Genomic DNA, 72,089 nt, shown 5'->3' on the forward strand with positions numbered 1-72,089 from the left:
CCTTCGGTCACTAAAATACCATAGGTCAACCTTTTTAATAATAAAGTGACTATATAAGTTATATTTTTAATTAAATCAAAAGTCACTTCTAATCCCCCTTTTAAATTTAATTACTCACTATCATTTTTAAGATGACATTAAATAATTACATTAATTCACTCCTTTCTTCTGATCTCAAAAAGGGACATTACAGTCCTCCCTTCCTGAGATTGTTTGTCCCAAGCAATCCAAACCTGTATTCCCAAATCTCAAATAAGCCTAGAGAATCCCTGCTACAAATGATCTAAAATCTACATATCAATACTAGGATTCCAAGTACCCATGTAGAATGCTTTAATGTATATATATTGTACCACCCTAGCATAATTGAACCTAGCATTACCATCACACTCTGCCATCCTATTAAATAACCCACTCTACATCCCAAAATAATCCAGGCTATCATCCCAAAACACCTTCAGGAATTCCATGACTACATTATCCAAGATACCAAATCCAAGTTGTTGAATGGAGGACGATTTCCAATCTAGAAGAGATGGTGCGAAATTAATTGCATTTTCTTTCAAGCAGCCAAGGGTCAGTTATTAGGACTGTATCACCAACAAAATCCTAGTTATTCTCAACCTGGTCTTTGACCTCTCCCACCTTTTGATTTTGGGTCCTCCATACTCTGCTACCACATGTCCCAGCCGAACATTAAGACCTTTAACCATACAATAGGCTCCTTCAAATTCTCTCCCCCGACATTACATTGTGTATGAAACATTTTAAACACTTTATATGGTGATTTATTTATGCATGAAAGATCAATAAAGTTCAAACAATCTTGTCCATTTGATTGCCTTCAATGTGATGAGGAAATATCACAAAAGATACAAATCCCGCATTAGCACCCAATGTATGGAATGGTGCTTCATTCATCTCAGGTGGTGTTGCAGACCAAACACAAGGGGGTGCTTTATTCAATCTTGAACTACGCCTTCCCTCTATGAATTGATTTAAAAAGGAACTCGCAATTACTGCATCAGTGTTATCCTTAAAGTGCATTGGAACCACGATGATCACCTTGTCTAACTGGGCAGTGAGAAATTCATGAAGAAAAAAGAGTTTTTTTGCCATCATGAATATTTCACATTGATATACGCATAGAAATGCATCTAAACAGAATACATGAAATCAGGGTCCACACTAAAAGTCCAGGAAATGTTGAAATTTGGGATTATTGTACAGGATGCACCCATTTCCTGTGTTGTTGCATAGATGATGTTAAGGTAAATCACGTCACTAACAGGAGCGTTGTATTTGATAAAGCTGGGATTAGTAGAAACATTCTCAACAGTGGTTTTAATCTCCAAATACTTCTTATCAGTTTCCCAAACTCTTGACAAAATATCATTTCCAGAATTGATCTTAGGACCTCCCATATTAATCCTAAAATCTGTCTGCAGAGCTACGCCATAAAGTAGATAGCCATCCACAAGATGTTGAATATTTGAAGCCCTCACTGGTATCAACCCATCAGGGGATGAAATAACCTCAATGGCATTGACAAATGCTAGAGACCTATTTGTTGGAGAAAAGGTAAGGGGCATCACAATATTGATGGTTTTTTGCTTCTTGATTTGAAACTCAACATTCCAAAACTGATGTTGATCCATTTTAATGTCATACATGACTCTGGATTGTTCTAGAAAACCTTTGGCTCAACTCCAACATGCAACACACATATTGCATGGTTTTTGGAGATATTGTCACTAGGCATAAATTCTATTATGATGCACAAAATTAGTGGCCTTGTGCAAGTTTCAATAAGTTGGACCTCATTCTTACACCAAACCCTCCTCAAATTGAACACTTATTAGACAACATCTTGACCCCAATAAAAATAAGAATTAGGTGCCATTTTATAATCAAACTTTCCCTCAATTTCTTCTGAAATTATTATCTAGGGGCACAGACACTCTATATGCATTTTGTTTATTTTCCATGAGTACAACTTCCACATCGTCTTTGTAATGACCCATCTTAGATTATGGATAGAATATGATTATTAACATGCATATGATAGCTACATATGCATGCATCACATGCACTGCGCTAGTATACATACTAACTTATTATGAAAATTTCCATGTAAAGGATAAACGAAATAATTATTGAAAGTTCTAACTGGATACCTAACTCTCAAAAAAAAAAAAAAAAAAAATATATATATATATATTTATTTATTTATTTATTTATTTTGAAATACTTAAAGTATGTACCACCATCGTAATATATATAACTATACAAAATAAAAGGGTAAAGACAATGTATCATACAAAATAGCAAGGGAAGTACAATATATAATATACAAAAGAATTATAATATATTAATTATTATACAAACTAAAAGTAAGAATATATATATATATATATATATATATATATATATATATATATATATAAACTAAAGATAGGACATTATAATGTATACATGTTTTGCAAACTAAAAGAACACACACATATATAAGGCAATTAAAAGTGAGCATGATGTAAAATCTCAAAGAACTTTAACGAAGGGTGAATACTCTATTACAAATTATAATGAGGGCGGTGACTGCTTGAAAAAAATTGATAATATTATATGGAAGGGCGGTGAATTTTGGGAATATAAGGAGGGAGTCTAGGCATTCTAAAGGGAGAAATTTTTTGGAGTCTTACCAAGGAAGCAAAGACAAAGGTGGTTACAGAGTTGAGCAATAGACAGGGGGACAGAGTGAATCTATGCAGATAAATTTGATATTTGAGTAATTGTTCTTGGGGTTTTGGGCACAGGGACCAAAAAAATTCAAATACAAAATCTTATGGATCTGGAAACTGAATAGGTTGATCCCAAATAGGCTGGGAGAAAACGGTCAATTCCGTAGCAGGAACAAGAGCAACAGTAGTCAAGAAACGTCTCCAAATTTATTTCTAGGTATTCTTCTGCATTTAAATTTTTAAATTCCAGTTCCAATTTTTCTGTCTGGTTAATTGTCAAAATTATACTCATTAAACTCTGCCATCTAATCAATTGATAAATTTAGGGCTTTGGACTCAATCTGGCATTAAATGGTAAACAAAATGAGTTCTCAGGTTAAAATGCTCAATTAGGGTTCTACACTATGGTATCAGAGCTCTAACATTGGGACCTTACCTACCTGAGCAAAGAGTTGGTTAATAGAAGAAATTTCAGCTAAAAAGGACAATTGCAATATCACAGGAAGAATGCCTAATAAATGTTCTTAATAGTAACATCCTTGGGCTTGTTATGTTAATTTCTACAGATGCCTATATCCTTTGCAAACGAAAACATGAAACATGTCGTTTAAAATAACTATATCCAACCTTAAGAGAGCAAGGAGTGCAAGCATATTTGGCTAACAAAGTATATGTATTGAATACTCTTAATTTACTTGGGCTTAATGTCATTCATGGGAACATTCACTTTTAAACTTTCATACAAAATGTAGCAAGTAAAAAGTGGCTTTGGAAGACCACTGAAATTTGAAGACACTCTATTGGTTTAAGCTTGACTTTAATGGGTGTTGGGGTTTTGTTCAACAATGGTGCAGGTGACGCTGATCTTCTTGTCTCTTATTGTTGCTTTTTCATTTGCTAATCTGCAACTTCTTGTTTTGTTCCACCAATGAGTATGCCCATGCTTTGGTGCAATCTGCTATTCTTGCGATATTTCAATTAGATTTTTCAATTTCTCTATTAAAAGATTCAAAAAAAATTTGTTATATTCTTCAAAAAATTTCGATGCAATCTTCATTTTCTTTTTAATTGCTTGTGCAAGTAATTCCTCCCGCTAGTTCGCAAACATTTTCTCATAAACCCTTCAGGTTGGCGGGAAAACCAACTTTGTTTAATATTTTCGTTAAAATATTAGGAAATTTACTTTAGAAAAATTATACCATGAATTTCATCTAAAAGCACCATAAAAATTTCACCTATTTACACAACAGAAAATGCGAGCAAATTAAAATAATGTAAAACCAAAAAACTAAATGAAGTATTGTTGCTCCAACAATTTTTATTAATGGATTCTCTGTAGAAAATTACATACAATTATGGAGATGAAACCTGGTAAATGAACCCTGAAAATGTTGGTCCTCAGACTTTTGGTAATTCGGCACTTTTTCTACAAGGAAACTTGGCCCGCCAAAATAAATCAATTCAACCCTCCTTAAGCACAACAACTCAGTCCTTTCATTGGATAAATGAAGTGACTCCTTGCTAGATCAATTCAACTCCTTGTGAGACCAACGATTAACTAGGGTGTATTTACAACCATCAAAACTAACTACCACTAGCTAAGGTGTGTATTTCAACACCGAAACCAAGAGCACCTAGGGTTTCTCCCTTGCACCTTAAGCTACAAGAGCTTTTGGAATAGTTATCAAAAATATCAATATTGATTCATATCTCCAACCAAACTCTCATCCTCATTTTTATAGTTTTTTTCTCCTCCAAATACCATGAGTCATTGAAATACCATAAGTTACCCTTTTTAATAACAAAATGACTTAAAATTATATTTTTTAATTAAATCAATTGTCCCTTATAATCCTTTTTTAATTTAATTATTCACTATTATCTTTAAGATGACATTAAATAATTAAATTCACTTTTTTCCCTGAAAAAGAAATTATACACTACGTGGTTAGGATTTTGGTTCATTAAAAACTATATAGTTTTTAAATATTAATAAAGGCTAACTATATATAGTAGTAAAGGCTATGTAATTGGTTGTCATGTAATATTATTGTATTTTGAACTTTCTTCAACTAGAAATTGCCCCCCTCGAAAAAAGTATATGAACATTACTATTAGTGTTGAATATCAATAGTGCTAGATATCAGCGCAGGTTTGCTTTCTGTTATTTCCTAATTTTTATTTTTGTATTTGCTTTCACGATGACGTTTTTATATATTTGCTCAAAATATTCTGTTCCAACTAACAAGGAACAACACACATAACAATCACTGATAAAGGCTAATCAGGAACTTTGGATCCGTATGCAACATTCAAAAGAGCCAACGGATAAGGTGTTTAAACATCCAACATCCATGACGCTTGGAATCCATTCAATAACAGAATTCTTGTTTATGTGAATTGTAAAAAGGGATAATCATGAATCCATTATTTTTGTTTGTTTCAAGGAATATATATATATATATATATATATTTTTGTTAAAAAGATTGCACTAGACTTAAAGTTGTACCAAATAATTTAATTATGATGATAGGTAAGACAATCATAAGAACAATACACAATACACATTTGATCAAGTAATTCTTGCTTATGTGACTCGGTAAAAAAAGGGATAGTTACGAATCTATATTTTTTGTTTGTTTCAAATGTGTGTATTGTTGAAAAGTGTAATTAGATTAGGTCTTCATAATGACATGTAACTGTGATTTTGTAAATGATGAAAGAAGAAAAAATTAAAATTGTTATTGTAATGCTTGCTCCATGGGTTTCATGAGCAAGAGATTTTATTTTTAAATGGCTCTCATTAAAAGCCTTTAGGAATTGTCAAAAGAGTCAATGTCATGTATGAAGAACCTTTCTTGTGCATGTTATAAATATAAATGAGTCAATAGGATTGTCTAGAAGCCCTCCAAAGACAAGCACAAGTTCTCCTCTTCAAGTCGGCCTCAAGAAATCATGTCGGCTCACCTAATTCGGAGACACAACCCTTCACAAGATCATGTCGGCTAATATACATGGGTTGACTACTATATATAGGGACCTCGGCCTATTCCACGGAGACAAAAAACTCGGATATATCTTTGAGATTTCGAGTGAACAGTGGCAGCGAAGAAGTCCGGATCACCTTTGAGATTCAGATGATTGTTTCAGAGAGGAAGTTTTGATACCCTAACAAGGAAACACAGTTCGGTGAGGATACTACAATTTGGTGGAGTCAAGGAACTTGGATTTGGATCACAAGTGCAGTAACAAGTTCGATATCGATTCAGCAAAGAAGCTCAAATAGGGGTACCCATAATCTCAGTGTAATTGCAGAGATTACAATGTGGATTGGAGCAAAGAAGGTATACAAAATTTGGGTGATACCAGAGTGACATCCCCTCACTATCTTGGTGCTATATCAAAGTAATATCTTAGTAATATGACAATGAGGAAGCTTCACTATAAAGGAGATCTCAGTGTCAAAACATTGATAAGATCTCAATGGTGACAAGAGCTCGATGCTAAGAAGGTCGAAGTGAAGGATGCTAAATTTTGGTATGTTCTATGCTTAGAGAAAATTTACTTCAATTTTCCATATTAGCTCAATATCAATTCCAGATTAGCAATCACATTTAGCATAATAGTAAAATGCAGATAGAACATAAACATAAATTGCAGAAGACAAGCCCAAACAAGAGGACACAAGATGTGGCACTAGCCAGGGACAAACCCCAATGTGGGGAAACCCTTGATCAATTTTTCTTTCTTCAATAGTTCAGCAGAGAGAAAGATAGTACATATACATCAGAAGTCAACACTTTTGACTTATCAAAATAAGAGTAGAGATCTTCACCATGAAGATAGCATAATGAGGTTGCAGATATGATGACATGGACTGCAATTCTGAACTCAGGTGAAGGAAAACATTCTTCCATTGATTCTCCAAGGTGATTCCATCACCATGCTGCACCCAACACCATTCTCAATCAACCATGATGCATCCATCATGCTACATCAACCATGTTGCATCCATCCTACTCCATCCATCATCATGTTGCATCTTTGCTAGTTGATTAATCCTAACTCATGACAATAGCTTTGTTCATCTCATATTACAGCAACATCATATAGTCATCAAAATTAGCCTTAGATCTCGGCAGAATTATACATGAAAACTCCTTAGATTATGCTAATGATCTGAGCCCTCAAATACCCATAAGAAATACTTGACTGTGGTGTTATGGCCTACGGCCTAACACACAGTTTTCCTGTAGCAGCATAAACACTATTCTTGATCTTCCAACGATATCCCAACAGGTTTGATCCACTGCTTCTTTTAACTCGTCCTCACAAGAAGAAACCATCCTCATACAATTGCAAGAGGGATGCTCAAACAGTCCCTTAACTTATTCCAGTTTTATGTTGTATGATGGCTACTTTGCTACGGTTAGGTGACAGCAAATAGAAACCCTTCTAAACTGCATATTTAGGGTCCTTATTACAGTGTATAGGTTCACTGTTGATCAACTCTCCTTTGCTGCAAATAGGGCTTCATCATAAATGCATATCAGGGCATCATCAAACATCAGATTAGTAGGATGCGTTAGGGCTCCTTTGATAGCGTGTAAGTGTCACCCTTAATTGCGAATTAGATTACCCTTGAGGATTGCGGCTAGGGCAGCTTATATAGACTTCTCTTTGACTGAGTCTAGGGCGGGTTAAGGCCTCCTCTTCTCAGCATATAAGGATCCTCTTATTGCTACATATAACCCTCATTTGAGTGCGTATTATATCACCTTTGAGGACTGCGGTTAGGACTAGTTAAGGCCTCCTCTTCCCAACCTATAAGAGCCTTCTTCAATTGCGGATGTAGGGCAGCATCTAGTCCTTCTTTTGCTTCGGAGTAAGGCCAACAATTAGGACGCATCTGGACAATGACTAGGGCGCGCTAGGGCTCTTTTGAACAGCGTGTAGGTCTCTCCTTAGGACGGCGAATAGGTGCCCTTTAGGACAGTGGATAGGGTCTCTTCTAGACTAGCTATTAGATCTCTAATTGTTGTGTTATGGAGGCCTCCTTCACTATGTTAAAGCCTCCTCCATGACAGCGTTAAGGTCTAGGGCATCCATTAGGGAAGTGTATCCTCTTTGGATCTCTCCTCCCAGCAAAACCCAAAGACAAGTGGAGAGGAAGAGATCACAAGAGGTGTATCTAAAATGACTTGCAAGCCACCTCTACTAATAGTGCAATGTTGAGGATAGATGGGGGTAATTTGGTTACTGGTCGACCTTGACGAATTATCATATAACACAAATAAATTCATATCTCCATGAATACATATCATAATCGGATGATCTTTAGATCAATCCTACACCTCTCAACGAGAGGAATCTAAAAAAAATATCAACTGCCATGAATAAGATGACACACATGGAGTTTGCCCCTAGTTGCCAATTTTAACACTCCCTCTCAACTAGGGAGAACTCCATCTGCCAATCTGTACTATCTCTGCCATTAATGCCCTGCACTGCTCTACTCTATTGAACTATGAAGAAGAAGTGATCGAGAATATATCATACCATCCTCTACTGACCCGAAGTCAGTCCCATATAAAGAGAGTGTCTCATACCACTCTTACTAATCTGAAATTAGTTCCAATAAGAGTGTGTCAAAACACTCTTACTGACCCGAAGTCAGTTCCAATAAAGAGAGTGTGTCAAAACACTCTTACTGACCCGAAGTCAATTCCAATTGATCCCAGATCAATATCACCCTAGCATAGGGAGTATGGTAGTTATACAATGCGTCCATCGATACTACTATGGTCCCTATCCTCATTTCCCTACTCATTGGCCAAATGAGAGGTACTTCCCATGAGTCCCAGACTACATGGGTAGGATGTCTCAGCAGGAGAAGGATGAACCACTCATCCTGTCTACATGTTGCCAGGGGTATCCTAGGGGAAGGTTGAACCACTCACCCTGTACACAACAAATCACTAGGGGAAGGCTAAACCACTCACCCAATGATTGTATATCGGTAGGAGAAGCATGAACCACTCATCATGCCTACATAGCAGACCACTAAGTGAAGGTTGAACCACTCACCCTATGGTTGCTCATCGCTCCAAGAAGTACCCCCAAGCCCCTCGGAGCTCCCAGAGCTCAATGTCCATATTATACTGGACCTTCAGGAGAGAGTCTCTCCACGACTATTACGACTCCTAGGGGCTTCATCTGAATATAGGTGACCTGCATATTAGTCCCATAGTGATGGAGCCTTATTGCTCCTCGTTGTACCATATCCCATATAAAATGGTACCTGATGTCTGAATGCTTGGAGTGATCATAGAACATGGAATTCCACAACAATCGGATCCCCCTCTGGTTGTCACAGAAGATCACGATGGTATCCAGCATGTGTCCAAACAGCTCACAAAAGAGCTTCCACAACCAGACAGCTTCACAGGAGGCCATACTCATAGCTATGTATCCAACCTCATCGGTGCTCAAAACAACGGACTTCTGCTTTCTGCTCATCCATGACATCGAAGCAGAACCAACACCCATAAGTGCTCTTGCAATCCTCCAATTGCCTTCCTAATCGACATTAGAATGATCATGCAGCTTCAAATTTCCGACAATGTATCTCAATCCATGGGAGATTGTGCCCTGAAGATATCTCAAATGATTCTTGACACCAATCTAGTGAGGCTCAACCATATATGAGCTCAACATGCTAACTGCAAAACATCTATCTGGATAGGAGTTCACCAAGAACATTAATGCTATTATGAGTTGATGAAACTCGAAGGCATTTCCCAAATCAGGTCCGGAAGCACTACCGCATAACTTCTTAAAGTTAAGCTCCGTCGAGGTAGTCACGGGTTTGCAGTCCACCATTTTAAATTTGGAATTCAACTCCCTCTTACTTTTGCAAATGAGAGGGTTTGTACCTGTTAGAAAGAGGTCGTCCTCATAAGGTACCAATACGAGAGGTATATCATCCACAACCTTAAAGCAATGGTTTGGATCGGAATCACTCCTAGCGAATCTCAGTTTCATCAGATAGCTAGCAATCCTCTCATACCAAGCTCGGGGTTCTTGCTTTAAATCATAGAGATCTTTCTTCCACCTGCATACATGAGATTCCCAATCATAAATCTCAAACCCCTCGGGTTGTTCCACATATGAGGTCTTTCCATTACATGAGGGTAATAGTCCTCTTGTAAGATTTCCTTCGGTACATCTCGGATATGTACCTTCATGCTCTTCCTTGAATTCAGGCATCCCTGTCACCATCCGACTCACATCGAGTAGGGCCTTACAATGAAGATGGGCAGACCTCTGATGGCATTGAAGAGACGTGTCACACGACATGGTCCCTAATGGACTTCCTGCAACTTGATACAAAGTTCCAACCCTGAACCCAAGAGTAAAAGCAACTTTAAAATTATTTTTTCAAGCATGTACCTTTCCATCGACGAATGCCACCTTGAAACCTTTGACTTCCATTGGCGAAATGGACACCAGGTTCTTCTTGAGATCAAGTACATAAATAACTTGTTGTAAATGAATTGTGCTACCCTCATTCAATTGAAGGGTAGCATTCCTTCCACCCTTTCCGGGATAGGTGGCATCGTCTCCAAGAATAATCTCCATGATTATTTCCTTCTCTATCAAATTAGACAGCGCTTCCTTGAATCCAGTGAAGTGCCTTGAGGCACCACTATCAATTTTCCCAACGAGTACAGTGGAGAGGGCCGACATAAGATAATACTCAGAAACAACATTTGATTCTTCATACCTAGAGTTCCTTGCTTTCCTTGAAGAGTCAGCCATTTCCTTGATAACCTGCATTCCCTTTTCCTTTTCCATTGTACATGTCATTCCTCCGATCATTGAAGATGCCCATGGAATGATTGTTATCATCATCAAGTGACGTGTTCTATCTATTCGAACACTCCTTCGCATAATGGCCAAACTCATTGCAAGCAAGGCATATGCCTTTCCTTCCACCCTTAGATCTAGACTTCCCATTGAAGTGACCTTTAGGTAGGCCACCAAACACTTCCATTGCGCCATTCTGATAGTCTTCTTTGCTTCGACTTCACCCTTGGTGAATTTGAAGAGGGATGAGAAACCCATTGAGCCTTTTGTCCTTTCCAACTGTCTTCGGTGATTGCTCTTTCACTCTTGCTTGGGCTTTGTTTTCATCTCACCTCTGATACCATGTTAAATTTCGGTATGTTCTATGCTTCGAGCAAATTTACTTCAATTTTCCATATTAGCTCAATATCAATTCCAGATTAGCAATCACATTTAGCATGATAGTAAAATGCAGATAGAACATAAACATAAATCACAGAAGACAAGCCAAGACAAGAGGGCACAAGATGTGGCACCAGCCAGGGACAAACCCCAATGCGGGGAAACCCTTGATCAATTCTTTTTTCTTCAATAATTCAGCAAAGAGAGAGATAGTACATATACATCAGAAGTCAACACTTTGACTTGTCAAAATAAGAGCAGAGATCTTCACCATGAAGATAACATAATGAGGTTGCAGATCTGATGACATGGACTGCAGTTCTGAACTCGGGTGAAGGTAAACATTCTTCAACTGATTCTCCAAGGTGATTCCATCACCATGCTACACCCAACACCATGTTGCATCCATCATTCTACATCCATCATGCTCCATGCATCATGTTGTGATTAGGTGCTCAGTATTTAGCTCAAAAATAAAAGTTCTCAAATTGGTTCAAAACATGTACGATTGCGTCCATCTCGTCAAGACGATCACAATGCAATTCATTTCACTGAAAACCGAGTCTGGATGAAGGAAAAAAGGCCTGTTGTTCGTTTTCCTAAACAGCTAAAAAAAATGTAGAATAGGCAGAATGATGACATGGCAGTACAATGAGCATGATGGGAATATTCTTCAGTTTTTGCCTAATGAGGTTGTGACAAGTGTCATTTCAGGATTTGTCAGTTTGGTTGTGTGAAGGTGAAATTGTCCAATGTCCTCCAAGGTGGAATTATTGGTTCATGGTGAATATTATGTAGAAATTGTTATATATATATATATATATATATATATATATATATATAGTTATTATATTTTATATCATTTAATGTCATATATATATAAACCTTATAAATATCAAATCTGCATATATATATATAGCATTTTAAATGTTTTATGGTATGGAAAGTCCAAAGGCATCGTATATGTCTATGGTGGCGAAATATATTTGTATGGCAAAATGTATGAGGGACGGGGGGAGGATGGGTCGAACCCGTGACCTCCCCCTCCCAACTCCGTTACATAACCATGGAGCCAGTGGCAGGTTTGTTAAACCGTAGCCTCCACACTTTATTTATGCTGATAGCGGAGCCGACAGCAGGAGTGGAGGGAGCCTGCCCTGCGGGCCAACCCCCTCTCCATACGACCGCATTATAAAAACATGGGCTAAGGTTAACCGCGCTTAAGGTGCCACTAATCATGTTTAACTTAATTAATTTGAATATTAAGATGGTGGCAATTTTGGAGGCGCACCAATTTCGGCGAAATTGCCAAATTGGCAGTGCTAACTGGAGTCTTCTCCAGTTTTAGTGGAGTTTCCTAGGGAAACATTGAATGAAGCATATCTTGAGCAAGTTTCGACCAAATTAAGCTTAAAAATAAGTGTTTTTGGCTAATTTGGACCTTCTGAAAACATTCATGCGAGTATCAAGAGCCATAGAGCTTTGTAAACAACATTTTTTCCACATTGAGCTAATACAGAGGCCCAAGCCATGGAAGTTAGACCAAAGAGATGTAGCCCAGGAGGGGTGAACTCTTTCATCAAAACATTGTGTTAATGTGTCTCTTTGATGGTTCGCTGCACTATACATGTTTGATGTTCAGTATTTGTTTTTAAAGCTATTTTTCTCATGAATGTCTTTTAAAACTTAAGGAAATTTCTCTGATTGTATGCACAAACAGCTAATGAAACCTCAGCACAAGAAGCAATAAGCATGCACAGATTTATAAATATGTAATTGTTATTAGCACAACAAAACTAATCATACAAAAATAGATCAAGTTGGTATCAGAGAAAATGTTGAAATTGCTTGATTGCTTGAGTTTGTGCAATTAGGTTTTTAATGGTTGCAAAATTGTGATGCTTACAAGGTTAAAGTTGCAGAAAGGAGAAGGGAAGCTATTGGTTGCAACTCCTGAGGTGATGCCCAGAAGAAGAAGAGCCACAAGGCCACAATCTCCACCACCCAAAGTTCCAATTCTAGCTGCACTTGAAACTCCTCAAGTTTTGTCTTCAACTGAGATTCAAAAGGTACAAGCAGTACAAATTTTTTAGCCTGAATCCATAGCCATTATGTCTAGAGAAAGAGAGCCTGAAGGTCCCTCTTCAGAATAGGAAGAATTCAAGAAAGCTTTCTATACTTTGACTGATATTGTTAAAGTCCTCTATAAAGAGAGGAACACTAAAATGGTTGGAGAGAGTTCTAAACCTCCACATGGAAAAGGAAGCTCAGAGGACAAAAAATATGAGAAGAAGGATCCCAAAGGGAATGGTGGAAAGCCACCTCCATCTCCACCATCCTCATCATCTTCCTCATCATCTCCATCATTTCACACAAAGTCATCTTCCACTACCACCACTGAAACTGCCCATACTCATTCCAAAACCCCAATAGGAAAGACTCCATTACTAAAATTGGACATAAAATTTGAATTTCCCATGTACAATGGAGAGGTGAATGCAGAAAAGTTGGACAATTGGATTCGACAGTGGGAGATATACTACAGAATTCAGAACCTTCAAGAAGATGACATAAAGATCTAGTTGGTTTCATTGAGACTAGAAGGAGCTCCACTAGTTTGGTGGGAAGCAAAGACTCAAGAAGAAATGAAAATCCATGGTAATATATCCATCACTTGGGTTGAATTTGTTTCTGCAATTAAAATACAGTTTTACCATTTAGCCTATGTGCAAAAAGTCATTATGAGTTGACAGAATTTTAGGCAGCTTAAAGGCCAAACAGTCCAACATTATACATAGGAGTTTAGGAAAAGGGCTTTGTTATTAGGAGTGAATTTGAATTCCCAAGACACACTGTTGAAATATATTGGGGGTTTACATTCCTATCTTAAACACACTATTCTTATGTTCAATCCAACTAATTTGGATGAAGTATGTGTGCAAGCCACGCATCTTGAATCTAGAGGAAATAATACTTATGAAGAGAGTAGTAATAAAAATCCACCTAAGGGTAAGGAGAAAGAGAAAGGAGGAAAATGGAAAGGGAAGAAAAATGCAAGTGTGAAGAAAGAAGGGGAGAAAGTTATCTCTTAACATTGTTCAAAAGAGGGACATAATGAGGATCCTTGCTGGAAACTCCATCTAGAAATGAGACCAAATAAGTTCAACAATAAAGGGAAACAGAAAACCACTGCTATCACTCAAGAATATTTAGGTTCTGAATCAAGTGATGAAAACAAAATCATTGTCATGGGAATCAAAGGAAAACAAGATATTGCAAGCACTAGTTCACAAAATTGTAACACTACTACTACTCCAAATGAAAAGAGACAAATTGAGCTATTTCATGTTAGGGTCATATCTAAACACACCAAGATTGACACACTCTTCGATAGTGGGTCACATAGTTCGTCGGCATCTTCAACAATTTTTCTTCGAAAAACCATAACTTCTTCATCCGGAAGCCGTTTTCAGAGTCGTTTTTTTTAATCGGCCTAACTTTTTGAGATCTTTCCATTGGAACACTTAGTTTCAACATCTTCAGCTTGAGTTTCTTTTAAAATGGAAAGTCCATGCCTAGTTATTCTTAACAACGCCAACTACTTCCAGTGGTTATCCTACATTGTGGATTTACTTAGAAGTAAAGGTCTTTATAGAATAGTCTTAGGCCAAGAATCTAAACCTAAAGATGAAGATAAGCTAGCCAAATGGGAAAATAAGCAACATCAAGCACATGGGTTGATAGGGATGTCTATTTCTCCAAACCTTAGATTCTCTATCGCAGAACTTGATACCCTTGATGAAGCAAAGAAACAACTCAATAAAGTTTTTGGAATTAAAAATGGAATTAGAGCTCATCAACTCGAAAATGAGTTGCTTACATTGAACCCCAATAATTTTTCTCCTATTGAAGATTTTTTGTCCAAATTCAAGACCCATAGACTTCTCTTGGAAGGTGTTAGAGTTAAGAAAGAAGATGGTAGCCTTGTATATTCCATTCTTATTAAGTTAGGACCAGCCTACTCTGTGTTTGTTTCCACCTTCCATTCCACTAGAGAAGCCTTTATTTCTCAAGGAAAAGCCTACAAGTCCCCCCTCTTTTGATGTCTTTTCTAATTCTTTAATAAGAGAACAAGAAAAACTCTTACATCTTGGTCTTCTTAATAATGGAAACTCTTCTAAGAAAGTCTTAGCAGCCTAACAGCAACCAAATTCAAAGAATTCTAAGAAGCAGCATCCTTAAAAGAATGGTCTTAAACCAAACAAGGGTCCTAAGCAATTTCAGTTTCAAAATGAAAAATCAATTCAACAAAATGATAAGGCAAATAAAAACAAAAGGAAGAAGCTGATAGACATTGCAACTTTTGTAATCGAGACGGCCACTTAGAATCCAACTGCTTTTAGAAGCCTTGGAAGCAGCCATGAAAAAGCATAACATCCATTTGGAGCACTCTTCAACTTAACTTCATCTTTAGGAATAGCACTTGATGCACGTGGTTGTCAAGCATCTCGGTCTAGTTATGCACAAATGTATCTTCTTCTTCTCATTCTCATGAGTGGCTCTTTGATTCTGGAGCTTCTTATCACATGGCCAAAAACAAAGCCATGTTTTCTTCTTTAAATGATTGTAACACCTAAAATATATATGTTGGTGATGATAGATCTCTTAGTGTTGTAGGGACTGAAACTATTCATCTAGAAAATGGTCAATTTAATGAAGTATTATGTGTTCCTACCTTATCCTACAATCTTCTATCTGTATATCAGATAACTCATTCAAGTGAAGGTAAACTCGTTGAATTTTCACCTCATGATTTTGTAATTAAGGACCTAAGAGATCCTAGACAAATTTTAGCTACTGGAATTGTTGATGATTCTACAAAGTTGTATAAGTTTAACAACTTTGAGTCACAACTCTTCCCTCGGTATTTGTTGCTCATAATGATGAAGTGAGCAAACTTTGGCATGAGCGATTTGGTCACTTAAACTATCACTCCCTTCAAAATCTATTTAAAGAAAATATGGTGATAGGTCTTCCTATGGTATCTTGCAGAGATTATGTTTGTTCCGGATGTGTACTCAGAAAACATCATCGGAATAGTTTTGAAAAATATGTCACTTGGCACGCCTCAACCCCTTTACAGCTTGTGCATATTGATTTATGTGGTCCACTTCCAGTTGTTTCATTCTTTGGCTACAAGTATTTCTTAACTTTCATTGATGATTTCTCCAGGGGCACTTAGGTAGACTTCTTAAAACTCAAGAGTGAAGTCTTTAACATGTTCTTGGTCTTTAAGGCCTTTGTTGAGAAACAATTTGGACATCAAATTCTTAAGCTAAGATCTGATAATGGTGGAGAATATGTCAACAACAAATTCATCAACTTTTGCACTGAGCATGAATTCAATTGCAACATATTGTTCCATATACTCCACAGCAAAATGGTGTAGTTGAAAGGAAGAATCGCACCTTAAAAGAAATGGCTAATTTGTATGCTTCAATCTAAAGGACTTAGTCTTAAATTTTGGGCAGAAGCAATTAACTACGCAATTACATAGTAAATCGCACTCCTACTAAGGTTTTAAAGAATATCACTCCAGAAGAAGCATATAGCTCAATTAAATCATATGTAAGTCACTTTCGTGTTTTTGGAAGTGAAGCATTAGCCCATATTCCAGATGAGAAACATAAAGCCTAAGAACCTAAGAGTGAAAAATGTATTTTTGTTGGATATTCTGAACATGTCAAAGGATATAGACTTCTTCAACCTAAATCCAAAAATGTTATCATTAGAAGAGATGTAAAGTTTGCTGAAAATATATCGGCCTACAAACCTAGTTCGACGGATGTGCCACCCCTCTCTATCCCTTCTACTTCTGAAAAAAATTCTTCTTTAGATGATGACAGCGATGATGACAATCCTCCCCCACCTTCTCGAGATCCTCCTTCAGCGCCTTAGCTTCCAAAATGGGTCTATGCTACTCAGGATGCAGCAGGTGCTCTTGCAGGTGATCTTATAGATCAACGTCGTACATGTTCTCAGTTCGATAAAACCTCTTCTTTATCGGCTCAAGCTTCAGCGAATTATGATCCTGACAACTTTGCAGACGCTTCAAGTCATCCAAATTGGGGCGCAGCTATGAATGAAGAATATCATTCACTATTGGAAAATGATACATGGGACCTTGTTCCTCTTCCATAGGGACGAAAACTTGTTAGATGCAAATGGGTTTACAGAACCAAGATTGGACCAGATGGAAAAGTTGATAAACATAAAACTCGTCTTGTTGCTAAGGGTTTTCACAAGTTGAAGGCATTGACTATACTGAAACCTTCTCCCCTGTAGCCAAAATGAACTCTATCCACCTTGTTCTTTCCCTTGCTGCCTCTTTCAAATGGGAAGTCCATCAGATGGGTATTCAATCCGCCTTCTTGCATGGGGACTTGCATGAAAAAATCTATATGGAACAACCTCCTGGCTTTATACAAACAAAGCTCCAACCTTGTATGTTGGCTTAAGAAATCCCTTTATGGTCTCAAGCAAACCCCTCGGGCTTGGTATGCCAAAATGGATAGCTTTTTTTTAGATACTGGCTTTTCTAAGTGTCATTCTGACAATATTGTCTACACCAAGAAAGTGGGTACGTCTCTTATCATTCTTGTTATTTATGTTGATGATCTTAACTTTACTGGTAGTGATCCCAACCTTATAAACCATGTGAAGTCTAACCTTAAAAAGCAGTTTGAAATGACAGACTTAGGACACTTGCATTATTTTCTTGGTCTTCAAGTCTTACAATCCAAAGAAGGTATTTCCCTTTCCCAATCCAAGTATGTATATGATCTTCTACGCCACTTTCACATGGAAGACTATAAGTCAACCCCTTCTCCCTTTCAGTCTGGAGCCAAACTTTCAGTCACATGTACTTCCCCTAAAGTTGATGCTACCTTATACCGTCAGCTTGTTGGAAAACTTTTGTATCTGACCCATACCCATCCTTACCTTTCCTTTGTCGTTGGCCTTATTGCTCGGTTTATGCAAAACCCACATGAAAGTCATTGGAAAGCAGCTAAAAAAATATTGTGTTATGTTCGAGGTACAATTCAGTTTGGGATTCATTACAGTGTAGAAGCATCTCCTCTATTGGTTGGTTTCACTGATTCCGATTGGGCTGGCGACCCTGATGATCGAAAGTCTACTGCAAGTTATATATTCACTCTTAGTTCTGGACCGATTACATGGGCTTGCAAGAAACAAAGTGCCATTTCTATTTCTTCAGCAAAATCAAAGTATTGTGGCGTCGTAGAAGCTAGTAAGAAAGCCATGTGGCTTCGTCAAATCCTGTCAGAGTTTGGTTTTCAACAGCAGCATCAGATTGCACTTTGGTGTGATAATCAAAGTGTCATTCAACTATGCAAAGATCCAGTCCAACATCAGCGCAGCAAACACATTGAACTACACATGCACTTCATCAAAAAGTTCATTGATGACCATGTTCTTGAAGTGCAATATTGTTCAACCAATGATCAAGTTGCAGACATCTTTACAAAGGCTCTCACAAAGGCGAAGTTTACTAAACTTTGATTTATGGTTGAAGTTCAGGAAGTTGTCACTAAGGGGGATAGACTCTAATGCCTCCTTCCTTCTCCTATTGTGTCATCTTTGTACATCCTTCAATCCTATCCCAATTTGTTCTTAAGAGGGGATGTTAGGATATTCCAACACATAGGAAATAGTTAAGTATAACTTGATCTAGTGTATAGTTAGGTAAAGTGTGTTTTTTTACCATCTATTTTTTGTAACTTACAATCTAATGGACACAATACGTTCTAGACATGAAGTGATCTGACGGTTCATTCTCTCATTGGTATTACCGACACGACGATACTTGATTTGTGGCTTAACACCTCATTGGCCCATGATCTCTATTTAAAAAGCATGGAGGGCCATTTGTAAAGTGACCATTCATGAGAGAAGCTTATGTAAATTTTCTTTCTTTTACATTAATAAATTGTATGAAGTGGCCGCATTGGCTTAGGCCGTGGACTGTTTCCCTCTTTGAGGATTTTAACCACGTTAAGAGTATTGGTGTACCGATATATGATATGTTTGTAAGCAGTGTCTTTTGGTGTTCTATCTAAGGAACTTACCCTGTACATTCCTACACCTATGAAATTTTCTTCAAATTGAGAATCACCAAGTACCATTATGAATACCTCCCTAGTTAAGAGGGAGTGTTGAAAAGTGTAACTAGGTTCGGTCTTCATAATGACATGTAATTGTGATTTTTGTAAACAATGAAAAGAAGAAAAAAAAAATTATTATTGTAATGCTTGTTCCATGGGTTTCATGATCAAGAGATTTTTATTTTAGATGGCTCCCATTGAAAGCCTTTAGGAATTGTCAAAAGATTCAATGTCATGTATGAAGAACCCTTCTCGGGCATGTTACAAATATAAATGAGTCAATAGGATTGTTTAGAAGCCCTCCAAAGACAAGCACAAGTTCTCCTCTTCAAGTCGGCCTCAAGAAATCATGTCGGCTCACCTAATTCGGAGACACAACCCTTCACAAGATCATGTCGGCTAATACATGGGCCGACTACTATATATAGGGACCTTGGCCTATTCCACAAAGACATAAAAATTCGGACACATCTCTGAGATTTCAGGTGAATAGTGACAGCGAAGAAGTGTGGATCACCTCTAAGATTCAAATGATTGTTTCAGAGAGGAAGTTTCGTTGCCCTAACAAGGAAACACAGTTTAGTTAGGATACTACAGTTCGATGGAGTCAAGGAGCTCGGATTCGGATCACAAGTGCAATAACAAGTTCGATATCAATTCAGGAAAGAAGCTCGGATAAGGGTACCCAGAATCTCGAGTGTAATTATAGAGATTACAGTGCGGATTGGAGCAGAGAATGTAGACAGAATTTCGGTGATACCACAGTGACATCCCCTCACTATCTTGGTTCTATATCAAAGTAAGGTCTCGATAATATGACAACGAGGAGGTTTCACTGTAAAGGAGATCTTGGTGTCTCGATGCTAAGAAGGTCAAAGTGAAGGAGTCGTCAAGAAGAAGGTTGACGGTCAAGAGAACTTGTGTCTTGGTCTTAGAGTGGCTAATAGGTCAAGGGTCTTGGTCCTGGCATTCGTCAATTGGAATCTCTATAAGAAGAATTTGTGTGGGGTTTCCTCTCAAAGAGTGAGAGATTTTGGCCCTAGGTCATAGCCTACATTCTGCGTCTCTTGTCTATTTATGTTAATGCATTGGTAGTTGTTTGATGAAGAAAAACATTAATAACTTAAATGAAGAAGACCCTAATCTAAAGTGTTAAAAAGCACTCACAAACAACTACTAATTCAAAATAAATCACCTAACTATTGATACCTTAGATTTCTCAACATATCTATCTATATATATATATGAAATTGTAACAATGTTAAAAATTGTAATAGACCATTCACAAATAGCAAAAGTTTGAATATATATATATATATATATATATATATATATAAAGTTTGAATATATATATATATATATAACTTGTATCTCTGTTATCATGGTATTAATAACTACATTTTTCCTATTTTGAAATTACAAACTTCTGTTACTTGATTAAACATTAATCTTGTATTTGTCTTATAATATGCGTTGCTGATTATCTATTCCACTACGTTAACATGCTTAACCAAATCTACCAATTAATTTTCTTATTTCTCAAAACAATCTAGCTCGTGATACATTAATCAAACTCCAATGAGGCCAAATTAATATTAATCAATTTTCAGAATTTTTTCCAAATAAAAATACGTTTATTGGTCACCTGGATCCCTTGAAGTAGTGCACATTTGAGTAACATAGTGGATTGGGCACGAAAGCTTCTAACAACGTAGTTCCTACTACTACCCGAGACAAATTCAAAGCATACATGAATGGAAATTCCAGCATGTGTTTTAACATTTTGATCACTGTTGTTAAACCAGCCCATATAAAATTCGCATAAAAAATCTTTGTTAATTGGACTAATTAAACCAGTGTATCACAACTCAAGTCTAACGTTTACTTGCCAGATTTGTTATATCAAAAATATATAACACGTCCATATAATATTTTCCCTTATCAAAATCTTAATATCTTCCAAGTACATGCACATTAATCTCTTCATATAGCATTTCTGCTGGAAAGATTTCAATATATTTTAATGCGTCCACATATGTTACTTCTTTATTCCAAATCGAGCACATTGCATTTGATTGAATCTTTTGACTAGAAAGACCCACAGACACTTTTGACAGGAGCAATTTCTTTATATTTTGCTTCCCATCCAATGGGTAGAGAAAACCGATGAAATGGTTATCCCACTTCCCTAGGATTTCACGCAAGAGGGATGACTGAGAGATCTCAGGTAGAGTGCCTCTCTTCTTCCCACTTCTCACTAGAGATGCATGGTCCCACCATTTAAACAAAAGAAGAAACGTATGTAACATGCAACTCACGTAAGATTTGATGGCTTAACATGCTTCTACATCCTAAAATTTAAGTTAAAAAGAGAGAAAACCAGTGAAACTAAGCTCCACCTTGAAGATCTGCAAAATTGATTTCCCCAGATTAATAGCAGAGAACACTAAAAATATGAAATCATTCCGGCCCCCATTTCCTGATCACATTAGCTTTTGCAGAAACAGGCTTGTCATCTTGAACTACTGAGCTATCTTTTAAGCTAGAAACTGATTCAGTTCCTATTCTGGATCGAGCCGAAGAAATTGACCTCAAACCATCTCTAAATCCTCGCAAGAAAAACAATATAGAGTTCATTGCAACTGACATCATTGACTTGCCCTGGGCAAGCAGAAGGTACTGTCCAAAGAACAGGTCACAGGTCATCAAAAAACGAATGAACAGAAACATAAGTAGCATGTCACTGGTAGTCATTCCAGCAGTGCTATTATTACGAGTGCAAAAAGGAAACTTGTTATAACACCGAACAAAGATATGACTGCACTACTATAAGAATCATTAAAGGCAATTCAGTTTCACAAGTACTGACCAATAGAAAGTTTCAAATTAAAAAAACACTCACCAAAAGAAGTAGCCCAGCGACTGCCAAGCTTGATTGCTTGATTTCCTTCCAGGAATCCTCGTTTCCAAAACCACCAAACCATCTTCTACCGCCATTTCCACCCCCACCTCCAGCTGCCTCCCTCTTTTTTATCTCCCCATCCCATCTATCAAATGCATCTTTCTTTCCACTGAGGGCATCTTCTAAAGCTCTACGAGCAGCATCCTGCAGGGAAGATCAAATTAATTTATTCAGATAACATCTATTATTGCTTGAGGAAACACCACTGGATCTTTCTGCCTTGACCAGTTTAACGAATCTTTTTTGTTTTCAAGAAATTGTGGAGCATTCTGAACTTTTGACCATATACAATATTCAATTATGTTCTGTGAAGCAGGACTTGCTGGATATGACATGGACTCACGAGTCATATTGGCCTAGGTGCCAAAAAGGTGCTGAGTTCAGTGCCAAGGAAAAGCTCATGACTCATATCTGGCTTAGTGCCAAAAACAGGCAAAGTTGACCTGTCCTAGAAAAAAATCACAAATCAAATGTGAACTCGGGAATAATCTAGGAGTTTTTCAGACCCATAGAATTTCAAACAACAAAGCCTTGACAAAAAAAAATTGGGTGAAATTTTGTGCAACTTTTTACTTTTTATTTTCTGGAATTTTTTCTAGTCTGAGTCATACTCTTACTCTCCATCCTCAGCGTTTTGCTTGCTGAGCTGAGTCTGGCTAATTTGATAGTAGATACTGTTAGTTTTTGAAAACTTTATTCAGCATCGATTAAGCAGCCTTTGATATTAACCCCATGGTCTGTGTACAGACAAAACAGGATTGCTCTCCCAGTTAGTCAGCCTTGCTCCTAAAGAGGACCATATGCTTGATGTGTAAAAGCTCAGCCTATGGCTAAATTGATTCACCAGCAAGCAGCTTAATTAATTTTAAGGCTATTCATGTGGTTATCTCTGTTTTCTATTTCACTGTGCATTAAATCTGATTTTGTAGTACTTGCAGACTGTAAGTTAAATGAAGAAAAACAGTGCTGAAGAAATTAACCAGATATACAGTAAAAGTAATAATGCAAAGATTTTTTCCGTGAAAACCCATTTGGAAAAATCAGCTTAAAATGGCTTCTTCGGCTCTTTCTTAATAAAAGGAATTACATGCAGGGGGACACAACCTTAGTAGTGTTCTTACTCTCCTGCATTCAAGACAATATGTTAGCATTCTGGGGCAGTTTCCATTCCACCCAGGGCAACGTTGTACCTCTGCATTTCACCCTCTTGGTCTTTGAAACAGTCCTCTGCTGCTGCTATAGGTTTGCATCTTGAGAGATTTATCTCTCTCGGCACTTGATAGATCTGGAGTTAAGATGGATCTAGACTGGTTTATATATATATATATATATATATATATATCTCGGCACTTGATAGATCTGGAGTTAAGATGGATCTAGACTGGTTTATATATATATATATATATATATATATATATATTTCTTCTTGTCACCTAAGAATACCATTGGTAAAACCATGGGTTGTCAAAACCTAGAGCCCACAAACCACCAACAGTAAATTGACTCTATGACTTCAAGTTTACTGAACTACATAACAATATTTATAAGCATTAGTTTGTTACAATTTTTTAATTTTAATTTTATTAATTTCTCCAATTTTAATTTTTAATTTTATGCCTTTAAATACGCTACATTAGAGAAGAATACCATGGTAAAAACCAAGGGTTGTCAAAACCCGGAGTTCAAAATCCACTAGTAATTTGACCGAGTCAAAATGTTTACATAACGTAACAGGGCATTACAACATCTCTTCCACACTGGGCTGGAGAGTGCCTCTCAGCGCACTCACTTCCTCTTCAGGATTGTATCACAGCTTTGGAAAATTGGAACCAAATCTGATGCTAATGACAAAGGTGACGAGATAACTTGCACCCTATCTTTGACTACAAGCTTTTCATCTTCTGGACTCTCCTTTCTGCTGCTTCCTCCATCTCTATCAGTCCTTCCCCATCCCAATTCTTCTGAATTGAATCCATATTCTTTTGTGCTCGAAGTCACACTCTTGCTCTGAGATTGTGTTCCATGCCCATTTATTGCTTAGGATTGTCCTTTTTATTGATGTGGATAGACCTGGTGTTTGAGTCTTCTTCTCACCATCTTTGGAACTATCCTCTATCTGCTTATAGACAGTGTTGCTCCTAATATGGATAGAATTGGTACTGGAGTCTTCTTCTCACCATATTCGGAACTGTCCTCTACTCATGTGGATGGGTTCACTTATTGAAGCCCTTGGCCTCAGTCCTCTTTCTTGCCTTCTGCTATGAAGGCCAAGGGACCATATAAACAACCCATGTTGCCTTTCCACTGTCTTCAGTCTATCTCCAGCACTCTTTTTCCAGCTCAGCTTCCATCTCCCCTTTTTTTTAGTCAACTTTTTTATCATCTTTCCTCTAACTATTCCAAAAGCCAAGAGACCCCCTAAGAAGCCATTCTCACTGCTTCCTCACCTTTTTAGTAGATGCCCCAAGTGCCACCAGTGAAAACCCCCAATGTACTGCCTCTTTTAACAGATTTTAGGCATTACAATTCTTCTTTGGGGTTGCTATTGCCTATGTGCATGTCATATGGCATTCCTTGATTTGTTATAACTTATATCATTTTCTGTTGCTGGTTCAACCTGGTCAACTAGTTCTGGATCAATCGGATCAAATGCAACTGTTGCTGGAGGCTCCATAAATGACTCTGCTATTCACTCAGTCACTTCTACATTGTGATCAGTTTGCTTGCACCTTATCTTCCCAATCTAAGAAATCCTTTTTATAAAAGGGTAAGGAGGACAGTAAGATAGAACTGACATAGTATGGTCGGTGAGGTATTTAACCCATGTACCATATTTGGAGGTTGTAGATATATTACCATCTTAAGTGGCCACATCATTTGCTAGGTATGCCTTGATCTTCTTTATCATGATGCACGGATCTCTTTGCACTTTACATCAACAGCTTTTTTCCAATGACTTTGCATGCCTTGCTTTGTTATGGAGTGCATAGCGCAAAGTGTACAGGTAAGCTGCACTATGACTTGTTTGAACTTTCACACGCTCAAAGCTCCACACACTTTATCTTAGCCTCTGTGGTTGTGGAGTGCGAGGAGCGAAGTGCAGAGGTAAACTCCACTCTGACTAGCCCAAACCCCTGAATGCCCGAAGCTCCACTTTGATTTGCGTGAACCCCTGCATGCCCAAAGCTCAACACCTTTTCCTAACCATTTTGGAAAGCCCTTTCTTTGTTGTAGAGTGCAGAGTGCAAAGGTAACCTTGAATCCTCCAATCCACCACATTGCCCAAAGGCTTTGCATTGCTTGCCTTGAACAATTTCAAAAGCCGTTCACTGAAGCTTCTCCAACGAATCAAATTACAGGTTTTGGTGAAAGCGTTAAAGTTATTAAAACTGCATATTTGGTGACTTCTGTGTTCAAATGAACCCATTGTTTGGAGTGAAATTGGATCCATTTCTTGACAAATTTCGGATCCACCTCCCTGTTTAAAGCCTTTTGAGTCCAACAAAAGCTCTGACACCAATAGGTATAGATACCAAAAAGGTCTTCCCCAATAGGCTCAAACTTGGCTTTTGCTAGTAGGTCTTCCTCAATATGTTTGAATTTGGCTCTAATACCAATATGATCTATAATATCTCAGACTATGGCCAAGTCAATTCACCATTACAGACATTAATTAATTTTCCAAATTTAATATGGTTATCTTTGTTTGCTATTTCAGAGTGCTTTAAATCTAACTGTACAATACTTTTTATTGTAATTTAAATGAAGAAAAACAATTCCAAAGAAATCAATCACATAAACCATAATAAAACGAAGATTTTATCTTTGAAACCCCTCTGGGAAAACCAACTTAAATGGCTTCTTTCACTGTTTCTTGATCAAAAGATTTACATGCAGGGGGGCACACTCTTAGTGAGTGTTCCTGATCTGTGAACTGTTGTGGGTACTCCACAGAATATAATACCAGATATAGGCACATAGCCAGGGCTAAAACCCTTATATAGGGGAAAATTTAGTCAAGAACTCTTCCTTCATTAATTCAAATTGAGATGGACCAAGACCCTAGACCAATAGACCTTCCTTCTCCACCAAGTCAACCTTCTAAGATGATATAGTAGTTTCTTCTTATACAACAACTTCAATCCAGTAATTCGACTTCCTAGTTGCAGAATTTCGACCCCCAGCAGCAAAATTTCGGCCTCCCAGTCACTACAGAATTTCGGCCCCCTTCCAGTAGCTGCACAACTTCACACGTGTGGGAAAGAGAGAAAATTTCGACCTTTTATGCTTGAGAGAGACCTTCTTCGCTATCCTTCTTTTCCTTCTTCCTTGAAATTCACACTTTTTCTAAGCCCAGAAACTGTAGATCGAACTTCTTGTGAGTGAGTGACAAATGAGGTCGAGTTGCTGCCTTTATATTGTGATTATGCTGCCCAGTTTTAGGCCGACTTCTCCAGTTTTGAGGACGAGTTGGTGGAGGGGGCCTAGAAGACTAATTTTAATATAAAATAAATTTCTTTCTGGACAAATAATTCCCAAGCAGGGTTCTTTACATTATGTCATGGACAAAGACACTTGACACAAACCCTAGAAGCCTGCAAGGGAGGCTTTGACCTAAAAATAATTGACCCAAGCATGAAACCCATGCTTTAATAAGTCAATTTTACTAATAATAATTAAATTTCGTTTTCTTTCTCTTGACAAATACATTATGCTGTGACATAAATATATTTATGAAGATCTAACCTAGTTACATTCTTCAACAAGAAGAGCATAGGCCTCACCTTCTAGCTTTGTTTTCTCCTGTATTGGGTTTCCCATGATATATTTTTTGTTCATTTATGTGGATGATGTGTACATGTGCCTGTCATTTCATTTTTTTTGTTTCAGTTATTTCATAAATTCAAGCAAAGCTAGTAATTCATTAATTTGGGATCTAAGAAAAAATAGTTTGCATATTCTAAAAATTCAAAATATTATAAGATCTGTTGTGATAAAACTGTTTTAGTGGAATATCCATGGCAGTTTACATATCGCCTCTGAGGCAGACGTTTTTGGCCCTTAAGGTCTATTACTGAGGTATGAAATCTGGATTCATCTGAGGCTTGATTCTGAGACTTTCTGAGGTGTTTCTGCCAGTTTTGTATTCCTCTTGAGGCCGAAATTTGGACTATGGTTCGACAGAAGTTGTCTCTTGAACAAACTGTGGGCAAATTTGTATAGATTCATTTTTGTTGGTTCTGAAGTAATCCTATGGTACATTGCAGACCTATTTGAGGGCTAATCCAAGATCTATTTCTGAGATCAATTCTTTGAGATTAATTTAAATTTCAAAGTTTGATTAAAGGTTGTGTTAGGGCATACTTCAGGGGTCTGTTCCAAACTAACTTAGGGGGTTTTGAAGTCCTTTTGAAATTTGATCAAGGTCTTCCTATGGCACTCATTCACATTTGGTCAAAGATTTGTCTCAGCCCTCCTTCTGTGATAAATCTAAAGGAAGTGCAAGTTCTAAGGATGTCTGCTACCTAGAGACAGAATTGTATCCCCCTTCAGACCAGATTGTGGGTCATTGCTAAGGCATCTTCAAGGCAAGGTTAAGGTCGTGGCTAAGGAGCAGTTTCTAGGACTTTTTGAAGTGAAATCTGAAGGAGAGGTGTAGTTTGTTTGGACCTATTGATTGAAGGCATCCATTACATCATCAAATATTGCAATCAGAGGTATGATATATCTGTATTGTGTTATGAATATGAATTGAAAGTTATACTTCATAAGAGTTTGTATAAGAATCATTAAGAGGCAGTTCTGAAGGTTTGATAAAGTTTGGCACTCCATTGCATATCTGAAGCATACATCAGTAGAAAGGGCTTGAGACATTGTCCCTTTGTAAGTGGGTCATTGTCCCTGGTACAAGATTCCACAACTATTTCTCTATTTTTATATTTTCAGGGTGGTTGGGTGGTGCAAGGTAGAGAGTGAAGTCTCCCTCAGGTTGGAGCTTGAATATACTTCAGGGTGGCAAGGTGGTGCCAGGGCAAGTTGAAGCTTGCAGGGTGTTGGAGCATCCTTTTAGTCGGAGCTGATAAAACCAGGTTGTTGGAGTGTCCTTCCAGTCGAAGCTAGAAAAACTAGAGTGTTGGAGCATCCTTTCAGGAGTTGGAGCTTCCTGATAAATTGAATGCTTTTCTAGAGCACTAGGAAGTTGGAGCTTCCCTTTCAATTGGAGCTAAGAAATATTGTACTCATAAACTATATGACAAAAGCATTCACTGGTTTTTCTCCCAGAAGGGTTTCCACCTAAAAAAAAATTGTGTGCTACTCTTGTGATGTGTTGATAATTTATGTTTTGATTTGATGTTAATGCTCTGAAATTTAATAATCAACTAATTGTAAGTGAAACCCTGATTCGCCCACTCTCAATATTTCCAACAAGAAAGACAAATGGAAAATACAAGTTGTGGAATCAACAGAGATTTGATGAGTTCACAGCAACATTTGAGGAAGAGTTCTCATTGGTGGTTGTTTGTCTTTCTGGCAATAGTACTAGAAGTGCCCAATTTGTGGATGGTGATGCATGGTTAGTGGATAATGGAACATCTCGCCATATGACAGAAATGAGGGAAGTGCTCCTTAGTGTTTCAGAGACAAATTCAAACATGCATGTGAAAGTTGGTATGAGTACCATACATGCAATGCAAGGGGTTGGAACAATGTTATTTTAGCTAACAACCAGGAGGATCTTTGGAGGTGGCAGAGGTGTTATATGTCCCAAAGTTGAAGATGAACTTGCTCTCAGCCTTGGCTCTGGAGGACAAAGGGTATGATTTTGTGTTCCAAAAAGGACAACTATTCATATGTTCAGAGGGAATTACCCAGGATACAGCAATAAGGCTTGGTGTCAGGAAGGGTACGTTGTACAGCGTATAGGGTCAACGTTTAAGTGGATCCAATGAGATCTTGGATCAAAGATCGATGTTAGTGATAGAGATGGAGCAAGAGGCTCTAGAGATTGAGTTGGGACCAAGGACTCAGTTTTCTAATCCGGAAGATGGGCAGGAGGCCTCTTCTAGATCTATCAAAACCAGGTGGTATGAGATAACATTGATGGATGCTCAGGAGTAGGTTAAGGCTCCTAGGAGCATGGTTGGGAGAAATAGGTCTTCAGTACAGTTTCCAAAGCAAGTAACAAGGAAGCCTTCCAATTTAGAGGGAGTAGCTACAGCAATGAATGAAGTAGTGGGATTGGAGACAGATCCAAGGAGGTTCTTCCAGACGTACCTCCCTTGCTAAGAGGGAGTGTTGATTTTTGTAGCTTGGTCAAGTACTTATGCACAGGCCTTGTGTTTAGGTGTGCAAAAGTTGCCCACATTCTCCTTAGAACACTTGCTCTAGTGTAATCAAGTTGCTAATGTAACTTATCCTAAGTCTAGCTTAGGAAAAAGCACATATTAGTATGTTGACTTATTGAGCTAAAAGAAACTTAGGGAAAGTAAAGTAATTTATTTAAGTGATTTTGTTTTAATCTTAGTCATTGATCTCAAGTGAGGGGAGATATTGTCCCAGTCATTGATCACTTTAAGATTAGGATTAGGGTTAGGGATAGCAAGGTTGAGGAACGGATATAAACACACTATAGCAGCACAAGATTAAGAAAGGCATCTCAATGAGTAGTGTGTTGGGCCTGAGGGAGTGCAGAGAGGTTGGAGATACATATTTGCACAGAAGATCAAGCACCAATATAGGGCAGATCTATTGGATCAGATCTAGGTTATTTGTATTTTGTATTTTCTCAGTTAGGCCATTATCCCAGGAAGGGAGCCCACGTAAGTTTGGATTTTGTTTTAATGAAATACTTGTTGGGCATAATCTATGTTTGTTGTTTTATGAGATCGATTATTTAAATTTTCTTCCTCTGAATTTATGTTAAGAACCTAGCTATGTATTTATTTATTCAATAAATTAATTCTCCACTATAAATTAAGTACAAGTGTTAGGTTCACAGGAAAATTAACAAGTATAATAGAGAGAAATAACCCAAGCACAAGATAGATCAAACGAAGAACAAGAAAGTGCAATGCCTTATAGTGCTATTAGGCTACATCATTTGTGTAAGAATGAATAAATGATCAAAATGTAAGAAAATATAAATCAAAGTTTGTGTATTTATATAACTTGTGAAATAATCACTTTCTCTATGAATGTTATTAAGCCTTACATTGAGTTGATTAGATTGACCATAAACAAACCTAGAAATATAATATAAAATTACAAATAATATTAGCCATGGCTACATGTGAAGATTACACCCTTAATTTCAACAAGACCCCCAATCCAAAGGCTGGGTCAGTTATGCAAAAGTAGGGTTAATCCCCCACCAAGGTTCGATTCTCACTGTGGGTTGCACCAACTGCATGGCATGAGTTTCAAAGGATGAGGCCTAGTGCACTAATTATGCAAACGTAGGGTTAAGCCACTACCAAGATTAGATTCTCACTGTGGGCTACACCAACTATATGGCACGAGTTTCGAAGGATCAGGTCTAGTGCAAGTCCTAACCAACTTTAGTGGAATAGATGCCTCTTAGACCTAGCACCTTAACCAAATGAAATCCACCCCTTATAGTGCAATATCTCAGCGTATGTTCCCTGAAGCACTTCAAAGTTCCAACAAAAGGTTGAGTTACTCAAGGCAACAAAAGCTAACTTGCTATCATGTTCCTAATGGCTGGCTTAAATAGTCATCCTTCAAATGTTACATCGCTATTTACCTGGAACAAGGAACTTGCCTCAAGGCAAATGTCACAAGTCCAGATAACAGTTAACACCACTCCAGTGTAAACCCGAAGTCTAAAAGGTCGACTATACTCAAAACAAGTGGAATTTTATAAGTAAACTTATGTTATGTAAAGTCCCAAGGGGATTTTTTGCTCTTAGGATTCTAACTTTGACTAGGGTTTTTCCGAATAAATCATAAGATTTTATGAAATAGTAGTGCACATTCATTCATCCATTTAACAATAGATATCACTGAATACCATAAAGATTTCCAATAGCAATAAATATCTCAAATAGCAATATGATTCTTCAGCAACACAAATAGTTAGGGTTGACTGCCCATAGAACAGCAGATCTAAAATCCACCAATACACTTTGCTCAGGCTATTACACCCTAACTGTATCAATCCCTTAAATACTAACAATATAGTTGCAATTAACAAATCAAACCTAGAACTGTAAACCAACACAATCTTCAATCAGAAACTAGTTCCTACAAACTTCAACCAACTTACAACATAGTTAAGAACTCTACTATACTAGTGATGCCCTATTGACTTGTTTTCCAATGCAGACTTGGTTACTCCTGCTCCTTGTAGCCCTTCATTGTCTTATATGCCACAGTCCTAATTGCTACCTTAATCTGCCATAGGTGGTTTAACGTTGGCTCAAAGTCCACTCTTGCTGCCCAGTGAGGTGATCCACCGCCCAATTTGTTATCGTTACCTAATTTGTCCTTCCCCTCCAACTGGCTTTAGCTGCTAGTGAAATGTATACTTCGGCCCTGTGGCCCTGTCCTGCAGCCCAGAATTCACTCGTTGTGCCTCAAGATCCTTTGACGACAAGTTTGGGGATGGGAGGGTTTCCTTAGGGATAGACCTCCGCTAAACTTTGAAGATTGAACCTATTAATAGATAAATTAACCACAAAACCTCTTCCCTACTTAATCATATTGCTCCAAGAGAAATGAGTTGTAACAAGAGAAAAATAAGTCTAGCTGGGGTGGGATCACCTCCACTGAAACTAGATAAAGGAGACAAAGAAGTCTTAAAACCCTCAAAGCCTCAACTCAAAGAAACAAAGATAATTCAATCCAAATTCCATGATAATATAATGATTCCATCTCTCCTTCATTTATAGATTCTTCATGTCGGGTTTCTCTTCCTTAATCTAATGTGAGGGGTTCATGTGCAACCCCCAAATTGAGCTTTTTGCCCCAGCTACCCCAAAATTTACCCAATGTTGCCCCAAAACATTGGATACTGGGTTTCCCCCTTTATCAAAGACTATAGCCTACGGGGTTGGATAAATTATTCCATCCTCCCTTGGGAAATTAATCCATAGGGGACATTAAAACACCCCCTTCCCAACATTGCTTGTCCCCAAGCAATGGCAAACCTAGTTGCTGCAAAATGTGCCCTTCTATTTCCAAAAATGAGAACTACTACTCAATCTTTACAGCGTCCCTCTTTAGTCCATGCAGCCCAATAACTGACATGTGGGTAAGGGAAGTCATCATGCAATAGTTGTTGCTTCCATTTGCCAAACCATAGGCGAAAAAAGTGCAGTTGTGTGCCACAGCTAAAGTAATCTTCATTTCAGACAAAATTTCTCCCCCTGGCATAATAGTAACCTTCCATACTTCTAAGTTCTAAAAGAATAAACTGCAGAAAATTGACCCCTTTGTTGGAGGTAATAAGCTCAAAATAGTTTCCACAAGCTGCCTCTATTTTGTTGTTGTCTCCACATTATTTGAGGGTGACCCATTTTCATTTTCTAATGCATTATTTTCCTCACATAATTTCCCCCTTGCATAAGTAAAGAACCAATCAACCTTTGGAGGATGAACTGAAGCCTTTGAAGCAATTGAATCTATACATCATCCTACAACCTTGGGGTCGTCTAACCAAGGTAAAAATGTTTTGGCTGTCTATAATACAATAATGAGATTTTTCCAACTTTGAAACAAACTTGAGATGAGAAACATCTCATTCTTAGGGACCAAATTTCTCCTTTCCGTAGCTTTTGTCATCCCTAGATAATTTGCAGCACAACAAATTGCAACAACATTGTGGCATTGAGTAGTGCAATATCAATCCCATAACAGAATTTGGCACATAGTTCATGGGCATAAGACCCTCCTGGGAAATCAGCAGCCTTCGCTACCAAATTCTATAAACAATGGCTCTTACACAAAACAAGAAACTTGTGCAAATAAAACTTTGCACCTTCTACATTTAAAATAATGTTGCTTACTATTTATGTTGCCATATATTCTTTCCCATGTCCTTTAAAGCGCTTCTTACAACCAATGTGTCTTGTGCTCCCCTCTCTTATAAGACTCTCATGAATTTCAGGAGAATTTGCTGCTACAATCTGATTTTCTTTGTGGTTTTGTCATCAGTCGTTAACTTGTTTTGCCAAGTGCCTATTCCATATTTGTGCAATCCCTATATTGAACGTAAGACTCCAATGTGACTTCAGCTAGTCTTCTGAATGTGGTGCGAAGGAGCCTTTTCCTGAGTGTAGATTTGGGGACAAAATGATCCCATCTTCTACCTTGTACCTGTCATCATGGATGAGACCATCCATTAATTCACTGGAAAACTTATTTTTGGAGCTAAGTTGCACGAAACGGGGAAACGGGTACGAGTTTCCAAAACGGGAAGCGATACGAAACGCGACCTCCCAAATTTGGAAACGGGGAAACGCGAATATAGATATATATATATATATATATATATATAGAAAATATTTAAATATATATATATATATATATGTGTGTGCAATCATAAAGCATAAATGATACATTATAATTTATTACACTTAAACATTAAGATTTAATTTACATCACATTTACTCATGAATGATCACATAATGAAAATAAAAATATCAGAATATCCAAAAGCAACCTTTATTAGATATCCAAATCTCAAAATCAGCCTTTATTTATATTAATATATGAGGCTGCAAGTACAATAAAGACTATAAGGCTGCAAGAGAGAGATCCAAATCAGGATTTTCTGCATCCACATCCCATTCTTTAGAAGGACCACTGTTGTATTGGGAGTCTCCTCCTACATAGTCGAACGACCTTAGTGCTCTTGATTAAATACACGTTTCATACCCTAGTACCCTACATGATCTTGATTATTGGGAGTTTCCCCTGCATAGAGGGCTTGGTTCTCTTGATTAGATACAAGTTCCATACCCTAGTACATGATAAAATCCAATGGAAACATTGCAATCCCCCCAATCCTGAAATCCTGAAAAACAAATAAGTCTGCTGGATTTTGAGTGAGATCTAAAATTCTACTTTCTTCATATGAAATCCAATGAGGGCGAAACCACTCTCAAACATCCTGAGTCATTTCATGGTAATGTTAAAAATTTAAGTAAAAGGATGAAAATGAAAAATAAAGGAGAATATCACTTTTACTTTAAGAATTTAACATTACCATGAACTGCATATCAACACTAGGGCAAAAATTCACTTTTATAACTTTAGACACACATCTAGAAAATTAAAAAACAAATTTGAAAAAAAAAAAAAAAAAAACACAATTCAATTGGGAAACGCAGGCTGTACGGCCGGGAAACGCGTTTCCGGCCGTACTGCCACGTTTCCGTTTCGGGAAACGTGGCAGTACGGCCGGAAACGCGTTTCCTGGCCGTACCAAACGCGTTTCCGTGTTTCGTCCCAGTTTCCAGCTGGAAACGGGCCCCCCCCCACGTTTCGGGAAACGTGGCAGTACGGCCGGAAACGCGTTTCCTGGCCGTACCAAACGCGTTTCCGTGTTTCGTCCCAGTTTCCAGCTGGAAACGGGCCCCCCCCCACGTTTCCTGCAACATAGTTTTGGAGTATACTACAAAGAGGTGGGCTCTTCAATCTCTCATGAGTGTGCATATGTCAAGTCCAACGTCCTTTTGGTGTTTCAGCTCATAAACTTGTAAGTTGCTACTTGACGGTATGGGGTTTATACTTCTACGAGCTACCATGCAAATTACCTTGTCCTGCTTAGGTATGAGATCCATTTGCTTGGTTGTTACAACTTAGGGGCGGACAAATAGTTAGGGCCGACTACCCACATAACAGTTGATCTACAAAAATCCACCAGTACACTTTGCAAGGACTATTACACCCTAACTGTATCAACCCCTTCAATACTAACAATATAGTTGCAATGCACAAATTAGCCCTAGCACTGTAAATCAACACAATCTTCAATCAGCTACCTATCCCCTATAAATTTCAATCAACTTACAACACAATTAAGAACTCTCCTATACTAGTGATGCCCTACTGATTTGTTGTCCAATGCAAACCCGATTACTCTTGCTCCTTGTAGCCATTCGTTGTCTTGGTATGCCGCAGTCCCGGTTGTTGCCTTGATCTGCCACTAGTGACTTAACATTGGCTCAGTGTCCACTCTTATCACCCAGCGAGGTGATCAACAACCCAATTTGTTACTATTGTCACTTTTTTTAGCACCTGTAGCACAAGTGCTTCAGGAGATATAGAAATTTTCCTAGAGACAGTGTCTAGGTTGATTGTAGACCAGTGCCTAGGACATCTTAAGAGAGGAGTGCTTTGGACATTATGAATAGGACTTTCTGTTGCACTCCAATTGTCACGTAGTTGGAAAAAGAGAATAAAGGGGGCTTGGTTCAATAGTCTTTATCAAGGTAAACTCAAGCCAATACATGGATCCAAATGCTCAGGGGGTAAAACAGACCAATCTCAAAGAGAAATGTCTAGTTCTAGTGGCCGACACACAACAATAGACAGCTTAATATTGGTGTTGTACTAAAATGAAGAGGAGAGAAAGGAAGGAATATGATGCATAGGGCTGGGAATAATACAGAATCCTAAGCAACAATATTCCGGCAAAAGTATGGAAGACTGAAGAGGTGGAATGGTAAAAACAGTGAGCGCTAATTAAGGTCCCAAGATCTATACATCATGAATACATTTGTAACTAATAGGCATATGTAAATCTGTGCTCATACAGGTACTGTAGGCTATCAAATAACACAAGTAAAGCTGTAATTACCACAGGGATTGTTACTACTTAGCAACAAAATATACAACCATGAATAAGAGTGAAACCGGCAGCTCCATTACACAATTTCAATAGAAGAGAAACATACATGAAATGAGATTTACAGAGGGGAAAACATACTACTTACAGCCATGAATGGAATCACCAAAGAGTTTCATTAATCCTCAAAATGAGTCCAATATACCAGTCCATTACATTTAATGATTTAACCATACATTGCTCGAGTCCCTTAAGAACAAGCAATTAGAACCAAAGTGGAATCACAGAATCTAGACCACTACGAGTGAAGAATTCTAGAACTTGTATTAAGTGTTTCCTCCCCCTATTTATAAGGAGAGGGGGAGCTTTAAATCAACAGTTACAAAATATCTCATCCAAGGGCCAGTTGTCCGATTGACTAGCGGTCTCGGCGTGCGATAGCCCTGCTACCCAAAATGATTCTAAGGGATTCGATTCCTTTCTCGAAAATACATAAAAATTATAGAATAAACAGAAATTACAGTAAAATAGAAACAAGGAAAACTGAATGATGATGGAGGAAAATATCCCTATGACATTCCTGGGATTGCCCCTGGTCAGGCCTCGTCTCTGCCATGATGTGTCTCTCTACTGCTCGGTCGATTCACCTGCTACTTTCACCTTAAATGCCTGACTTCTCCACTCTTTGGAGCTGGTAGCAATCAACTTTGGTTGTCTATTACAGAGTAGAAGTGGATATCGACCTACGAGTCCTTTGTTGTGTATCTAAGTGCAGCTCCATGCTAAGCCATTACGTCTTCCTAAGTCCCATACCTCCATTTACTCTCCGAAGACGTGCATCGAAGCAGTCAAATTCATTTCTACGGCCCATGTAGTCTGCGGTTTCTTGTTGCAGGTGCTTCTATAGGATTAGCCCATATCGTTTTGCAACTGCTCCATGCCTTCATTTAATACCTCAGCTGCCGACCCATTACGCCTTCAAAGCTTTGTACCATACTATCGGAACTTCACTGCATCGGGAATTTTAGTCATTAAACATTACAATACAGTGAGCTTCGATGTCCCTTGGCCCCCTTTGGTTTAGCCCCTTATTGCAATTCTCATCATATGATTAGGGGTTGTGACTTGGAGCTTAGCCTTAAGGCGCTAAGGCCTTTAGACTCCTAGCAGGGGCTATCATTTTTTTGTAAACTATTATTCGCCCTTGATCCTTATCGAAACTAATCTCTGCTCACCACGTGTCCCTCATCGAAACCAATCATATGTTGCCATGTGTCATTAATCGAAGCCCATCCTGTGCCGCCACGCGTCATTTATCAGAACCAATCTCTGCTCACCATGTGTCCCTTAGCGGAACCAATCTTATGTTGTCACGCATCCCGTTGGAGGAGAAAGAAGAGGCTTGGTCCTGCTCTAATTTTACGTTGAAATCCTTTGTTAACCCGCATTAGACCCTCCCCGACACTTTAACACTGAAGGCACAATCCCGGCACTTTAATGCTATCGTCGTTCGTTGATCGCAACTTTGTTAAGGTTGACACTTTGAAAACGTCGAACGTCAATCGCCAATATGGCCTGGACCCGCCAACTGTCAATATCGCTCTAGACCTCCGATGTGTGGGACCTCCAATATGTTGAGACTTCCGGTTTGCGGGATCACCGATATGCTGAGACCCGGGATTTTACACTTAGGCATTTTCTCCTTGTTTTCTGATTGTCAAAGGGAAACTTCAATCTGCTCTAGCATTTGATTCTGGAGTCCATTCTAGGACTTCCACATACTATTGGAAAGCTAATTCCGAGCACTATCCAATGGAGGGGTCCGATTTAGCTTTGAGTGCTTCTGTGGCTTGGAAGATTGCTGCAAACTTTTCTACTTTTTTGCACCCTTTTGATAGGTGAAAACAAATTTTGCAGTGACTGACAACATTGGCTCCAACTAGGCACAGCGCCTTGCTGGCAAGATGCTGAGACCCTGTAGACCAGCAACCTTCACCATTGGGCATGGAACCAAAAATTATAATGCACTTATACAGCCAGAAAATCTCCATGGAACTTTGTTTGCAGGGAGTCCTTTCCTCATCAAACTGAAATGCTGAAATATAAACTCTAACAATTGGAAATTAAATGCTTAGCTAGTGAGCTTATTTATATACAACTCCTACTTATGTATAGGGCATCAATTCACCTAAGTGAGTTCAACCCTCCAATGGAACCAGGTCAGCATTTGGGTGTTGGACCTAATGCCTCCCTGTTGCTAAAATTTAAAAATTAAAATAAGCATGCACCATGAAAAATCTTCAAACAAAAAACTTGATGCATACTCCAGAAACAACCTTTGTTGCTGACCTAAGAATGTGGTCATGTAATCAGCTACAGGGTCATAGAACTGACAAGAAAAATTTGCAGCTACCTTATTTTCATGAAAAGTCTGTTGACCAATATCTTCTTGGTTAGGGTAGCCACAAATACTGTTCAGCTCCTCAACCTTAGATTTTTCAAGAAAAGCTTGTTGCTGGAAGCCTTCTCCCCACTTGTTGGTAAACCACTCCCTTTGAACATTCGTAACCATCTCATCCTCCTCTGAATAATATGAATCATAAATTGGAGGAGGTTCTTGAACTTGTTCTCCAAGTGAAGGATGTGAATCGTGGACTGGAGCCTCTTTGTTGACCTCCTGGTGGGCCTCCTCTTCTTGTGCAGCTTCCCATGACTGGGATTGTTGTGGCTCTGCATCACTTGACTCTCCATCGGAGTCATATACATCATAAGAAGGAGAATCATCAACTTTGGTTGAATGAGAGCTCTGAGGGTTTATTTGCAGCTCTATGATGTCTCCTTCTTCTCTTTCTTGGTCATTGGGTGATGCTTCTTGATGCGAGTATATGTTTTCTTGGAGCAGAGCTCCACAAACATCTTCAGCAAGGTCATTAACCTTAGGAATATTTTCATCATTGTAATATGCACAGCAATCTTCAAACAGAGCATCCGGAGGATATAATATTTTGCAATAATGATTGAATGTTATGTGAAAACTCTTTAAGGAAGATATGCTTCCACGAGGTATTGTTCTGTACCAAATTCTAATATCGTCTTCTAAAGAGTACATGAACAATTTCATTTGCTCATCTTCAAAAATAATACCTGTTGGTCCATGCATTCATGAAAATCCTTAAGGTGTTGGTCTAGCCTTCTATCTGTGTTTCCACTAAATCTAGGCAAACAGGTATTCCATTCATTAAATAGAGGGCCATGATTGGGATAACCAGCAATAGAAGAAAAATCCAATGGGGCAAATTTGTTGGTCAGGAATGCAGGAATGGCCATTTTGAAAATCTTCCTAGGTGAGTGATTTCAGGTTAAAAGGTAGGGAAAGTTTTCGGCTGCTTTAGCATCAGAGCGAGTATGAGGCTGCTTGAAAGCCGAGATGATCAAATAGAGATATAGACAGTGGAGTCACCAAGATGTTTACCATAAAATTGAAACAGTGGAGTCGTCAAGGTGAGAGATCTTCAACCCACACTTTCTTTGCTCACCTAGCAGAGGGAATGTAAAGATTTGTCGTACCCAGCGAAAAATATTCTAATATGTTCCCCGGCAACAGCGCTAGAAAGATGTTACGCTTTTTCTAACACCTGTAGCACAAGTGCTTCAGGAGATATAGAAAGCTTCCTAGAGACAACCTTTGGGTTGATTGTAGACCAGTGCCTAAGACATCTTAAGAGAGGAGTGCTTTGGACATTATGAGTAGGGCTTTCCACTGCACTCCAATTGTCACGTAGTTGGAAAAAGAGAATAAAGGGGGCTTGGTTCAATAGTCTTTATCAAGGTAAACTCAAGCCAATACATGGATCCAAATGCTCAGGGGGTAAAAAGAGTCAATCTCAAAGAGAAATGTTTGGTTCCGGTGGCCAACACACAATAATAGGCAGCTTAATATTGGAGTTGTAGTAAAATGAAGAGGAGGAGAGAAAAGAAGGAATCCGATGCATAGGGCTAGGAATAATACAAAATCCTAAGCAACAATATTCTGGCGAAAGTATGGAACACTGAAGAGGTGGAATGGTAGAAACAGTGGAGCGCTAACTAAGGTCCCAAGATCTATACATTATGAATACATTTGTTACTAATTAGCGTATGTAAACCTGTGTTCATACAGGTATTGTAGGCTATCGAATAACATAAGTAAATCTATAAATACCACAAGTATTGTTACTACTTAGCAGCAAAATATACAACAGTGAAACCGGCTGCTTCATTACACAATTTCAGTAGAAGAGAAACATACATGAAATGAGATTTACAGAGGGTAAAACATACTACTTACAGCCATGATTGGAATCACCAAAGAGTTTCATTAATCCTCAAAATGAATCCAATATACCAGTCCATTACATTTAGCCATACATTGCTCAAGTCCCTCATGAACAGGCAATTAGAACCAAAGTGGAATCACAAAATTTGGACCACTGCAGGTGCAGAATTTCGAAACCTGTATTAAGTGTTTCTTCCCCCTATTTATAAGGAGAGGGAGACCTTTGAATCCACAGTTACAAAATATCTCATCCAAGGGCCAGTTGTCCGATTGACTAACGGTCTCGACGTGCGATAGCCCTACTGCCCAAAATGATTCTAAAGGATTCAATTCCTTTCTTGAAAATACATAAAAATTACATAATAAACAGAAATTCCAGTAAAATAGAAACAAGGGAAACTGAATGATGATGGAGGAAAATATGCCTATGACATTCCTGGGATCTCCCCTGATCAGGCCACGTCTCTGCCATGATGTGCCTCTCTACTGCTCGGTAGGTTCACCTGTCGCTTTCGCCTTAACTCCCTGACTTCACCACTCTCTGGAGCTGGTAGCGATCAACTATGGTTGCCTGTTACAGAGTAGAAGTGGAGATCGACCTGGCAGTCCTTCGTTGTGTCTCTGAGTGAAGCTCCATGCTAAGCCATTAAGTCTTCCTAAGTCCCATACCTCCATTTACTCTTCGAAGACGTGCAGCGAAGCAGTCGAATTCATTTCTGCAACCCATGTAATCCTTGGTTTCTTGTTGTAGGGGCTTCTACAGGATTAGCCCATATCGATTTGCCACTGCTCCATGCCTTCATTCAATACCTCAACTATCGGCCCATTACGCCTTCAAAGCTTTGTACCATACCATCGGAACTTCACTGCATCGGGACTTTTAGTCTTTAAACATTACAATACAGTGAGCTCCAATGTCCCTTGGCCACCTTTGGTTTAGCCCCTTATCGCAATTATCATCATATGACCGAGGGCTGTGACCTGGAGCTTAGCCTTAAGGCGCTAAGGCCTTTAGACTCCTAGCGAGGGCTATCATTTTTTTGTAAACTATTCTTCGCCCCTGGTCCTTGTTGAAACCAATCTCTGCTCACCACGTGTCCCTCGTCGGAACCAATCATATGTTGCCATGTGTTATTAATCGGAGCCCATCCTGTGCCGCCACACGTCATTTATCGGAACCGATCTCTGCTCACCATGTGTCCCTTATCAGAACCAATCTTACATTGCCGCGCTTCCCATTGGAGGAGAGAGAAGAGGCTTGGTCCTGCTCTAGTTTTACATTGAAATCCTTGGTTAACCTGCATTAGGCCCTCCCCAACGCTTTAACACTGAAGGCACAATCCCAGTGCTTTAACACTATTGACATTCGCTAATCGCAACTTTGTTAAGGTTGACACTTTGAAAATGTCGATCATCGATATGGCCTAGACCCGTTGACTGCCGATATGCCGATATTGCTCTAGACCTCCAATGTGTGGGACCTCCGATATGCCAGGACTTCTGGTTTGCAAGATCGTCGATATGCCGAGATCCAGGATTTTACACTTAGGCATTTTCTCCTTGTTTTCTGATTTTCAAAGGGAAACTTCAATCAGCTCTAGCTTTTGATTCCGGAGTCAATTCTAGGACTTCCACATACCGTTGGAAAGCTAATTCCGAGCACTATCCAATGGAGGGGGTCCGATTTAGCTTTGAGTGCTTCTGTGGCTTGGAAGATGGCTACAAACTTTTCTGCTCTTTTGCACCCTTTTGACAGCTAAAAACAAATTTTGCAGTGAGTGACAACAGTTACCATTACCTAATTTCTCCTTCCCCTCTAGCCCACTTCAGCTGTTAACAAAATTTATACTTCAGCCCTGCGGCCTTGCAGACCAAAATTCATGCGTTGTGCCTCAAGATCCTTTGATGCCAGCTTCAGGAGGGTTTCCTTAGGGATAGACCTCCACTAAACTTTGAAGACCGAGCTTATTAACAGATAAATTAACCACAGAACCTCTTCTCTGCTTAGCCAGATTGCTCAAAGAGAAATAAGTTGTAACAAGACATAAAGAAGTTTAGCTAGGGTGGGATCACCTCCCCAAAACTAAACAAAGGAGGAAAAGGGGTCTTAAAACCCTCATAGCCTCAGCGAAAAGAAACAGTGATCAATCCAAATTCCATGATGATAAAATGATTCCATCTCTCCTTTATTTATAGATTCTTCATGGGGGTTTATCTTCCTTAATCTAACATGAGGGGTTCATGTGCAATTCCCAAATTGGGCTTTTTGCTTCCGCCACCCCAAAATTTACACAAAGTTACCCCAAAACATTGGATAATAGGTGTCCCCCTTTATCAAATACTATAGCCTATGGGGTTGGATACGCTATTTTGTTAGCATTAATCCATAGGAAACATTACATGATAAAAGGGAGTGCTCAATGTTTAGACACATTACACAGCGATAAAAGTAAATTGTCATAAGTATGAAGTCACTCTTCAACACTAACCTCAACTCTTACCTTTGCCGATGACAATTTTCCGGTGTAGGATTCAAATGCATAAGAATTAGTCCAGAACTGGAGTCGCATGATATTGTTTTTTCAACAAATTTTTCAATTTGAAAAGGCCATAAGTAAAATTTTTAGGTGTCCAGTAAACGTCAAATAATGGGTATAAGAGTCCATCAAAAAAAATTTGCCTGCCGACCAACACAATAGATAGGCCTCTCCCCGGTTTCCAAAGCACCGTAGCCAGGGGTTAAATGTTCTTTCTTGTGATAGTGGAACAATGAGCCCCAATGTGAAGGGAAGTATATAATATGCCTTCTAATGTGAAACATTGTGAAATCCCCATGCCCAGGTTATACTCAACCAGATAACCAGGCATTGGGGATTATTCTAAGCTTTTATATATCTATATTTCCAAATCAAAAAAAAAAGAACAGAAGTAAGAAAAACAATATATCTAAAAAAAACAAGCGTACGCGTACCTTGTCTGATCCTCGACCTGTACTGCCAAATAGGCAAACCAGCCTTGGCTTGCAGTGGCATCTAGAGTTCACCTGCTTCCACTGGAGCTGAACATCTGCTAAACCTTCGGAAGAATTATTTGGGAAAGTATGAATCGCTGATTTGGAGGAGCGCAAGTGATGAATCAATTGAATTGGAGTGAAAATAGTGCCCAAAAGATGAGAATCCGGGCAGCTATTTAGAATAACGTTTGGTTTTTGCTGGTGAGAAATCGATGGGAGAAAGCACTGTGTGGAACTGAAGCGATTAGGAAGCCAGGAAAGCCCACTCCATGCTAACAAAGCGCTCTCCATGACTCCTATTTCTCGATAATAGTAAGAGATCTAGTAAATTTATTAAAGTGAACTTATACAATGCCCCCCAATTTTCGAAAGGAGGGCCAAAACCGTGTGATCTGTGGAGTAGATTTATACCTCGGAGAGACTAAGTTATGGTAGGAGACGAAAGAAGGTACATTTATCCCTTGGAGAGACTAGGTTATGGTAGGAGACGAAAGAAGATAAGTGGCAATGCATTTAGAGTGTTGTATACAGACATGTACTCTATTCATGAAGTGTATGAAGCTTAAGGCGTGGACGTGAACATATATAGAATTTTTCCAAATATTGTTTTAAATTATTATTTACATTGCGATGCAGGTTTATTATTTAAAAGTGTAATTTTTATTTTTTTATAAATTTTATTTTAAATCTAATTAATTATTTGAATATGTATAAATGTGTAATTTTTTTTTTTTTATTAATTTTATTTTAAATCTAATTAATTATTTGAAATTTGAATATGTATAAATGTATAATTTAAATGTGGTTTAATAGTTTTTCAAAATATTGAATTTATTTAAATATTTAAAATGTAGTTTAAACATTGGAAAAAATAAAATCTTGCCAAAAAAATATTATAATCAATTTTGGTGAAAATAATTAAAATTTAAAATGTTTAAATTTTTTATTTAAATAATTTTAATTTTAATTTTAATGGAAAAAAAAACCTAAATAATTTAAATTTATTTAAAAAATAAAATATAATTTAAAAATTTTATTATTTTTTATTAAAAATGATAAATTTAGATTTATTTTTCTTATTTCAACATTTAATAAAAGTAAAATTAGATAAATCTATAGTGATATAATAATATATAAATTATTAATATTTAAATAACTATAATAATTATGATTTTTTTAAAGAAACATGTATTTTATATTAATTTAATTGGCAAACGGTTCGGTGCTCTTACATTTAGAAGTTGTTCTTATTTATTAGGATTTTAGAATTGTTTAAAAATTAGTCTATTTCTACCTTGCCTTTTTCTAGCTATAGTTCTAACTACATTTATTTTGTAGAGTCTTTAGAAGACTCCATTATATTTAACGAAATTATAAAACATTAAAAACTAAAACAATTTTTGCTAATCGTTGCCTTCCTTTTTAGTTTGGGGTCTTTCGTCTTGTCCAACCTGTTCTACTTCCATCTGTTGAGGGAGAGTCGTCACCATGGTCTGATCCAGTGGCTCATCAAGGTGTGGAGTTGTCTACACCAGGTGGAGAATTTTCAGAGAGCCCATACACCTCTTTAAGTATACCCAAAGTTGTCATTTCAACCATTAACTCAATAACGTCCACTTTTCAAGTCAGATTGTCCACCTTGGTCACCAAATTATCCATTGTCATTTGGAGTCGCTCCATGTCTTCACGCAACTCTTCCAATTTCTTTGTTATCAGAGCGAAATGGGAACGGGCTTCAAATGCCACTTGATCACCTAACATAGCAACGAGGATCGAGAAATCTGCCATAATTGTCACCAATTGCTCCTTAACATCTTCTCCATGACCGCAACATAGTTAACATAGGTCGCCTCCATAGAGAGCATAGTTTCTAGGAGCAGAGTCCAAGGGAAAAGAGGCTACTCTTTCTTGATGCAAATATTGTAATTGAAAGGAAATCTCCATGAAATCAACTAAAGCACACTTCCACTCTTTTTTATGCAAATATTGTAATTGAAAACACACTTGCAGTCTTTTTTATTATGCAAATATTATAATTGAAAGCACACTTGCAGCCTTTTTTATTATGCAAATATTGTAATTGAAAGAACACTAGTCTTTTTTATTATGCAAATATTGTAATTGAAAGCACATTTACAGTGTTTTTTATTATGCGAATATTGTAATTGAAAGCACATTTGCAGTCTTTTTTATTATGCAAATATTGTAATTGAGAGGAAATTTTTGTGAATTTTTTGTCAGCAAAAAGACATATAGCAGACTAGCCATCATAAATCATATATAGATACATGTTAACTTCCATAAAAGAAAATGGCTACTTTAATGTAATAACAATATATAGATCTTGCACCCATTTTAGCTTATACATTGCCAAATGCACCTGTCTGCTTTGCCTTTGAAGGAACCTTTACTTATTTGTATTACAATGAAAAAAGTTGATCTTATCAATGCCCTGCAACAGCTGCATTTTTCGGCCACAACCCATATGATAAAAAGTCATTAAAAATTTGGGAAAAGATAAAGCTCGTTACCATAATACTGAAAATCTATTATTCATACATTTAAAATGAAACCCCAAAATGCTTTCCCCTCTACCCCTTTAGATCAAAATTAGGGTTTTTTTTTTGTGAATGACCTATGTAAAGATAAAACCAATTTTTTTGTCATATCTAGTTCTACGGACTCGACTTATGTTTCCTTCATTCAATGTTTGAAGATTTCTTTTTGATATCATCAATTGTTGCAATTCACGTGGTTGAATTCGGATTACCTATTTGTATGGCTATTCAATTTAATACCATCGAGTATAAACTCTAGAGGGCCATGACCACGAATTAAGACATCCAGACCAGGCAATTGAGGATGACACAACGATAATGACTAGGTAGCCACATAGACAATGGAACCTAGCATAGTCATGTCTCCAAATTGAGAGTTATAAGTTCAAGATTTAGATATATTTTAGCATTGTGTCTACTCTAGCGAACACATTGTTTCCAATAGCAATTAACCAACATGTATAAATATGAATGACTAGTTTGTGCTTGAACATACATTACAAGCCGAATCTCAAAACTTAGTAAAGAACACAATACTTAAATTTAAAAAAAAAAAAAGATGAGTTATTATCAACGACATTAGCATGATGAAATGTTTTTGACACATAATAATCATACGTGCACGACTACATCGCACGGGCCCACGCTCCAACCACTTGTCCACAGTGATACGATCAAGATGCATGTTCGTTGCCATTTTTCATGTTAAAGCTAGTAGACAATAGCCTGTCATTTTTCTTGTTAAAATTGATCGAAGGTAGAAATCATCACTTGATAGCTTTCCCGAGAACGTGAATTTCCCAAACCGCAAACGAGCCACTACATACGAGCCCATAACAACAACAACCGTCACATTACTTTCTATTTTATAGCTACCCATCGTTGGATCGTGAAAATGTTTTAGTCCGGCTAGCCATCCCAATTGAGTGAGAGAAGAGGGATAAATTAGGTCCCTCAGTTATTCCTAGTTGTTAGCCCTGGGTTTTTGTTGGTTGAGCTTAATAAGCAGGAGTAGTGGGAAGGGCAAGAGCAAAGATAAGAAAGGCAGAGGTGGAAGCACCGAGAAACACAACAACATAGTTAAAATATGAGTAGATATAATCGTGATATCACAAAAGAGATTCCTAATCATATGTAGTGGTTGCAATATACTGCTTTAGCACCTAGCTAGGTATGGTCCTTGACATTTTTATACCTTGTTTTTTAGCCTGACATGCCCTACCCTAGTTTAATGTATATGTATTTAGCACAAGAAAAATAGATGTCGCACACGGACATAGTAAAATGAATTCTGGATTTTACTGCATTTGTCGTAATATATTGACAATTGCAAGCATGAATTCTTAAAGTTTTGGCATCAAGTGTGAATATTGCTAGTAAAGAATTTCTAATTTATGCATAATACATAAGAAAATATATGCATAATACATAAGAAAATTTACTGTAGTCGTGAGCCATTGATGGATTATACTCGCTTTGCAGCCAAGCAAATTTACCATAGTCATGAGTCGTTGATGGATTATACTTGCTTTGCAACTCGACTTTGGAGTTTACCCGTTGAACAAAGTCTTGCATTGCCAATAAAATAACCATGCATGCATTAATAATTCGATAAAAATTTGCTATTAAGCCTACAAGAAGGGAAAAAGAAAATCCACAAACACTGGTATATATGAAAATCATAGCAATTTAGTGTTTTTTTGTTCTCTCCATTGGCTTTCGAAAAGATTTTAATGTAATCATTGTCAATTTCTTTTCTGCCACAATGCAGCCTCATTGTCACAGAGTTGTGGAGTTGATGTGGGCCATCATACATGCTTATTATCACAAAGTAGTGTCGTGGAGTTGATGTGGGCTACCGTATAGGCTTATTGTCACAAAGCCATGGAGTCGGTGTGGGTTGTTGTTCCATGGAGTCAGTATGGTTGCATCTTGTAGCCAAGAACAAACCAATGCGTCTTTGGATACGAACAAACCAATGCATCTTAAACAAAGGAGGAATAGAGGAAGGTTGCCTTGCATGGTTGTACAAATGGAAGTTTTACAAGGCCGCGATTTTTTTTAAAAAAGACAGGGATTTCTTGAAAACAATTAGCGTAATTAAACTAATGCTAGCATTAGTTTCATTGGAAAACATAGTGGAAAAAATGGAGATATATGGGAGGGTTATATCTTAACATACCAAAGGATTTATCTCGGGAAGAGGCCAAATAAGATGACCATTTAAAACATTTCATAAAAAATGAAATACCATTAAAAAAATTAATAAGCATCAAGAAAACTTTGTTTAAAAGCAAGAAAGACTCATTGTGGTTCATCGGCCTTCGTGCCCAATTAATAGAAAGTAGAAAAATGATTCCTATAGTCCCTGCAACCCTGAAGGGGCAGGGACTAAAAAGGGGACTTCATCATACTAATAATAGTGGTTGTGGACATTAATTGTATATTAGTGTTAAGAAGGAGTGTCTCATTTCTCCCACTTTTTCTAGCAGCAATATTGATAAAGCCTAGCAATTTTTAGAAAATGAAGAATGCATTCGTATATGGTTGAATTTATCATCGTCCTCCTTCTAGCAAATTATAGGATATTTCACCAAGATTATGATAATTAAATCTAAGAAAATAATTTGTAATATGATTTTGTATGGTTATAACACCCTTGAATAGGTGTAATCTTACTAGCACTTAGACATTGATTTCCATCGCCATTAGCACTGAAAACATAGTGTGTAGAATATAATGGTTGGTGGTCAAAAAGTTTATTATGGTCTTGAAAACAATTGGGAAATGTTGTACTTTGGGATTGGGATAAGGATTTTTTTTCTTTTCAACATTTTGGTAACCCGTGTTATTTTTTACAATTATAAAGTTTGGGCTCACAACATTGATCCAAATTGGATTAAAAACAAAATGGAAGAGCATAATAATGCATATATAACACAAGGTGAGTCACTTAAAAGAATAATGTCATAGTGAAATCAAATTATCTTGTTGAGTCAAACTATGAAAGACTACAATAAACGTAACGATATGAAATGTCTAGAAATATGGTGTCAGATTTTCTTTGAGAAGAGATGTGATGGCAATGCTTATCTGCAAAAAGCTCATAACAAGAGGGTGAAGCCACATTATACCATCATGTAAAAAATCATAAGCGGAAAAAGCCTTAAAATCCAAAAACCTTACCCTAAGAGCTGAGGTGGTGATAAGAATGTGTGCCCTAGGGAGCCTAGTTTGTGTGGCAATTTCAAGAGACATAACTTTCATATACAAACTCTATTTTGGGCATTTTTCATACCATCATAAAGGTTATTCTGATTTCTATGTGTTTGGAAGTCTCACAATCTAAGATTGCAAGGTTATAAAAATTGCGTGAAACACATAGGAAGGGCTTAAAAATTGTGTCAAACATTTAATGCCTTCAAAACTATCATACATTTGATAATGCTCAAAACCAAATTTTAAATGATTGTAGTCCTAAATCACAAATTGAGTGCCCCAAATGACCAACTAGATCAAGAATCTTTCTTAAGACTTGGAATAAATATGAGCAAATCCAAAATGCTTCATATCCTATAATATTAAAGTTAAATGCAACATTCTTTATCACCTTCTTGATTAAAGCTAAATGCACTTATGTGGAGTTTAAGGCTATGATTTGATATTCATATTATAGGCATAAATTGCTCAAGCTGAGTAAATATAGGGCTCGTGTTATCAAGCTTCTAGTCTAAGTAGTGACCACCACAAACTTAAAGGAGGTTGGGTTAGAGATTATAAGAGATGACCTAATTATTAGATCATAAATGAAGACAAATAAATTATTAATATTTACAATATCAAATCTTGTATCATTGTGAAGTTTAAATATAACACCTGGGATGATAATGAAATCATTAATAAGATAAAACTAAAATATATGCAGATTTATAAGTCCTTTTTAGTTAATTAAAATTGTTTTTCCAACATTTTTAATTTAAAAAATAAAATGAAAGTCACCAAATTCAAGACCAATGTTCATGCCCTCCATGGTGAACTAGTCACTAGACTAATACAAAAACACTCATGAATGAAAGAATGGTAAAAGTTTTGATACAAAAAAAGGGTTGAAAATAAGCAATATTTCCTTTCAAATTGGCCTACTCTTAATATTATAAGATATAACTTTACCTAGCCTAAAAGGGTTGGATTCAATGGTGAAAAGCGATTATTTTTTCACCATTGGGCATAGTTCAAATTTCATGAGGTCCACTTACCCTAGAAACCATGAGGATACCTTGAGGTAGTGGTCTAATGTGTGATTTCACTTAAAGAGACTATATTAATGGTTTCATGACCTGTGCACATATAAGTGGATCAAAGACCACCCACATGCCCTTGTTTTTACAAAGGCATAAAGGGATTGAATTCAATGGTGACAAACGAGGTGTTTTTCACCATTGAGCAAGGTTCAATTATCATAAGGGTCGCTTACCCTGGAATATGTGGGGACACATTGAGGTAGTGGTCGAATGTGTGGTTGCACTTAGAGAGATTATATTAATGGTCTCGTGACCTGTGTATTCGTAAGTAGATCAAATATCACCCCTATGTCCTTCAAATAAACACGAGAGGTTGGATCCAATGGCAGAAAGTAAGCAATTGTTCATTGTCAGGCAACGTTTGAATCCCATGAGGACCTAGCTTGAAGCCATGGGGGCACCTTGAGGTAGTGGTTAAACGTGTGGTTTCACCTAGAGAGGTTATATTAAATAGTCTTGCAACCCATGCATGCATAAGGGGATCAAAGTCGAACCCCATGTCCTTTAATTTTAAAAAATAAATCTCACTAGAATGATTCAGTTTCAAGTGTTTCATTCTTTATGGAGGCCAAGGTTTGAAACTCATGGTAGTTGGGAGGAGATATCAAAAAAATCCAGCCACTTTAAGGCATTGGTAAGGCCTAGGTTAGGTGCAATACCGAGGTGACTTATGACGGTTTAGATGCCCCTAGGTCATAGCTTTTTAGACTATAGGTTAGTCCTACAAGTCTTAGATACACTAGCAAAAAAAAACATATAACTTTACCTAAATTCATGATTTAACTACATTTTAGAACCTCCTTATTTAAGAAAGCCACATTGATCTAAGTACTTCCATGTCCTCCTTGTTCCAACATAGAAATTACATTTTTAAAAATATTTAGTATGGTACCTTTGATTGTAACAACCCGGGTGAAAAAATCATGTAATGAAAGTTAATAAAGGAAAAATAATAACCATGGTTGATGGGACACTTATTCCAAGTTGAATGTTGGGCAAAACATCGTAGTGTGGGTGTTCATTGGTTTATTATGGTTAAGGAAATTGACAAAGGCTTTGGAAAGGAAAAATAACATTTTTAGCATATTTATTTATGAAAATAATGGAAATTAGGAGAAAAGGAAGGTGAAAGGTCACAGGTTGCATGTGAGGAGGAAAATGAAGAAAATAGAGGCCTAATTGATAAAAAGGCTTCTAAGGATCAATTTTTAACCTTTTGTCAATTCAGTTTTGGAGCTCTCTCATTATTCTCTCTCTCTCTCCCACTCTTGGACACTTAGAGTTTTCTTGGAGCACTTTGGCATTGGATCAAGAAAGGCAAAGAAGGCAAGAGGAAGGAAGGAGCAAGCAAGGAAGAGTAGGATCAAGCAGCTACAACATGATTCTTTGCAAGTATCGATTTGCATGTGTATTTTCCTTGCTAGAATTGGCATGCATGATATTGCATGTAGTTCTTTGTTGTTATGGCATGGGTTTTGCTAGGTGTGACAGTGTTTTTAACCTAGCCTTGTCATTTCTGGATAGCCATGATGTGATGGGGTTCTCATGTTTTGGTTGAGCTAGATTGTCGGATGGATTTGAAGCTGAGTGAGGTGGATCTCTGAAAGAAAGAACATATGGCCTAGTAATCCCTGAACCAGACTATGGATTGTGGTAAATCCATTAGCCTAGTGACCCCTGAACCAGACTGTGGTTTGCGGTAAAGCCAGGTATTGTGTGCCTCGGTGGGCCTAGGAATCCTTGCTGGTGAATGGAGGGATATACGGTAAAGCCTAGAGGTGGTTTCCCTTGATTAGGCCTAGGAATCCTTGCCGGTGAATGATGGAATATACAGTAAATCCTAGAGGGTGGAGTCTCGGTTTAGGGCCTAGTGATCCTTGAATCAGACTATGGATTGCGGTAAAGCCTGAGAGGCTAGGAGATAGAAAAACTCCTCACGATGTAGGTGGAGAAATCTGGTGGCATCCATGCTTATTTTTGCCTAGTGATATGGTGTAGATCATGGTAAAGCCTGTTATAACATGTTTATTGTTTTGGCCCAGTGATCTAGTGTGGATTATGGTAAAACCTGGTTTCTATTGATGAGGGTGAGGTGGTTTAGCCTCAGAATGCCCTGGTTGGTTCTTTTGGTTGAGTCCCACATTCATGCTTGGAATATGGAATGGGGGTGATTGGTTGAAGAGAGATTTGGCTCAACCAATCTATGGTCAGGTGGAACATGGTAGTCCCATCCTAGGTTGGCTTTTGTATTCATTAATAAGAGGTTCTTTCCTTAACATCTTATGTGTAAATGTAATGGTTAATGTGCAAATTCTATGGCTGATGTATCCTTGATATTTTTGTTGTTATTATGCTGGTTATAAACATGTATTATGACAGTGATGATGTATGGATCTCCTCATGTTTTGAATTGTAAATGAATGAAAAATGTATCTATGACCTAATAGATGATAATTCAACTAATGATATAAGGGAATAATGCTTCTTAGCGATTCTTAGATAAGTATGAGACCCTTATGCTCATATATGTTGTTTAAACTTGTAGATTACATATTTGTGACATGTTTAACGAAATGCCCATCATGGCTAGTAGGGGTACAATCAAGTCCTTGTTCAAATAATTACATTTGTATCCTTATATATGTTGTTATCTTTTAGTTCTGAAAGTATCATTGAGTTTTGGACAGTGACCCGGGCTCTAGCCCTGAAAAGTGGCACAAATCTTGGAGTCACAGGCATAGGTCTGAGGAGAAAAGTCCCTAGATGCAGGCACACCCATGCTGTGGGAGCATCTGGAGCCTCCTGGACGCATGCTTGTCCATATCAAGGGAGCATTCGGGGTTTAATGGTCTAAAACTTAAGTTGGTCTTAGAGGTTAGTTACTTGAGTGGTTGGGATGGCTCCTGGGATTTCTGTTGCTGATGTGGAAGGTCTGTGTGGTGTGTTTCTATCGATTCCACTTCCTTAAGGTCACCTAGGAGGTTGAATCCCATTGTAGTGACCTCTCGTCGCATATTTACCCCGGTTGGTCAGTTACTTGGGTAGATGTGGGATGAGGGTGTTATAGAGTGGTATGAGAGCATAGATCACCCCTTGGACTGGATGGGCAGCGTGTGTTAGTCATGCATTCATGTCGGTTGCACATGTGTTAATCATCCTTGTAGTCTATATGCTTGTTGCATATGCATGGTGTTTGTCATGGTTGTAGTGATGTCACCATGTGAAATAGGATGTTGTTGTTGGGAAGTATGTCATCATGAGTGTGTGATTGGTTACATGTTGTTTATGATTGTGTATTACAAGTGTACATTGGTATAGTTGTTTTTGTCATGCATGAGGTCATGGTATGTGTAGTGGATATGGTCATGCATTAATGGCTGGACTCTAGCTAGAATGATGTTTATGTGTTGATACACCTATTTGTTATATGTATATATGATGTTATGATTATGTTTGTACATGTATTACACTGATTGGTTGATCTTGTAGATGAGGTATCCTCCTCAAATTTTGCTAAGGTACGTTCTTTTATTGTGATTTGGTTTAGCTAACATAGTATGCCTTGCAAGAAAGAGATCAAAATGACTAGAAAGATGGTAGACTACAAAGATTCTCCCTGTGAATCATATGATCAACGTGGTGTTGGGAACTCTTTTGATTTAGCATACACATTAAGAAGATTGAAGGAAGAAATAAGGAGTTGTAATGTGGACAATGACAAAATCATGCAGGCACAAGAGAAACAAGTAGAGGTTAATGCAATACTCCTTCGGAGTTTGCCAGAATTGTAGTGACAAGGGCAACTTCGGATTAGCCATGGAAAGGAGGACAAAACTAATGAGGCATATGGCAGTAGGTCTCATGGTGGTCACGGTTTGGATATAGATGACACAGTTAGAGATGGAAGATTGTTGGATACTCTGGATAGGAAAGGTGATGTATACATGTATTATTCTAGTTCTGGTTCTGAAAGGCATCATGATTGTCATCGTTATCATCCTTATAGTAGGAGTGATAGGGGATAATTTCCAGATGAATTTAAGAAAGCGAAGCCACCTACTTTTGATGGAGACTTGAAGAAACCAGAAGATGTAGAGGCTTGGACACTAGGGATGAGCAAGTTCTTTGGGTTGCATGAGTACACATAAAACATGAAGGCCATAATTACTATCTTCTGCCTAAAAGGTAAAGCAGATATCCGGTGGGAAGATGTGAAGCAGGTCAGAGACATCGAGATGGAGGACTTGAGTTGGCATGAGTTTAAGAGGATTTTCAGGAAGAAGTACTCGTCAGAAAGATACTACGATAGCAAGGCCAAAGAATTCTATGAGCTAAAGATGGGATCGATGATAGATGAAGAGTACACGACTAAGTTCTTGGAGCTATTAAGGTATGTACCATATCTTAAAGATGAGAAGGCTAAAGTTCAACAATTTGTCAATGGTTTTCCATTAGCATTCAAAGACCAGATTGAGTATGATGAGCCTCGGTCACTTGAGGAGGTTATTGGAAAATTGAAACATTGCTATGAACATTCAAAGCATAAGAATGAATCTCAACAAGGATGGAGAGGAAAGGATAAGGACAAAGGTAATGGTAAATGGCAACTGAAAATAGCAAGGCCTCGGAATGCAGAAGAGAAATAAAATGTGGCACCACAAAAGAAGTTCAATGTAGCTAGACATGGACATGGATCATAGTAACAACATAGAGGTGATGGTACTAGATGGTTGGAGTGTTGGACATGCGGTAAGGAACACCTTAAGAGAGATTCTACATAGAATTAGGGTGGTAGGCCTAAGATCTATAGTGCACAAGAGGCACAGACTATTGGGGATTTTGGTCAGAGCATTCCTCGTATCTATGCAACACTCTATAATACATAGGCAATTAATCAAACATCTATTATTGAAATGGACAATAAGCTTTGTGATCAAGTTGTTTCTATTTTGATTGACCCTGGATCTAATTATAGTTATGTTAGTATTGGCTTGGTGGATAAGTGTGGTTTGAATAAAGAAGTGCATGTAAAATCTTGGTTAGTGTAGTTGGATATAGGTACAAAGAAAAGAGTTCATCATTGGGTAAGAGCTTGTGCATTTGAGTTGAATGGCATGTCTACAACAACGCACTTGAACATATTTCCGTTGGGATCATATAATATGTTATTGGGTATGGACTAGATATACCTTCATAGGACCAAGGTGGATTGTTATGACAAAGCCATTGAGTGCTTGGATGACAATGGAGAACCAAGAGTCTTACAGGGAAAGAAGAAAGCCACATCAGTTAGGATGGTGATAATTATGCAGGCCAAGCATAGTCGCAGGAAAGGGTGTGTGTTATTTGTAGTGCATATTTCTAGCGACAAAGGTAAGGAAGTTGAGGATGCAAATGTTTTGAGCAGGTACCCAGTTCTACAACAATTTCAGGATGTGTTTTCCGCAAAGATTTCAAATTTTCCACCTCACAGAGAAGTAGACTTTTCTATTGAGTTAGTGCCAAGGGAAGCTCCAGCATCAAAAGCACCTTACAGGATGAGCACACTTGAGTTGGTAGAGTTAAATTTGTAGATGAAAGAGATGCTTGACAAAGGATACATTAGGCCAAGTGTATCAACTTGGGGCGCACTGTTATTGTTTGTAAATAAGAAGGATGGTACTCTCAGGTTATCATTAACTACAAGCAGTTGAACAAAGTGACCATCAAGAACAGGTATCCATTGACAAGGATTGATGATTTTTTTGATCAGTTGAAGGGAGCAGTAGTGTTCACAAAGATTGATCTAAGATCTGGATATCATCAGGTACACATTAAAGAGGAGGATATTTACAAGACAACTTTCCGGACTAGGTATGGACATTATGAGTTTGTTGTAGTTCCATTTGGTTTGAATAATGCTCCAACTACCTTTAAGTGTTTGATGAATAACGTGTCGCATTCGTATTTGGATAAATTTGTTATTGATTTCATTGATGACATATTAGTATATTCTAAAAATGAGGAAGAGCTTTTCGAGCATTTGGCAGCAGTGTTAAGGTTGTTGAGAGAACATCAATTATATGCTAAGCTTAGAAGGTGAAGTATATTTCAGACTGAGGTACATTACTTGGGTCATGTTGTCTCCAAGGAGGGCATAACAGTGATCCAGAGAAGATAAGAGCTATTAGGGAGTGAGCAACTCCTAAGAATGTAGATGGGGTGAGATCCTTCATGGGATTGACAGGTTATTATTGGAGGTCCATGAGGAACTTCTCATAGATTTCTTATCCTATTACATCATTGCAAGGGAAAGGTAAGATGTTTGAATGGACAGAGGAGTGTGAGGCTGGTTTTTAGCAGCTTAAGCAGTTGTTGACACATGCTCCAGTGTTAAATATTAGAGATCCAGACAAATAATTTGTAGTATGTACAGATGCTTGCAAAAGAGGACTTGGTGGATTCCTTATGCCAGAAGGACAGGTAGCATGCTATGAGTCACAGAAACTGAATGAGCACAAACAGAACTATCTGACGCATGATCTTGAGCTAGCAGCGATAATACATGCATAGAAGATGTGGAGGCACTATCTTCTTGGTAGGAGATTTGTACTGATGAGTGATCACAATGGATTGAGGTATGTATTTGACCAGGCGAATTTGAATTCCATCCAAGCTAGATGGTTGGGCGCGATCAATTTGAGTTTGACTTCGAGATTAGGTACATCAAGGGAAAAGAGAATTGGATCGTAGATTTTATTAGCAGCAAATGTAGGTGAATCATATAGCCACTATGAGTTCTTATGGTACAAATATACATGATAGGATCATGTAGGCAGGTCAACAGGATGTCAGGTATATGGAGCTTAAGAACAGATTGTAGTAGAGTACAGGTATAGGTATAGGTATAGGTATATGTACAGGTAGTGGTACAAGTACAAGTACATGCAGTGGCACAAGTGCACAGATGTCGATTATTGTCTCAAGACAAATGGATTGATTAGATTTAGAGACATGATATATGTGCCAAATAGCAATGAGCTCAAGAAGGTCATATTGAGGGAGTTTCATGTGAAACCATATTCAGGTCACCCAGGTTATCAGAAGACATTGATCGCAATGAAGAAATTTTATTATTTTTCAAATCTGAAGAAGGATGTAGCAAAGTTTGTGGCTAGGTGCTTGGATTGTTAGTAGGTGAAGGCAAAGTGTAAGCATCCAGGTGGATTGCTACAACCAATTGCAATTCTAGAGTGGAAATGGGAGGTCATTTCCATGGACTTTATCATAGGTTTTCCTAGGACAGGGAGACATCACAATTCATCATGGTTGTTTTGGACAAGCTGATAAAGGTTGCACACTTCATTCTAATGAAGACTATTAATCAGGTGATCAAATTTTAGCTCAAAAATGAATGTGCCCAGAAATTCTTAAAATTGGTATCAAGTTGAAGTGCTCATCATTTTGAATCCAACGACGTTCATTTCACCTCAATTCGACACCGTATTCTCAAGCTATTACGTTCTGATCATTTGACCCAACAGTTAAAAAATGAGCAGGGTTGTTGACTAGGTTTTCATACATCTAACATCAGTTAGGGTGACTATGCAAGTATGGACCAACCGGGTGTTGACAAGTGGCATCTCCTAGTTCATTGGTTGGGGTCAAATTTGATTGGTTTATTGTGGCCCAATCATAGGCTGCCATGTGGCCTAATCACAGGCTGCCACGTGGCACCTCCAAAGTGTAATAAAATTTTGGTATGGTCGACCATAGGTTGGGGCAGATCAAAACCCCGACCTCATGTTCAACAATGCAGCGACTTACCACTAGGCTCATGGTGGGTCTTATTATTAATATGGACAAAACCTGTATTTAATTTTTATGTGGTGCAAATTTGGGAAAGGGGGTAAGGCTTCCAGCCCCGACCCCTGGTCATGGCGACAACATATGACAATATCGTAGAAGGTATGGGGCCAAGGAACCAGCCCCGACCCCTACTCACCATACTTTCCATAAGACCTTCGTGGAAGGCGTAGTGGAGAGGGGGCTAGGGTATAGCCCATCCCATGGTCATGTTGTTCCCATGAGACCACAGACGCACACTAGAGCGATGGTCAACAAAGAAGGGATTAGGGTGGTCGTAGCCCATGACCATATGAGCTTGCATGAAACCGTGGCCACGCACTCGAAAAAGGGGGCCAGCCCCTGGTCTCGTCACACTCATGTGACCAGGCGCGTAGATGATGGGGGCCCAGTGGTAAGGGTAGACTGTTGGCTCGGCCTTTGGTCCCGTGGACCCAATATAACCATAACCCGACAATTAAGGTATTAAGTCAGTGGGGGTGGGTGTTAAGGCCCAGCCTGCGGCCACATGGCCCATGTGGCCTGGTTTTTTGTGCACAGGGGTTATTGGGAAATTTAATTGTCCAACAAATTGCACCGTCGAAGGGTGAAATTATTGCCTCCGTAGCAGAAAATAGGGCAAATTTGTAGGACAGTTAGACTGTTAGTCCGAGTTGTAGGACGAATAACATAAAAATTATAGGGAGAGCTTGTGGAGCCATATCTTTGTGATTTTTCAGTGTTTTGGAGCTCAAGAAGAGTCTACCTAGGGGTTTTTGGACATTCTGGATCTAATGGTGACCTCTATTTGTTGATTTTAACACATCTAAAGGAACTTTTTGTAGGTTCAAGTTCATGGGTGTATGGATCTATCAATGTTTTGGAGTAGTTCTTGAAGGTGTTTAAGCATGGAGAAGGCCTTGTAGGGGTTTTCTAACCTTCAGAAGTTTACTGCAGTAGCTATTACTTGTAGGGTTCAGTTATTATATACTTTTCTCACTATGTCTTGTTGAGGAAAGTTTTCTATTTTCCCTTCAATGTGGAATTGAAGTGCTATATGCTCATTTTCAGTTGGAGTATAGGGTGTTTGTAGGAGACACCTTGTGTTGTTGATGTTTTCATGATGACTATAGGTTGTCATGTTGTTTTATGTGAGAGTTATTTGTAGGAGAACATTTCCTTGAAGGGTAAATAACCACATGTTTATCAACAAACTTTTATGTAGTCATTTTCCACTAAATATATGGAGTGATCTAGCTATGTTTGTAGGCCTAGAGATGTAGCCCAAGAGGGGTGAACTCCGTCACCAAATCCTTTGTTGTGATCTTCATGTATTAATGTATGAGTTATGTGATGTTGGGTTTCTTATGCTTAAGTTTACATGTGAAAACTAACTCATATCTTGAAGAGACCTTTTAAAAAACATGTTTTGTGTTAAGACCCATTTTTCCTTACAATGCGTCGGAGAATGGTCCTTGTTTTTGGGGAAGAGGAAATTGACCACCTCCTCCATTTTCAGATTAGTTGGTATTAGAGCCTCATCTGACCAAGTTGCAAGAATGGGAAAGAAGAGTCTCCAAGAGTTAGAAGAGATGAAGTTGGCTCTTCGTATGGAGAACATTGAGTTGAGAAGAATGCTAGAAATGATTGAAGAGGAGAAGAGGCATATTGTAGCATGTGCCTGAGGAACAAATTACCAAAAGTTACACTCTTGTGAAAACAAAGGACACCTCCAAAATGAAACAAATACGCGGCCATGGTTCAAACAATGGTTATGGACCTTATGAGGATGATTATGCATGTGCGTTTTGCAAGGATCTACAAGATTCTCACCATACACTAGTTGGTAAAAGTGGGTGGCTAGAGTCATCTGCAATGTCATCATCATCATCAGACACTGAAAAGATGAATGGAAAGTTCAAGGAGGTAATAAGCATTTCAAGTTATTAATACCTCCATGAGCTATGTTATAAAGCCTCAATAAGCGGTATGAGTGTCACTTCATTATAGTTTTCATGATGTTATGTTGTCATGTTGGGTTGCTTTTCAGCAAGGTGATCATTATAAATACTGCATCGATCTATGTTATAAATCTCCATGGGAAATGCGTTTTCTTTTCAATGGTTTTTCTAAGGTATAAGTGTGGTTGAACACCGAGGATGGTGTCCCCCAAGGGGGGGATTCTATAATAACCCTAGTGAAAAATTCATGTAATAAAAGTTAATAAAGGAAAAATAATAACCACGGTTGATGGGACACTTATTCCAAGCTGAATGTTGGGCAAAACATCTTGGTGTGGGTGTTCATTGGTTTATTATGGCTAAGGAAATTGACAAAGGAAATGGCTAAGGCTTTGGAAAGGAAAAATGGCATTTTTGGCACATTTATTTATGAAAATAATGGAAATTAGGAGAAAAGGAAGGTGAAAGGTCACAGGTTGCATGTGAGGAGGAAAATGAAGGAAAACAATGGGCAATGAAGAAAATAGAGACCTAATTGATAAAAAAGGCTTATGAGGATCATTTTTTAACCTTTTGTCAGTTCAGTTTTGGAGCTCTCTCATCATTCTCTCTCTCTCTCTCTTCGACACTTAGAGTTTTCTTGGAGCACTTTGGCATTGGATCAAGAAAGGAAAATAAGGCAAGAGGAAGGAAGGAGCAAGCAAGGAAGAGCAGGATCAAGCAACTACAATGAGATTCTTTGCAGGTACCAATTTGCATGTGTATTTTCCTTGCTAGATTTAGCATGCATGTTATTGCATGTAGTTTTTTGTTGTTATGGCATGGGTTTTACCAAGTGTGACAATGTTTTCAGCCTAGCCTTTCCATTTCCGGATAGCCATGGTGTGATGGGGTTCTCATGTTTTGGTTGAGCTAGATTCTCAGATGGATTCGAAGCTGAGTGAGGTGGATCTCTGAAAGAAAGAAAACATGGCATAGTGATCCCTGAACTGAACTGTGGATTTTGGTAAAGCCACTAGCATAGTGACCCCTAAACCAGATTGTGGGTCACGGTAAAGGCACATATTGTGTGCCTCAGTGGTCCTAGGAATCCTTGCTGGTGAATGGAGGGATATATTGTAAAGCTTAAAGATGGTTCCCCTTGATTAAGCCTAGGAATCCTTGCCAATGAATGGTGGGATATACAGTAAATCCTAGAGAGTGGAGTCTCGGTTTAGGGCCTAGTGATCCCTGGATCACACTGTGGATTGCGGTAAAGCCTGAGAGACTAGGAGACAGGAAAAGTCCTCACGATGTAGGTGGAGAAATTCGGTGGCATCCATGTTTGTTTTGGCCTAATGATCTGGTGGAGATCATGGTAAAGCCTGTTATTACATGTTTATTGTTTTGGCCTAGTGATCTAGTGTGGATTGTGGTAAATCCTTGTTTCTATTGATGAGGGTGAGGTGGTTAAACCTCTAGATGCCCTGGTTGGTTCTTTTGGTTGAGTCCCACATTCATGCTTGGAATATGGCATGAGGGTGATTGGCTGAAGAGATATTTGGTTGATTGGGTGGAACGTGGTAGTCCCATCCCGGGTTGGATTTTGCATTCATTAATAAGAGGTTCTTTCCTTGAAATCTTATGCGTAAATGTATTGGTTTATATATGTATTCTATGGCTGATGCATCCTTGATATTTCTTTTGTTATTATGCTGGTTATAAGCATGTATTATGACAGTGATGATGTATGGCTCTCCTCATGTTTTGAATTGTAGTTGAATGAACAATGTATCTATGACCTAATGGATGATAATGCAGCTAATTATATAAGGGAACAATGCTTCTTAGCGATTCTCAGATAAGTATGAGATCCCTATGCTAAGATTTGTTGTTTAAACTTGTAGATTACATATTTGTGACATGTTTGACGAAATGCTTGTCATGAATAGTAGGGGTCCAGTCAAGTCCTTGTTCAAGTAATTGCATTTGTATCCTTATTCTGTTGTTATCTTTCAGTTCTGAAAGTGTCATTGAGTTCTGTGTAGTAACCTGGGATTTGGGCCGAAAAAGTGGCACAAATCCTGGAGTCGCAGGCATAGGTCTGAGGAGAAAAGTCCCTAGATGCAGGCATACCCATGTTTTGGGAGCATATGGAGCCTCCTGGATGCATGATTGTCCATATCAAGGAGCGTCTGATGGTTTAATGGTCTAAAACTTAAGTTGGTCTCAGGGGTTGGTTACATGAGTGGTTGGGATGGCTCCTGAGAGTTTTGTTGTTGATGTGGAAGGTCTGTGTGGTGTGTTTCCATCGATTCCACTTCCTTAAGGTCACCTAGGAGGTTTAATCCCATTGTAATGACCCCTCGTCGCATATTTACCTTGGTTGGTCGGTAACTTGGGTAGATGTGGGATGAGGGTGTTACATTGAGCCCCCTAAGGGGCAACTTAGTTGGCGGTGACTGTGAAAATCAAGTGTATTGTGCAAGGATGTTCGAAGGTCAAATCCCCCTAATTAACATGTGCCTACATAAGGGGCATATGTAGGTGCCTATGGGTTATAGTGGCAGTGGTTGGAATCAACCCCATGTCACGCGAGTATGAGACCAGCCCAGTCGTCGATTCCACACACACACATATACATTTATTTGACAAAAAGATTCATCTAAACTTTTACTTTATCAAGCATTGAGAGGAATGTAAAATAAATTGAGATGAAAATCTCTTTATACTTAAAAGATCTCTTTTTTGAGATGGATTTACACTTAAATATGCATACATGTGTGTGTGTGTGTTTATTTATGATTAGTGCTTAATATTTTGTTCCTATATTTTATTTTTTTACACTTTTTGTTTTTCTCTTTATTGACACTGGGTCGAGCCTAGGTCAGGGCGATCCCACATGTTGAATGGAAGAACAATCCACCCAACAACAAGATGTTGTGACCGAGATTATTCAAGACTCGGTCAAGCTTGGATGCCCCTTCGGATAGTGTAACCTCCATAGTTGGCTCCAACATTCAATCCCTGCCCATGAGATTTGAACCTGAGACCCGATGGGGACAAAACCCCACACAAACCAATTAGTATATGCATCATGGGTAAGCATGGATGTTACATATCATCCGTACTTCATTATTATTTTAATTTATTTTTTTAAGGAAGAAAATTAAATGTTTTATGATTTGACATTTTCCCATATGAGAAAATTTCATGACATAAGATATGAGATTCAATGTAAAAAGAGGAAAATTCATTTATTCAATAAAAATCATTTACCACAAATACATATATATCATTATTTGTTAAATAAATAATTGTTTGAAAATTCCAATCATGTAAACTCGTATCCAAGATCACATTAGTTAAAGCATAAGCATTCCATGAAAAAGAACTATACATGAATTAATGAAAGAACAACAAAAAAATTACTCATAGAAATGCAAGAATACTATTTATTATTCAACCAATGAAAATTGCTCCAAAGATATTTTCATTTAGCTTTGATTAAAAAACAAGAAAGATATTTTCATTTAGCTTTGATTAAAAAACAAGAAAAATATACAAGTTTTAGGTAAGATTTTTTATTTTTTATTTTATTTTATTTATATATATATATATATATATATATATATATATATATATATATTTTAATTTTTAATTTTATTTTATTATTTAATTTTATTATTTTTGTTTTTTATTTTTTATTTTATTTATTTTATTTTATTTATCTTATTTATTTATTTTTATTTATTATTTTTTTTTTTTTATTCTTTTTTCTTCAGTCATAAGACTTTAACCTTTTCTTCAAACTTGATAATAGTATATAGGTTTAAGTTTCAAATCTTCCCGCCCCTATTAAATTAAAATATTTCTTATATACATTCTCATTCAACTTCTCCCTCAATTCTCCTCCTCACTTCATCTATCACATGAGGAACATTTGTTATTAATTAGTTCCAAAAGGAGGTGCTTTTGTTTATTTTTTATTTTCATCTATCACATAAGGAACATTTGTTATTAATTGGTTCCAAAAGGAGGCGATTTTGTTTATTTTTTTATTTTATTTCTACTTATAATAGGTTTCCCAATGGCTGAATAAATTTGTCAAATGAGAAATTAGAGGTGGATTTTAGTTATCCAAACTTATTTCACATTGACAAATCCTTCTTTAGCTTTTAGATTTCTTTTTTTACATTTTAAAGAGAAAATATATTTTTTCTTTGTATATTTTGTTATCACTCAGAAATTACCCTGGATGTGGGGAGAAAAACTAAGGAAACCTTCAAACCACTTTAGGATTTAAAGTTGGCCCTTCAATCTAGAGAGGGATCTCTTTATGACTCTGTGACTTAAGCTCACTATAGTAGCACGTCACTAATAAGATCAATGGCTAGATTTGAAAAATGAGGAACTTGGTCTAGAAAGAAAGGAAATGTGTAACACCCTCATCACACATCTACCCAAGTAACCAACCAACCAAGGTAAATATGCAACGAGAGGCCAATGTAATGGGATTCAACATCCTAGGTTACCCTAAGGAAGCAAAATCGACGGAAACACACCACACAAACCTTCCACATCAACAACAAAACTCCCAGGAGCCAACCCAACCACTCATGTAACCAACCCCTAAGATCAACTAAATTTCTAGACCAGTAAACCCCTATATGCTCCCTTGATATGGACATGCATGTGTCCAGTAGGCTCTAGGCGCCTCCACAACATGGGTATGCATCCTCATGGGGACTTTTCTCCTCATACTTGTGCCTGCGACTCCGAGAGTTGTGCCACTTTTTCAGGCCTAGAGCACAGGTCATTGCCCAAAACTCAATGACACTTTCAGAACTGAAAGATAACAACATAATAAGGATACAAATTCAATTCCTTAAACAAGGACTTGAATGGACCCCTACTAGCCATGACATACATTTTGTCAAACATGTTGCAAATATGTAAACTACAGGTTTAAACAATAGATCTAAGCATAGGGGTCTCATACTTATCTGATAATTTTTTAGAAGCATTGTTCCCTTACATCATTAACTACATTATCATCTACTAGGTCATAGATACATTGTTCATTCATTCACAAATCAAAACATGAGGAGAGACATACAACATCACTCTCATAATACATATTCATAACCAACATAATAACAACAAAAACACCAAGGATGCATCATTCATAGAATCCACATATAAACTAGTACATTTACACATAATATACCAAGGAAAAAACCTCTTATTAATGAATGCAAAATCCAACCTAGTATGGGACTACCATGTTCCACCCAACCATATATTGGTTGAGCTAGATCTCTCTTCAGGCAATCACCGCCATGCCATATTCAAAGCATGAATGCAGGACTCAAACCAAAAGAACCAAGCAGCGCATCCCGAGGCTACACCACCTCACCCTCGTCAATATAAACCAGGCTTTACCGCAATCCACACCGGATCAGTAGGTCAACACAATACACATGTAATAATAGGCTTTACCATGATCTCCACTAGATCGTTAGGCCAAAAAAAACATGGGTGCCACCGGATTTCTCCACCTACATCATGAGGAATTTTCTTGTCTCCTAGTCTATCAAGATTTATCGCAATCCATAGTATGATATAGGGATCACTAGGCCCTAAAATGAGACTCCACCCTCTAGGATTTACCGTATATCCCACCATTCATCGACAATGATTCCTAGGCCTAATCAAGGGCAACCAACTCTAGGCTTTACTGTATATCTCGCCATTAATCGGTCAAGGATTCCTAGGCCCACCGAGGCACACAATACCTGGCTTTACCACAACCCATTATTTGGTTCAGGGGCACTAGGCCAGTGGATTTACCACAATCCATAGTCTGGTTCAGGGATCACTAGGCCATGTGTTCTTTCTTTCAGAGATCCACCTCACTCAACTTCGAATCCATTCAGAAATCTATCTCAACAAAAACATGAGAACCCCATCACACCATGGTTATCCGGAAATGGCAAGACTAGGCTGAAAACACTGTCACACCTGTAAAAACCCTTGCCATAATAACAAAGAACCACATGCATCACCATGCATGCCAAATCTAGGAAGGAAACACACATGCAAATCAAAACTTGCTAAGAATCATATTGTAGCTACTCGATCCTATTCTTCCTTGCTTTCTCCTTCTTTCCTCTTGCCTTCTTTGCCTTTCTTGATCCAATGCCAAAGTTCTCCAAGAAAACTCTAAGTGTCCAAGAGAGAGAGAGAGAGTAACGGGAGAGCTCTAAAACTGAACTAACAAAAGGTAACATTGGCAAAAGGTACCAACTGATCCTCATAAGCCTTATTATTAATGTTGCCTCTTTTTTCTTCATTTTTCCATTATTGTCATTCATTTTCCTCCTCACATGCAACCTGTGACCTTTCACCTTCCTTTTCTCCTAATTTACATTATTTTCATAAATAAATATGCCAAAAATGCCATTTTTCCATTCCAAAGCCTTAGTCATTGCCTTTGCTAGTTTCCTTAGCCATTGCCTTTGCCAATTTCCTTAGCCATAATAAACCAAATGAACACCCACATTAGGATGTTTTGCTCAACATTAAGCTTGGAATAAGTGTCCCATCAACCGTGGTTATTATTTTTCCTTTATTAACTTTTTATTACATGGAATTTTCACCAAGACTGTTACAGAACCCTCCCCATTGGGGGACATTGTCCTTGGTGTTCAACCACACCTATACCTCAGCAAAAGCTTTGAAGAGAAAACATACTACCCATGGAGCTTCATAACATAGCTCGATGCAGTATTTACAATGATCACCTTGTTGAAAAGAAAACCAACCTGACAAATATAATGGCATGACATCCATATCACTTATTGGAGATTTATAACATAGCTAATGTCGATATTTACATCCATATACATATGTACATATATATAAACATCACCCAAACATATGCCAAAACATCATACCAAACTGCTTTGCCTCAACCGGCAAACAATGAAGGATACATAGCTCGCATTTGATTCGTCATCTCCCATGTATCTTCATCGGGCCCAAAGTACTTCCACCTCAATTTAACCTACTCGATTTCTCAATTCCAGAGCATGAGCACATTTTTATGCAATATACACTGAAGCTCCAACTGGAATTCTCCATCTGGCTCCACTTGCAATACAAACCAATCAATCACATGATCAACATCTTTAACATACTTCTTAAGCAATGACACATGGAAAACATCATGGACTTTCACTGTCGGAGGCAATGCAAGTCAACAAGCTATTGGTATGATCCTCTCAATGATCCTGAAAGGTCCACAAAACCGAGGTGTCATCTTAGAAGACGATCCAATGTGCAAGGATATCTTCTTTGGTTTGATGCACAAGTACACCTATTCCCCAACTTGGAACTCCTTGAAAAACCTATTCTTATCTGCATAGCTCTTCTGCTTATCCTATTCTGCTTTCAAATTCTTCTTGATTACTTGCATTTCCTATTCCATTTCCACTATCATGTTCAGTCCAATCAACACCCTATTAACTGGATCACTCCAACTGATGGGAGTATTACAACTTCGTCCATACAATGCCTAAAATGAACTCATCTTAAAATATTCTTGATACCCATTGTTGTAAGCATACTCTACAAGTGGAAGATGATCTTCCCACTTTCGTTGCTGATGCATCACGTACATCTTCAACATGTCCTCCAATATCTTGTTTACCTTCTCTGTCTGTAGATGATATGCTGTACTGAAGGCCAACTTTGTGCCAAAACCTGTAGACAAATCCTTCCAAAAACTGGAAGTGAACTTCACATCCTTGTCTGACACAATCTTCTTTGGAATTCCATGCAATCTGACCATGTCCTTGATGAATACTTCACTCACTGAGAATGTAGACTTCATTGGAATGAAGTGCGCTATCTTTGTCAACATGTCCACCACTACCATGATGAAATCATGTTGTCTCACTGTCTTTGACAAACCTGTGATAAAGTCCATGGAAATGACCTCCCATTTTCACTATGGAATCAGAATCAGTTGTAGCAGTCCACCTCGATGCTTATAATCTGCCTTCACCTTCTAAAAATCCAAGCACCTAGCAACAAACTCTGCTACGTCTCTCTTTAGATTAGGCCAATAATAAAATTTCTTCACTAGGGTCAATGTCTCTTGATAACTTGGGCGACCTGAATATGGTTTCACATGAAACTCCCTCAAGATCACCTTCTTGAGTTCATTGTTGTTTGGCACATATATCTTGTCCCTAAATCTAACCAACCCATCTACCGTGAGATGATAGTCCACATCCTATGCACCTTCATCTGTACCTGTGCCACTACATGTATGTGTACCTGTACTGCGACCTGTACCTATACATGTACTCTGCTGCAATCTGTGCACAATCTCCATATACTTGACAACCTCCTGACCTGCCTACAAGATCCTATCTTGTAGATCTGTCCCATAGGAACTCATAGTTGCTATATGATTTACTTGTATCCGCTTGCTAAGAGAATTTTCCACCCTATTCTCCTTTCCTTTGATGTATCTAATCTCAAAATAAAACTCACTGATCGCGGCCAACCACCTAGCTTGCCTAATGTTCAGATTCGACTGGTCAAATAGATACCTCAATCCACTATGATCACTCGTTAACAGAAACCTCATACCAAGAAGATAGTGCCTCCACATCTTCAATGAATGTATGATCACTTCTAGCTCAATATCATGTGTCAGATAGTTCTGCTCGTGCTCATTCAATTTTCGTGACTTATAACACGCTACTTGTCTTTCTTGCATAAGGACTCCACCAAGTCCTCTTTTGCAAGCATCTGTACATACTACAAATTCTTTGTTCGGGTTTGCAATATTTAACACTGGAGCATGTGTCAACAACTGCTTAAGTTTCTCAAAACTGGCCTCACACTCCTTTATCCATTCAAACTTCTTACCTTTCCTCTGCAATGATGTAATAGGATAAGAAATTTGTGAGAAGTTCATGATGAACCTCTTGTAGCAACCTACTAACCACATGAAAGATATCACCTCATCCACATTCCTGGGAGCTTCCCACTCCATGATAGCTCTTAAATTTTCTAGATCCACTGCTATGCCCACCTTGGAGACAACATGTCCCAAGTAATGTACCTCGGTCTGAAAGAAACTGCACTTGTTGAGCTTAACATACAACTTATTCTCTCTCAACAACCTCAACATTATTTCCAAATGCTCGACATGATCTTCTTCATTTTTAGAATATACCAATATGTCATCAATGAACACAATAAAAACTTATCCAAATAGGTATGCAAGACACTATTCATCAAACACATAAATGTAGTTGGGGCATTAGTCAAACCGAATGGAACTAGAACAAATTCATAATGCCCATACTTGGTCCAAAAATTTGTTTTGTAAATGTCCTCCTATTTAATGTGTACATGATGGTATCCTGATCTCAAATCAATCTTCGAGAACACTGTTGCTCCCTTTAGTTGATCAAACAAGTCATCAATCCTCAACAACAAATACCTATTCTTGATGGTCACTTTGTTCAACTGCCTATAGTTAATGCACAATCTAAGAGTACCATCCTTCTTCTTTACAAACAATATTGGTGTGCCCCAAGGTGATACACTTGGCCTAATGTATCCCTTGTCAAGAATCTCTTTCAATTGCAACTTTAACTCTACCAACTCAAGTGTGCTCATCATGTATGCTGCTTTTGATGTTGGAGTTGTCCCTAACACTAACTCAGTAGAAAAGCCTACTTCCTTGTGAGGTGGAAACTCTGAAATCTCCGCGGGAAACACATCCTAAAACTATTGTAGAACTAGGTACCTGCTCAAAACATTTGCATCCTCAACTTCCTTACCTTTGTCGCTAGAAATATGCACTGCAAATAACACACACCCTTTTCTGTGACTGCGCTTTGCTTGCATAGTTGTCACCATCCTAATTGATGTGGCTTTCTTCTTTCCCTGTAAGACTCTTGGTTCCCCATTGTCATCCAAGCACTCAATGGCTTTGTCATAACAATCCACCTTGGTCCTATGAAGGTACAACCAATCCATGCCCAACAACATATTGTATGATCCCAATGGTAATACATTCAAATGTGTTGCAGTAGGCATACCATTCAAATCAAATGCACAAGCTCTTACCCAATGATGAACTCGCTTCTTTGTACCTATAGCCAACTACACTAACCAAGATTTTGCATGCACTTATTTATTCAAACCACACTTATTCACCAAGTCAAGACTAACATAATTATAATTAGATCCAGGGTCAATCAAAATAGAAACAACTTGACCACAAAGACTACCGTCCATCTCAATGATAGATTCCTGATGGTCTGCCTATCTGTTGTCTAGTGCTGCATAGATACGAGGAGTGCTCTGTCCAACATCCCCAACATTTTTTGCCTCATGTGCACTATAAATCTTAGGCCTACCACCCTAACTATGTGGACAATCTCTCTTAAGGTGTTCCTTATCGCAAGTCCAACACTCCAACCGTCTAGTACCATCACCTTTATGTTGTCGATGTGATCCATGTTCCTGTCTAGCTGCATTGAACTTCTTTTGTGGTGCCACATTTTCTTTCTCTTTTGCATTTTGAGTTCTTTCACTTTTCACTTGTCATTTACCTTTACCTTTATCTTTCTTTTTCCATCCATGTTGAGATTCATTCTTATGCTTTTATTGTTCATGGCAATGTTTCAATTTTCCAATAACCTTCTCAAGTGACCGAGGCTCATCATATTCAATTTGATCTCTAAATGCTAATGGAAAACCATTGACAAATCGTTGAACTTTAGCCTTCTCATCTATAAGATGTGATATATACCCCAATAGTTCCAGGAACTTGGTCGTGTACTCTTCATCTGTCATTGATACCATCTTTAGCTCATAGAATTATTTGGCCTTACTATTGTAGTACCTTTTTGACAAGTACTTCTTCCTGAAAAGCCTCTTGAACTCATGCTAACTCAAGTCCTCTATCATGATGTCTCTGACCCGGTTCACATCTTCCCAGCAAATATCTTCTTTACCTCTCAGGCTGAAGATAGCTACTCTAGCGTTCATATTATCTGTGTAATTATGCAACTCAAAAAAAAATTTCATCCCAAGTATCCAAGGCTCTACATCTTTTGATTTCTTCAAATATCCATCAAAAGTAGGTGGCTTTGCTTTCTTAAATTCATCTGTAAAGTATCCCCTATCACTCCTCCTGGAAGGATGATAATGATGGCAATAGTAATTCCTATTAGAACAAGGATTAGAGTAGTTCTTGTGTTCGTCACTTTTCCTATCTGAAGTATCCAATGATCTTCCATCTCTAACTATGTCATCTCTATCTGACCTATGAAAACCATGAGACCTATTGCCATATGCCCCATTAGTTTTGTCCTCCTACCCATGGTTGATCCGAAGTGGTCCTTATCACTGCAATTCTGACAAACTCTGAAGGAGTATTGCATTAACATCCCCTTGTTTCTCTTATGCCTACATGATTTTTTCATTGTCCGCCTTACAACTCCTTATTTCTTCCTTCAAGCTTCTCAACGTGTCTACTGAATCAGAAGAGTGCCCAACACCACACTGCTTATCTGATTCATAGGGAGAATATTTGTAGTCTACCATCTTGCTAGTCATTTTGATCTCTTTCCTGCAAGGCATACTATGTCAGCTAAACCAAATTACAATAAACCAACATACCTTAGCATAATTCAGGGAGGATATCTCATCTGCAAGGTCAACCATATCAACGTAATACATGTACAAACATAATCATAACAACATACATACATATAATACATAAGCACATAACCATATGACCATCATTCTAGCTAGAGTCCAGTCATCAATGCACGATCATAACAACTACGCATACCATGATCTCATGCATGACAACAACAACCATACCAATGTACATTGACAATACGCAAGCATAAACACATGTAACCAATCAGACACTCACGATGACACACTTCTCAACAACAACATGCTCTTTCACATGGTGTCATCACTACAACCATGACTTACACCATGCATATGCAACAAGCACATAGACCACAAGGATGATTAACACACGTGCAACCGAAATGAATGCATGACCAACACACATCGCCCATCTAGTCCGAGGGGTGAACCATGCTCTGAAACCACTTTGTGGTATCAGATAT

The 72,089-nt window shown here is 38.0% G+C and overlaps 1 protein-coding gene and 1 pseudogene across 1 annotated transcript; both read right to left on the reverse strand.

Moving 5' to 3' along the window:
• Positions 1 to 1,157: 1,157 nt before the first annotated feature.
• LOC149221202 (receptor-like protein kinase THESEUS 1 pseudogene) lies at positions 1,158 to 1,658 on the reverse strand (annotated as a pseudogene).
• A 19,440-nt stretch (positions 1,659 to 21,098) lies between these two features.
• LOC149221203 (uncharacterized) lies at positions 21,099 to 43,762 on the reverse strand. Its single transcript, XM_089385038.1, has 3 exons — positions 43,240 to 43,762; positions 22,081 to 22,284; positions 21,099 to 21,857 (listed from the first exon to the last, which is right to left on the reverse strand). The coding sequence occupies exons 1-3, from the start codon at positions 43,570 to 43,572 to the stop codon at positions 21,639 to 21,641; spliced, it is 756 nt and encodes a 251-aa protein (XP_089241164.1). The 5' UTR covers positions 43,573 to 43,762; the 3' UTR covers positions 21,099 to 21,638.
• Positions 43,763 to 72,089: the final 28,327 nt, after the last annotated feature.

Source organism: Pinus tabuliformis, chromosome Q (genome assembly GCF_031772625.1).
Source record: "Pinus tabuliformis cultivar Carrire ecotype Pingquan chromosome Q, CPIR1, whole genome shotgun sequence".
Taxonomy (NCBI): Eukaryota; Viridiplantae; Streptophyta; class Pinopsida; order Pinales; family Pinaceae; genus Pinus; species Pinus tabuliformis.

Bases quoted from the DNA above. Each gene is read 5' to 3' on its own strand.
- LOC149221203 (XM_089385038.1), bottom strand. From the start codon at position 43,572: ATGGAGAGCGCTTTGTTAGCATGGAGTGGGCTTTCCTGGCTTCCTAAT. The intron at 22,285-43,239 runs GTACGCGTACGC...TCTTCCCTGCAG, and splicing joins CAGGTCGAGGATCAGACAAG to GATGCTGCTCGTAGAGCTTT. The intron at 21,858-22,080 runs GTGAGTGTTTTT...TTCTTTGGACAG, and splicing joins TCGCTGGGCTACTTCTTTTG to TACCTTCTGCTTGCCCAGGG.